The 60,948-nt window shown below is 38.5% G+C and overlaps 1 protein-coding gene across 1 annotated transcript; it reads left to right on the top strand.

Moving 5' to 3' along the window:
* Positions 1-3,791: 3,791 nt before the first annotated feature.
* Positions 3,792-30,292, top strand: LOC132651134 (zinc finger protein 391-like; the record flags this gene model as incomplete). Its single annotated transcript, XM_060376415.1, has 2 exons — positions 3,792-4,289; positions 29,654-30,292. Coding segments are annotated over exons 1-2 (1,137 nt in total), but the record flags the coding sequence as incomplete, so codon positions are not given.
* Between the last annotated feature and the right edge of the window lie 30,656 nt (positions 30,293-60,948).

Raw genomic sequence — 60,948 nt, 5'->3', positions numbered from 1 at the left:
TGAAGGACAAGAGAGGATGGGATTGGGAGAGGAAGAGAGAGGGGGCACAGAGGGATTCAAAGTGAATAAAGTGTAATTAACAAAATTAATATAAAAAATGGAAAGAAAAAAAAAGACACAGAAGCCGAATATATAAGCTCTCATTGGTCAAATGACAAAACAATTTGAACATCAAAATGTTCTGCATATCTATGTCCTCCCAAAATTCCTATGTTGAAGTCCTGAGACCCAAAGTATCAGAACTGCAGGAGATCTTTGGGAGAGGTACTCAGGTCTGGGAGGTGAAGCCCTTATAAATAGGTTCATAACCTTATTGAAGAGACCTTATAAAATCATGTGGCCCTTTAGAACACTGAGTTTAAAGTGCGAACAAGACTGTAGACAAGCATGCCCCCAACTAGACCTTATAATTTAACTTTAGACTTTCCAGAGTTCACAACTGTGAAAAGTAAAGCCTTTATTTATAAATCATTTGTCACTTAGCCCCAGCAGACTAAAACAAACAGTAACAGTCCAGTCCACTACAGACGGCACATAAATCATGAAACCATATTGATGTAAGTGTATGGCAAATTTATTAACATTTTGATGAGGACCAAGACACAGAGTGCCAAGGTACTCATGGGGGTGCAGCATATTAACTGTAGTAGAAAAGCCTGGAAAACACTGGTTGCAAGTAATCAAAGTGAAAGTATCTACCACCTGACAGGATACAGTGTGTGCCGCTGTTGTGATACCCTTGCCCCAGTTTACGTATTGATCCATGAGAACACAGAGAGCTCAGAGAGAGTCTATTAAAATAACTAACATGGGATATTAGCCATATCATACAGGATAACCATGGTACAACACACAGACCTAAATAAACTAAGTAACATGGAGGGTAGAAGACAGGATACTTGAATCCCACTAAGAAGGGGACAGACATGGGAAGTGGAGGAAGAGAGGAGTTGGGTGGGAGAGGGGGTGAAGAGAGGAACAGAACAGGAGATCAGGTATGGGAAAGTGCACATGGGGGTGAGAGGGCTAGGAAAGAAGGGAAATTGGTGTTGCCACATGTCTGAGATAAGATGAAGACCTGGAATTCTGGAGGTACCTGGGAAAATATGGGGGTATGAGCCTGGCTGAGATGCCTAGCAGCAGGGATATTGAGACTGAAGTAGACACATCTTGTAGCCAGTGGAGGGAGGGGGATACCAACCAACTCACAAAACCCTCAACCCAAATTTGTCACCTACAAGACATGCAGGAATAAAAGATGGAACAGAGATTGAGGAAATGGCCAACCAATGACTGGCACAACTTGAGACCCAACCCATGGGAAAGACTCAACTTCTGACACTATTAATAATACTCTGCTATGCTTGTAGAGAGGGGACTAGCGTAACTATCATCTGAGAGGCTTCATCCAAAAGATAATGGAAAGAGTTGCAGAGACCCACAGCCAAAGAAACAGGCAGAATTTGGAGAGTCTTGTGGAAGAGTTAGAGGAAAGATTTAGGGAGCTGGGAGGGGGTAGTACACCACAAGACTTACATAGTCAGCTTACCTGGGACCATGGGGCCTCATAGAGACTGAACCACCAATAAAAGAACATGCCTGGACTAGTCCTAGGACCCCTTCTCATATGAAATTGATGGGCTGTTTGTCCTCAAGTGGGTCCCCTAACAACTAGATCAGAGGCTCTCTCTGTCTTGGGCTCCTACCTCTGTTCCTACCTCTGGATCCCATTTTCCTAGCAGGGCTGCCTTGTCTTGCCTCAGTGAAAGAGGAGGTACTTAATACTGATGTAACTTGATGTGCCAAGGTGGGTTGGTTGGGGGCTATCTGGGGAAAATGGGTGAGTGGGATTAGGGTGGGACTGGGAGGAGAGGAGGGAGTGGGGTTGTGAGTGGGATGTAAAATGAACAAATAAATAAATTAATGAAGACAAAATCCAACTGACCCACAGTCATCAAAAGTGACAGGATCATGAAAAAGATGATGGAACTATTCCATATTGAAAGAGACTAAAGAGATAAGGAAACAATACAACACTTAAATGTACCAACTTCCTGGACAATTATGTGAGTGATAAAATTGTCAACACAACACAAATTAAATGCAATACTGTGTCAGCGTGAATTATAAACTTTGATAACTGCACTGTCATTATGTAAGACAAAGTTCTTGTTTGTATAAAATCAACACTAAACCATTCTGAGTGACAGGGCATAAGAGCAGCAGCTTCCTCTCAAAATGTCCAAAGTAAAAGTGCAATTAACTGTACATACTTGGAACTATCTTCAAGTTTGTTATTGTTTCAAAATCGTTATGGGGAAGCTGCACGTGGTCTTTAACTCCAGCACTTGGGAGGAAGAGAAAGGCAGATCTCTGTAAGTTCAAGGCCAGCCTGGTCTACATAGGGAAGCCCAGGACAACCAGATATCTGTAGAGAGAATTTGTGTCAAAAAACCAGCTAAATAAAATTGTAAGGAGAACAATGTAACTGAAAACTGAACAAGATTAAAAACAGTGCTGATTCTCCACACTGGCAGTCTGGGTAAGACTATGTCTGTAAGAGACTGAAAAATGAAATGACATGACATTTTGGAGCAGCAAGAAGATTCTCTAAATACAGCCCACAGTGTTCTTTTTTTATTGTGTATGTGTGTGTGGGGGGAGAGTTCATGATGCAGGTAAAGGATGAATACTAGTGAACACATGGGAAGGTTAGAAGACAACTGTGCAATCATTTTTGCCTTCCACCTTTTCAGGAATTCAGGGATCAAACTCAGGTTTCCAGGCTTGCCCAGCAAGAGCCTTTATCTGCGAAGCCATCCTACCGACCTGCAAGCGATCCTCTTAAATGACCTCAATTAGACAATAGTGAGAAAAAAAATGTGAAGGGTTCCTTCTCTTAAACATTTTCTTAGGGATGAATAAATAATAAAAAAGAGATGAGTAGAGCATTAGTACACTAGTGCTACCAATGACTAACTATCATCCAAACACAACCTAAGCACCTCCTGAGACAAGGGGCTGCTGGGCTGGTAGCTAAAATTCCCTGCAAGTGTTAAACTGGAATAATCCTGAAATAAAAGAGCTTTCCAAGCACAACAATAACCTTGTTATTACATCCTGTTTATCTATCCATAAAAACACAAAGAAATAAAAATAAGAAAATAAGCCTGCGTGAACCCTGTATACTCCTGTTTGTGCAAGTCCATCAAAGTATAAACAGCAATGTATCTGCCAAACTGTTCCTTATGAAGAATTCTCGGACAAATAAAGGGAACAATCAAAACTCGTGAAAGGTGAGTGAGAGAGACCACTGGCTCTCTTTACCCAAGAGGCTGGCTGTCTTTACTTAAGAAGAATCATTTCATTCTGGAATGCCGGCATATACGTCCTGAAAAAAAAAAATGTTCCTAGTAATGTGCACGAATCCTGTAGCCATTCCAAGTACCCTGCTTTCTTTCGACCCGCATGTCCAAGCTCCCCCACCCCAAGAAGCCCCAGGGCAGGGAGGTGGTAGCCCCCGACTCTCTGTACTTCCTTTACGGGAGGATTGGCCCTAGCATCACTCTTCCTCAGGATGCAAGGCACAAGTGTATCCCTAGGAACTACACACAGTGTGTTCCAGCCCTCCCAACCCCTGCAGCCAGAAGGCGCATTCCTGGGTACCAGAAGCCTCCACAGAAGCTCTTGTTTGAACGCCGGCAGGCTCTCACGACCCGCCCAGCCCGCCAACCCACGGTTGTACCGCCCTGGCCTCGCCCAGCGACCCCCATCCAGCGGGTCCCTCACACATGCCCACAGCCAGCCAGGCTCAGCTGCTCCAGGATGGCCAACTCCTGTGGACCTGCAACTCCTCCACCACCGGACCCAACCCTCTCTCCTCTCCGCCTCCCAGCTGCCATGACAGGCCCAGCCCACTGGATGGCTGCTGGGTGCGGAGGCGGAGCGCAAAGGCAGAGGTGGGGGAGGAGCCCGAGAACGGAGGCATAGCCCGGGGCGGAGACGGGGGAGGAGCCCGGGGCGGAGGCGGAGCTTGGGTGGGCGGAAACAAAGCCAGGGATGGAGGCGGAGCCTGCGTGGGCGGAGGCGGAGCCTGGGGGCGGAGACGCATCCCAGGCGGCGCCTGCCCCACAGCCTTACCTGGCTTCTCCTGGACTCAGCCTACCACTCAGTACTCCAGTAGGTGTGCCATGACCCCCGCCACTGCACCAAGGAAGAGGGTTCCTGTCGCCAACCCTCGCCGCCGTCGCCCACCAGGCCCAGGAGGAGCTCACCGTTTTCCCTTCAGCGTCTGTAGCCATAGCAATGGCGCTTACATCACGCTTGACAATGGAGGCATGCACTGCGCCTGCGCTGCTCCTCGTGCTAGCCCCTCCCCGCCCCATCCGAATAGGTTCTGCCTTCTGGGTCGGGTTGCTGTGAGGCCAGAATTTTACTATTAATTTTACAGGACAAAAGGATCTTTGAGATAAGTGTACATCAAAGCATTTCTCTCCTGTTTTCAAACCCCTTGTCTTAGTTACTTTTCTATCACTGTGCTAAGATAATCATGACCAAGGCTGCTTATAGAAGAAACATTTGGTTGGGTACCTAGAGTTTCAGAGGTTCAGTCCATGACTATCACGGAAGGGACCATGTTGGCAGACAGGAATGGCAGGCAGAGCACCAGAGAGAGCAGTGGGTGAGAGCTTACATCCTGATCTACCAGTATGAGGCAAAGAGCTAACTGAGAATTGTGTGGGATTTTAAAAACTCAAGGCCCACCCACAGTGACACACCTCTTCAACAAGATCACACCTCCTAATTTTTCCACCAATGGGGGACCATATTTTCAAACATATGAGACTGTAGGGGTCATTTTCATTCAAACAACTACACTTCTCAATAGCGTCCTATGTAGCCAGGAATTAAGATAAAAAATTTCAATGTCCAAAAGCATCCCAGGCACTCAGATTCTTGTGGGGTTTTGTTGTTGCTGCTTATTTTTGTTTTTGAGACAGAGTTTCTTATAGTCCAGGTTGACCTTCATTCCTGACTTTCTTAATGCTCCATTTACAATCATGTGTCACCACACTTGATTTATGATCTTGTTTGTTTGTTTTGTTCTGCTTTTCAAGACAGGGCTTCCCTGTGTAGCTTTGGCTCTGTAGACCAGGATGGCCTCGAACTTACAGAGATCCGGTGTGTCCATCACACCCTCTGACCTCTTCTTCTTCTTCTTTTTTTTTTTTTTTTTTTGAGGGAGGTATTTTTATCTTTTGCGTAGATGAATGATAAGAGTATTTTACTTGAATGTATATAAATGTGCCACATGAGTGCCTTATATTTCAGGAGGTCATATGGCATCAAATTCCCTGAAACAGGAGCTACAGAAAATTGTCAACTACCATGGATATGCTAGGAAGTCTGGAGAAGAGAGAGAGAGAGAGAGAAAGAGAGAGAGAGAGAATATTTTTTAAGATTTCTTATTTATTATGAATACAATATTGTGTTTGCATGTATACCTACACACCAGAAGAGGACACCAGATTTCATTATAGATGGTTATGGGCCACATGTGGTTGTTGGCAATTGAACTCATGACCTCTGGAAGAACAGCCAGTGTTCTTAACCTCTGAGCAATCTCTCCAGCCCCACAGAAAGTGTTTTTCATCACTAAGCCATCTTTTCAGCCCATATGGCTTCCTCTTTAATTCTTCTTCTTCTTCTTCTTCTTCTTATTATTATTATTATTATTATTATTATTATTATTATTATTCTTCTTGCCTTGTATATGCCAAACAAATTCACCTTCTTTCATTTCCCCTACTGAATTAAAATGTTCTCACCTTTAGGCATTTGAATATGTATATTTTTATCCCTTCTGGGGTGTTAAGTACCTCTTGCTTTTCTTTAGGTTTCATAGTGTAATTTATAGTGATGTACGCATTTCTATGCATGCTCTATAGGTTTGTTTTTGGTGGATTACCCCACAAGACTATAAGTTTATAGAGAAAGAATGGTGTTTGCATGAATCATTTTCTGTATTCAGGACTTAGCACAGTACTGGGTACCTAAATCACAAACAGTATCTATCTGTGGAAGGACAAATAATGTTTTAAACAGTAAATTCTATTAACAAAGTTTTCATAATATGATAGTAGTACAGACTCCCACCTAGAGGATGGGAGCACATAGCATTTCATTTGTTAATGCCAGCCAATGTGCCATCTGTAAAAAATATTTCCTGAAGTCTTTTTATCTTGTTCTATTACTGCTGTTACTAGGACTGCTTCCTTTATGCCTGTTGCCTTCTCTGTGTTCTCTTTAATTTATCCCATAACAAGTTACTTCCTTTAAGCTTTAGTGAGGTTTAGCATCTGGCTTTATTATATCCAAAGACTATCTGTATCTACCTATTTTGTACAGAAGCTAGGAATACAACTCAGAGGTAAAACATTTGCTTCACATATAGGAGGTAAGGAAGGAAGAGGAAGGGGAGGAGAAAAAGAGGAACAGGAGAAGCAAAGCATTGCTTTTCTTTATACAGATGCTCTGCCTTAAATACAGGGGTTAACAATCTTCCGGTCTCTGAGTTCCAAAAAAGATAGAAATTTCAGATACAGCAACAGTACTACTTATTTGGTGTTGGTTTTTATCCTAGTCCTTCTCCTGACATTTGCTGTATACATGCTTTATACATAGTTGTTTTTATGTACATGTTCATTTTCTAAGAAGAATCTATATTTTCATTAGGTTTTTTGAGAGGTCAGGTCCTCAGAAAATGACCTAGGTTTTGCATCCTGCCATACTTATCCCTAGGAGACTGTATCTGCAAAGCTGATTGTGTCCTCTCTGTACATCATTTGATGTTATGACTTCAGGATGCATCTTGGACCTTGTTTTCAAGAGCATGCTGTAAACAAGCCCTAAGCTTAACAGGCATTTTGTTCCTCATGAAAAAAAGATTTCATCATAAAATGACCTGTCTGAAAAGATCATCTGAGATCATTGTACTCACTCAGTTACTTTCATTTTAGTCACTAACATTATTAGTACTGTTTATTGTTTTTCATTACTTTTCTAGAGACACAGGTATGATGACCCTGGTGTAATGGACTGTGGACACAGTATTAACTAAGAAAATAAAACCACACATTCAAAACAAGCAAAACCTCCAAATATTGATAAGAATTAGGTTTAGATTTAGGGCCCCAAATTATTTCAGTTGAAATGTGAGGAAGAAATTGAACCACCATTATTCAGCAAGCTTTTAGAGTATATATATATTTACATACATATTTACATATATTTGCACATATATGCAAATATGTATGTAAATACATATACAAATATATGTAAATATGTGTAAATAAATATATATGTAAATAAAAGTTATATGTATGTAAATATATGTGTAAATATGATGAAAGGATGTACACATAAACACAACTTAAGAATTCTTGGGCACACACACGAAAGTTGGAACTTCATTAAGTAAGATATTTTTCCTTTCTGTTTTCCTGCCAGGGAGATTCTGAACATGTTCCTTCCCTTCCTTCCCTTCCCCTCCCCTTCATTTATTTCCTTGCTCACTGTGAATTTCTAAACATTGCTCTTGAATGGATACAATTCTGTGAAAGCATTGACAAAAGGACCTCTGCTGCCTCACTTCTAGACATTGAACCCAAAATGCATTCTAGCTATTTTTTTTTTCTTGCACTGGTGATGAAGTAAGGCAACTCATTTTCTGGGGGGGATGGGTAGATACCCAGACATGGTGAATTCCTCATCTACCACCCCGCTTATGTTCTTTTGCACTTTAGGGAGCAGTTTCACAGAGGTTCCCCACCCATGCAAACCACAATCATACATGTACTTTCTGAGATTTTCTAAAAAAATTCTACTTTCCAGTCAGAGACTTCGCCTAAAAAAGAATTGGCTTGGTTCTCAGGTGACAATCTCATAAGTGAAGCCAGGCTAATAAGTCATGTGCCAAGGTGCTCAGGTGAGTAATCATGGCACAGTGCCAGTACACTGGCACAAAACCAGGACGTCAGTAGAACCAAGCCTTCTCCTTTTGTGATCAGTCCACTTCCTAGTTGAAGCCACCTATGGCTCAAAAAGAAGTTTGAGGGATAAGGATGTAGCTCAGTTGATTAGTGGTAGAGCAGAAGGATTAGAAATTCAGGGTCATCTTATAGCTATTTAGTTTCTGGCCAGGCTGGGCTACAGAGGACTGTAACCAAATAATAATAATAGTAATAACCACAATACATTTCGGCTAGGAGCATATTTGACGATCATTGTTCCAAGCTAGAGCTAATCTCAGGTCATCAACTTTCCCCAGAGAGGAAGCAAGGAGGCAACAAGGTCCAGCCCAGCAGGATTTTCTGCACACAGACCCCTCTCCAACTGAGCCTTTCCAGCCAACAATATGGAAATGTGTGTTCCTACTGGCAACCAGAGGTGCCTCAGCTTGTAGCGCTGGGAGCATGGGGCAGGCAAAGTCACCATGGAGCACAGCTGTTTGGTCACTACCCACTGAGACTAACACAAGCAAACAAAACCACAAAAGAACAACACAATAAAAAATATACTGGGTACAATTCACACAAAGAGAATGGAAGAAGAAGGAAATATCAAAACTTGGAACAGGGGCCTGTCTCACTGTGGACCCTCTATCTGTTCCATTAGTGGTGGCCTACCCCGAAATCAGGATCAATCCAATTACACCAGAGTTAAGAATGGTGACCTGCATTCAACCAGACCATAGAATGGAGCAACAACGTATCTGTTGATGTCTGCCAGACCAGAGGCCAAAGCACCAGGCAAATTCTGCCTGACCAGAGACTAAAGCAGCAGCTACTCTCTGTCAGATTAGACTCCAGAGCAGTGGCCAAGCTCTGTCAGACTTGAGACCAGAGTAGTGGCTAAGCTCTGCCAGACCAGAAACCAGAGAACTTTGGCAGAGGTGCTAAGCCTGGGGCTCCACATACTGTATCCATTCCTTGGCACCTCCTCACCACTCTCACCATTGCCTGTGGAGCATGGCTCAAGCTTCCCTGAAATGGGAAAGAATCAATTCTAGAGGGATAGAAGGATTCTGTCCTATGTCCTCAGTCAGTCCCAGAGACAAAATATTGGCAGCGAGGGACAAAACAGTTAAACAAGACACAAACAGCTAGATCCCATTGCTTGTGCAGCAGAAAAATACACAGAGCCAGACAGCAGATTCCACCACTGCAGATTTCCTGCAGTGGAAAGAAATGAAAGTAGGATATCAGCAAATTCCCAATGCAGGAGCTACCTGCATTGTGCTTGTCCAAAGATCCAGAGATCACAGAAAACTGGGTACTCTACCACCCTTTACAGATAGGGGCACATCCATCCTCTCTGAGATCTAGAGATCACAGAAAACTCAGTGCTCAACTCCCTTTACAGATGTGCCCCTTCTTTCCAGGCCCCCTCTGGCCCACAGTTGTCCAGAGCATCAGCTCTAACCTTTCTGACGACACATATTACACATTTTGCCTCGAGTCCCAAAAATACAAACTAGAGAAACACAGAGAAAGACACAGACAGACACAGAGAGAGTACTCACTTACTGGCTGTTGTTCAGCTCCATGTTTCCAGTGTGCTTGGGAGACTTGGGTATCCAATATGAGACCCCATATGTTATGGCCAGATCTTAGGGTCTCCAAAGATCATCAGGAGCCAGACCACATATGCAAGAGCAAAGAGTTTTATTTGAGCTTAAGCTCGGTCTCTCCAACATCACCAACACAGTGGATCAGAGAGGATTGCCCTGAGCAGCTGCATGGCAGGGTTTTGATTGGGGTTTTAGGAAGGACCAGGAAGTTCCGGTTTAACAGTTACAGAATTGGGTAACATTCAGCATGGGCAAGCTTTTGACAAAGTGAATGGCTAGCTAAAATAACCAACATTGAGCGAGCCTCAGGAATGTTAGGTATTTTCTGTGTCATTGAATGTTCTACTACAAGGTTGGTAGGCTGCTCAGCACAAATGCCCCACTTTGAGATGAGATAGCTTCATCCTTGTGGTTATCCTCAGGCTGTTCCTTGGGTAGGGAATCTTACGACATGGCTCAATTCCTGGTGACCTTATGGTAGAGTCAGTAGTCTGGTGACCTTTAGGTGACCTTTTTAGGCCTAGTTCCTGGTGACCTTTGGGGGTGTCAGGTAGGTTCTCTTAGTTCTAAAAGATCCATTTGCATTTTGTCAGGGGTTGTAAAAGGTATGTCCTGTGTCAGAGAGCATTCCAATATTAAACTGTGATATCGAACAGTAGAACTGATGATGTAAAGCATTTACTACTGCTGAGAAACTAGTGCTCCCAGTTAGAATTTAGCTGAGGGAAGACTGTCTGTAAAACACTCCAAAGTAGTATTCTAACCAGGCCTGTTAGAGATTAGGATCCCAGGATACACATGTTTGCCTACCAGGATTATCCAGAAATGTGGTAGGGTGAGGTTTTGTTGTTGTTGTTGTTGTTGTTGTGTTTAATTTGTAACATCCCAACGTGTATTCATTAATTTATGAATGGAGTGAAAACAGACCACATTGGTGGGTGTACAGTTAAGGTCAGGTAACTTGATCCAGTGAATGTTGAATTTTGAATTAAGGGGCTGTACTATGTCCATATGTACAATCCTCATTGACACAGTTTTCTCCGTTCAAATTTGAGACACAGGCTATTGGCTAAATCTATGTCTGTCAGGTTACAGGTCTAAGCAGATGACATTGTACACAGGGGCAACATCAAACAGTATCTTATTAATGGATTTCCCTCTACCACAGAATGGCCTGTGTTTTTCAAAGTCAGTATGACTATGTGTTTTCTTTTTCAACTCTGAGGTTAAGAGCACTGGCTGCTCCTCCAGACGTCATGAGCTCAATTCTCACCAACCACATGGTGGCTCACAACCTTCTCTAATGAGATCTGGTGCCCTCTTCTGGCATGTAGGTGTAGATGCACACAAAACATTGTATACATAATAAATAAATAAATTTTTTAAAAAGTCAGTTGTTATCATTAAATTTTATTTTGTTCATGCTCTAGTCTCTTATTGGTTAATATTCTCTGATAATCCCCAGTCATTAAGAATTTCATTCCTTTTTTCTCTAGTGGTTTGATATTTGGTTTTGTTCAAAGCAATGTCTCTTGTAGATCAACCTTTCACATGTTATGTAACTGAGAATTTCTTTGAGCAATGAATACTGCCCCTACTGCCCAGTGCCCAGAACATAGTCCTGCAGCTCTTTTTAGGGGTACCCTGACTGGTGAGTGTGAAGTAAAAGAGACCAGTGAATGAATGTCCACTGAGCACTCTGATATTTTTTGGAGGTGGGCAATTACAAATAAAGAGGGACCTGTGCAAGAATTGAGTTCACTGACCTACTTTGAAGCTGGTGTAGTCACAACACAGAAAGGGAGGGGAGGAAGGAAGATAGTAATGAGTCAGGTAATCAATGTTAAACAGTCAATAAAAGTGAAAACTGTACATTTGGGGGGAGTCATACACAAAGGGAATCAAGAATATGGATTAGTTGCTGAACTTGTTTCTGGGAAGCAAATTTCTATAGTTGCACGAGTTCAAACAACACAGAAGTTCTGAATAAACTGCTGTGGTAGTGACTAACAGGCATGTTTCCGCCCCCCCCCCATTGAAAATGAACAACCTGAGAGAAAAGGTGTGAGTAATATTTTGTGTGCTCTAATACATACTTGAATTCCCTGAAGAATATTGGGCCATAAAGCCATTTTCAACTTTTAAAAATAATTTTTGAGATTATAATGAAATCATTTCAACCTCCTCATTCCTCTCTACTTATACCTCTCAAATGCTGGGATGGATGGTTAAGGTGGCTACTTAACAATCAAAGTAGATTTGGCTGTCAGGTTCTCCCAGTATCCCTCAGTCCTTACCTGTTACAAGGTATGGGTGTCAAACACAGATCTCTAGCCCAGGAGTTGAGCTACCCTCATCCATGCTTATGTATTCTAACTGTTTTGGTTACCTGGTCTTATTCATTTATCATTTATCCTCCTGGCCCTTTGTTCTGGCTCTCCACTTCCCTCTCTCCTCTTGTCTCACATAGCTCAGGGTTATGTCAACTCTAGATTATCCCAGATTTTCCTGTGTCTGACTATGTTCTCTAGTCTATCTATAATAAACTTTCTACTCCAACATTTCTAGGTAAAGCCATATTTTTTTTGTTTTATTTCTCATTTTCATTGAGCTCCCATTAACTACTCCTTGCTTTCAAATTCATGGCCATTTGTTTTTTTAATGGTTGTTACTGTTTGGCTTTGACAGAAGTTTGGCTGAAGGATTTCCCAACTATGAGATAGAGACGACTGCACTAGACACTGATAGTGTAATGGAATGTGCAACATAAATGACCTGTATTTTGGAAGATGAGCAGGTGTCCTGGGAAAGTGGAAGATTGTATTTTAAAACATTTCCAATATGAGGATGTTGCAGGATATTTGATCCCAATGTGATCCCTTAGATTGTGAACTGTAAAAACCTGTGCTTTGTTTGGTGTGGGTGAGCCCTAACACAAACCTTAATTCCAAGAACTTACAATTTATTGTAAACAGGTGATTATGGCATGGTTCCATCAGCCCTAGAACATACCTTTAATTCAAAAGCTCCCTGTGCATAGGATTAAATAATGTTAACCCTAGGTCAAGAGGCAAAGCAAGAAGCCAGCTGACAGGGATTAAAGAGTAAGTGGAAATTTCAGCTGAAATGTATTTAAGACAGAGTGTAAAAGTGGAAGGAGTTTTAGCTTGGTAGCTATGGGGCTTTTTGAGCTTTGAGCTAGAACGCCTTTGGTGTTGGATTAGTTTGGCCTATCCCCCCTGAGCTGTCATCTGAACTGGTGAGCTTTTGGAGCTTTTTCCTCTTAGATGTGAGGTGAGTAGCAGGGTCAGATGGATGCTTTATCTGACTTTCTGAACTACCAGGTTTTCTCCCCAGTACCTAGCTCCTGGGTCTGTATTGGTAAACTCAAACAATTGGGATTTTCATTTTTTTATAACAACACTAGGGTTCTGTGAGCCCCTAGGGGTTGGGGCAAAGCTAGAATACCTCTGCTATCTGCATCAGTTGATCTTTTATACACTGGTAGAAGAGCTACTACTGTCCTGAGACTCAGCTGTATTGTCCAAGCTAATGAGAGAGTCTGCATGGGACTAGCAGTAAGGACCAACAGTGGGAGGTAGCTTATGGGTTTGTTCTGGGATTGTACTCTGATGTAGCTGTAGGGAGCTGTGAATGAGACCAGAGCCCATGCCATGGTGAGTGAGGGGCCATTGTTCCCAGGCCAGGCAGAGCAGGTCTGCTAAGCTATCACAGCCTATTCTGCTTTGACCGAGATGGGCTGTGTTTCAGACTCTGATTCTGTTGTTTTCCATGTGGTGACTTCAGCAGAGATCCTTGTCCTCTTACCCTTCTTGAGTGTTGACTGTTCAAGGAGGAGGGGACCCTGTGGCTTGGGCAGTAGAAAGTTGTGGTGCTTATAGTATCACTATCTAGTGTGCACACCCAGGCATTGCTTTTGCTGTGCATTAGATAGATAGATTGGAAAACTGAAAATCTCATTTCTAGAAATGCCTCATGTTATATTCCACACATGGTTTTGTGTAACAAATTTTATAAATAGTTTTGAAAGTGGTAAAAAAAAAGTGGTGGTGGTCATCTTAAGCAATACTTGCTTATTTTTTTTTAAATTTATTTTTTACCTTTCAACTATCAATGAACACACTGGTGTAATTCAGGAAAATTGAATTCTTGGGTTCAAAAGGATTTTCTGAGGTGCAAAATTTTGTCCGTGTCAGGTGTGCCTGGTTTTAGATAAGTGAATAGGGCAGATTCCACATCTTGTGACATAATCCACACAGCAGGAAACATTAAATTATTCTCCAACTTTGTTTTGGGTGTGAGTGTTGGCAAGGGCAGAGATGTGCCTGAACCCACAAGGCGACATGAGGGACTGAAAGCCATAGCTCATCTTTTTGATCACCTCCACTTTCTAAGAGACATCCAGAACAAAAGGACTCTCTGGAAAGGACATTAGGAGTAGCTGCAAAGTCAAAAATATAAAAGTTTTGGTGTACTTTGAGTTTGTCTTGTAGGAGTTGTGAAATCTGTGTTTATTTAATTTGTATTAAATTTAAAAAAAATCAAAGGTATCTCTGATCCAGTGTACATTTTTCATGTTAGAGTTTCTTTAGGTTTTTTCATGTAAAATTGGCTATATTTTAGGCTTATGTTTTTGGCTTTTTTCTCCCACAAATACTGAACATATTCTTGATTGTTGAAGTTTGTGGGGAGTACAGAAGTCACATCATGCCAGAAGATTTATGAGATTAGTGGCAATAGAGTCTTCATTTATTTTTCTGTTTTCCTCTATTTCTTACCAGGTGGCTTTTCTGATATTAGAGTTAGAGATTTTGGATTGTCCTTTAGCAAGCACATAAAGACAATTTGCACTTATGTCTGTAAAAGGCCGAAGAGACAACATTAAGGTGAGTGATACCACTTGACCAGTTACTCCTTTTCTTTGGGCATATTCTTTTGGTGACATATTCTGTCCTTTTTCTTCAGAAGTTTCATGTGGTGGTCCAGTGGTATCCATATTATTTAGTTGGATGTTTTTATTCTCCTGAAAAGATTACATCAAAACCCTGCCCCATACCCATTTTTTATTTAAGAAGAAATCACTAGTCTTTATAAGTTTGTTTGGACTCAATGACCAAGGTCTCTGATGAAGAGTTACCTCTGCTTATTCAGAAGATCTCTACTATTCAAATCTTATCATTATCAATTTTGATAGGATCCACCTTTCTTTTCCTGTTAAAACATTCGGTTTTACCAGAGAAGACACAGTTCAGTAGTTTCTCACTGTCTACTCCTTTTAGTTATGTTTACTTCTTTTTTTCTAGAGTATTTAGGTGTGCTGTTAAGTTGCTACTAAGAGATCTTTCTGATTATTTTTTTCTGAATGTACTTAGTGCTATGAACTGTCTTCTGTTCAACATTTACATTGTGTACTATAAGTTTTGATATGCTGTGTATTCATTTCATTTACTTCTAGAAAGTCTTTAATTTCTTTATTTCAGTTTTGATCCATTTTTTATTCAGTAGAGAGTTGTTGAATTTCTATGAGTTCGTAAGCTTTCTATTGTTTTTGTTATTGGTGATGTGCTGCTTTAAACCTTAGTGGTCTGATAGGATGCAGGAGGTTATTGCAAATTTCTTATATCTTTTGAGACTTCCACTGTTCAAGTATATCATCAATTTTGGAGAGCAATATATGATTTGCTGAGAAGAAGGAACAATCTTTTGTGCTTGGGTAGATGTTCTGTAAATATTATTTGGGTATATTTAGATTTTTGATGTTAGCTGGAGCATTTCTCTGTTCAGTTTGGTCAGGAGGAACTGTCCATTGGTGAGAGTGATATATTGAAGTCTTTCCCTATCAGTTTATGAGGGCCAGGATGTGATGCAAGCACTGCAGAAGTGTTTCTTTTATAACTTAGGTGCTCTTAGGTTGGGAGCATACATGTTAAGTATTGAAATGTTATATTGCTGGATTTTTTGAATACATCATGTCCTTTGCCATCTTTTGATTAGGTTTTTGAAAGCTGTTTCATTGGATATTAAAATTGATATACAAGCTTGATACTCCAGTCCACTTATTTAGAATATCTTTTTCCAAACCTTTACCTTGAGATAATGTCTATCTTGATGTGAAGCTGTGTTTTTTTGTATTTAGAAAAAGGGTGGATTCTATTTTATCATCCATTTTGTGAGTCTGTGTTTTTTTATTGGTGAATTTGGGTTAATGTTATTAAGAGATATCATTGAACAGTGATTGTTATTTTGGTGGTGGTGGTGGTTTTAGCACCTTGAGTGGGGCTGTATTTATAGATACATATTATTTAAAATTGACCTTTTTATGGAACATCTTATTTTCCCCATTTGGTGATTGAAAGTTTCTGGGCATAGTTAGTAATTTGTGTTGGCTTCTGTAGTTTTTTAGAATCAGAAGCACTGTGTCTAAGCCCTTCAACTTCTAGCATTTTTACTGAGAATACAGGATTAATTCCAATAGATCTGCCTTTTTTTTGGTTGGTTTTTGTTTGTTTTGGTTTGTCTGATTGGTTGGTTAGTTTGGTTTCTTTGTTTGTTTTTAGTTGCAGCTTTTCATATTCTTTCTTCATTCTGTATATTTAGAGTTTTGATTATTCTCTGGTAAGAGGACTTTCTTTTCTGGTCCAGTGTCTTTGATATTTTGTATGCTTCGTGTGCCTTGATAGACATCTTCTTCTTTAGGTTAAGAAATTTTTCTTGTATGATTTTGTTGAAAATGTCTTCTGGACCTTTGATCTCATCCTTCTTCTTCTAATCTGATTATCAGCATGTTGTGTGTTGTCATACTGTCCCATAAATCCTGAATGTTCCCTGAAAGTTTGTATGTAGACAGGCTGGTTTTGAACTTACAGCTCTAACTCCACTCAAGTGTTGGGCTTAAATGTAGGCCAACATGCCTGGCATCAACATCACCATCATTGGCTGCTGAGCATGGAATATACGGATTTAGGTATTTATTTTGTTTTGTTTTGTATATGTAAGCATAGGTTATTGTGTTGATCTTCATCAACATCTTGCATTTGAAATATTGGCAGGGAGTATATTTAATTTCTTAGGATGGCATTTATTCATTGACACTAACACTATCTGAGCTTTCTGAGACATTGAATTGTGGGTTTGTGACGCTCTTCTTACCTGTTGTATTTTTTTATTTTATTCGTTTGTTTTATTCACATTTAATTTATTTTAAATTTAAATTTGTTTTTTTTTAATTTATTCTCTGACATGAACTTGAGCCTTTGATTACCTCCTCCTAAGTGTTGCAGCCTTGCAATGCCACAGAGGAAGATGATGCAGCTATCCTTGATGAGACCTGATAAGCTAAAAGGGAAGGAGTTCCTCCTCAATTAGAAGACTAGAGAAAGGGAATAGGGGCAGAAGAAGGAGGGTGGGTGGGACTGAGAGGATATGAGGGAGGGGCTACAGCAAGGATACAAAGTGAACACATTGTAATAAATAAATAAATTAAATTAAAAATAATTTATTCACTTAACATCCCAATTGTAATCCTCTCTCTCGTCTCTTCCTAGTCTCACCCTCCATTCTTCTTTCTCCTTTATGCCATTTCCAATATCTCAGATACAGGGAGCCCTCCTCTCCTACCATCTGAACCCAGCCTATCAAGTCTCACTAGGATTGCCTGCATCCTCATCCTCTGTGGCATAGCAATGCCCCCTCCACCAAGGGGAAGTGATCAAATAGCAGACAACAGAGTCCATGTCAGAGCAGGCACCTTCTCCCCTTACTACGGATAGAACATGGAGACTGAGCTTCCTATCAGCTACATCTGAGCAGCGGTCTAGGTCCTCTTCATGAATGGTCTTTGGTGGGTGCATCAATCTCTCCAAGTCCCCATGGGCCCAGATTTGTTGTCCTTGTTGGTCTTCTTATGGAGGTCCTGCCAGCTCTGGGTCTTTCTATATTCTATCCTCCCACTCTTTCCTATGATTCCCTGTGCTCTACCCAAAGTTTGGCTGTGAATCTTAGCATCTGCTTCGATCCCCTCCTGGGCAGAGTCTTTCGGAAGATATGTTTGTTAGGCTCTCATTCTCTTCCCTCTCCTCAGTCACTTCTGGTGTCGATTCTATTTGCCCTTTTGAATAAGACTTGACCATCTTCCATAGGGTACTCCTTTTTATTTAGCTCCTTTAGGTCTGTAGATTGTAGTATGTTTATCCTATATTATGGCCATTACCATTTACAAGTGAGTATATACCATGCATGTCTTTCTGGTTTTGGAATAACTCACTTAGGATGATCATTTTTAGTTCCATCTACTTGCCTGAAAATTTTATAATTTCCTTGTTTTTTTAAAATACCCGAGGTGCATTCCATTGTGTGAATGTACCACAATTTCTGTAAAACAATGGTTTGGTTGAGAGATGTGTAGTTTGTTTCTCTGTTATTGCCATTATGAATATAGATGCTATGAACACAGTTGAGCAAATATTTTTGTTGAATGGTGGAGCATCTTTTTGATATATTCCCAGGAATGGTAGAGCTGGGTCTTGAAGTAACACTATTTTCAATGTCTGAGAAAGCATCAGATTGATTTCTAAAGTGGTTGTATAAGTTTGCACTCCCACCAGCAATGGAGGAGTATTCTTCTTTCTCCACATTCTCATTAGCTTGCTGTCACTTCACGTTTTGACCTTAGCCATGATGGGTTTAAGATGGAATGTCATTTGCATTTCCATGATGACTACAGATATTGAGCATTTAATGTCCACCATTTGATATTCCTCTGTGGAGAAATCTCTGTATAGTTCTGTACCCCAGTTTTAAATTGGATTATTTGGATTGTTGGAGTTTAATTTCTTGAGCTCTTTATAAATATTGTTTATTAGCTCTTCCTGTTGTATGTAGGGTTGGTGGAGATCTTTTGTCAGGCTGTAGGCAGTCATCTTGTTCTACTGACAGAGTTCTTTGCTTCATAAAAGCTTTTTTCTTTCATGAGATCCTATTTGTTAATTCTTCATCTTCGAGCCAGTGTTCTTGGTGTTCTGTTAAGGAAGTTACCTTCTATGCCAATGAGATCAAGCTCTTTCCCAATTTTTCTTCTAACAGATTTAGTGTATCTGGTTTTATGTTGAGGTCTTTAGAACAACTTGGACTGTAGTTTGATGCAGGGTGATAAATATGGATCTATTTTCATTTTTCTACATGTAGACATCCAGTTAGACCAGCACCATTTGTTGAAGATGCTGTCATTTTTCCATTGCATGCTTTTGGCTTCTTTGTCAAAAATCAAGTGGCCATAGGTGTGTGGGTTCACTTATGGGTCTTCACTTCAATTCCATTCATCCACCATTCTGTTTTTATCACAGTACTGTGCAGTTTTTATTACTATTGTTTTATAGTAGAGCTTGAGATCAGGGAAGGTGATACCTAATGAAGATCTGTCTTTGAACATGATTGTTTTAGCTATTCTGGCTTTTTATTTTTCCATATGAAGCTGGGAATAATTTTTTCAAATTCCTTAAGAATTATATTGATATTTTGATGGGAATATCATTGAATCTGTAGATTGTTTTTGTTACGATGACAATTTTTACTATGTTGATCCTACTGATCCATAAGCATGAGAGATATTTCTATCTTCTGGTATCTTTTTCAATTTCTTTTTTGGGTTTTTTTTTGTTGTTGTTGTTCATATAGGTTTTTTACTGGCTTGTTGAAGATAACACCAAAATACATTATGTTTTTTTTTTTTTTTTTTTTTTTTTTTTTTTTACTGGCTATTGTGAAGTGTGTTATTTTCCTAATTTTTTTCAGTCCATTTGTCCTTTGCATACAGGAGTGTATTTTTTTGAGTTTTCTGTTTCGTTTTTAGTTAACTTTATATCCAGCCACTTTGCTGAAGTGTTTTTCAACTGTAGGAGTTCCCTACAGTAGAATATTGGGGGTCATTTTTGTTTACTGTCATATCATCTGTGAATCAAGATACTTTGACTTCTTCCTTATCAATTTGTATCCCCTTAATCTCCTTTAGTTGTCTTATTGCCCTAGATAGGACTTCGAGTACTGTATTGAAGAGATTTGGAGAGAGTGTGTAGCCTTGTCTTGTCCCCAAGTCCAGTGGAATTGACTTAACATTTTTTTCATTTAGTTTGATGTTAGCTATATACTATTCTGTATATATTCTGTATATTCTGTATATATTCTGTATACTATCTTTACTATTTTTAGATATGTGCCTTTGTCCCTGGTCTCTCTAAGACTTTAAACAAGAATAACTGTTGGATATTGTCAAATGCTTTTTCAGCATCTAAGAAAATGGTCTTTTTTTTCAATTTGTTTATACAGTGGATTACATTGATGGATTCCATATACTTAACCACCCTTGCATGCCTGGGATGAAGCCTACTTGGTCATGGTGGATGACATCTTTGATATGTTCTTGGATTTGGTTTGCAAGTATTTTATTGAGTATCTTTACATCATTGTTCATAAAAGAGATTGGTCTGAAGTTCTCTTTCTTTTTGGGGATCTTTGAGGATTTATCAAGGTGACTGTGGTCTCACCAAAGGAATTTGGTCATGTTGCATCTATTTCTATTTTGTGAAATAATTTGGAGAATATCAGTATTCGCTCTTCTTTGAAGGTCTTGTAGAATTCTGCTCTGAAATCATCTGACCCTTGGATTTTTTTTGGTTGGGAGTATTTTGATGGCTGCCTCTATTGCCTTATTCACTATAAGGCTATTTAATATCTTTACCTGATGTTGATTCAACTTTGCTAAGTGGATTTTAAAGAGAATTGTATATTTCATTTAGATTTTCAAATTTTGGAGCATATAGGCTTTTGACATAAAAGGTAATGGTTCTTTGGATTTTCTCAGTGTATATTATATCTTTTTCTTTCAGACTTTGTTGATTTGGATAGTGTCTTTCCGCCATTTACTTAGTTTGGCTAAGCATTTGTCTGTGTTTTTTATTTTCTCAAAGAACTAGCTTTTGGTTTCGTTGATTCTTTGAATTATTATCTTTGTTTCTAATTTATTGATATCAGGCCTGAGTTTGTTTTTTCCTAGTAGTCTACTCTTGCTGGGTGTGTCTGCTTCTTTTTTCTTAGGTCTTTCAGGTATGCCATTAAGTTGCTTGTATGGGATGCCTCCATTAGCTTATGATGGCCTTTGTTGGTATTCAAACTCCTCTTCGGACTGCTTTCATTGCATCCCATATGAAGTTGAGAAATCTTCTATCAAGGTTTGTAAAATATTCTGTTGGTATTTTGATGGAAATTTCATTGAATCTGTACATTACTTTTGGTAAGATGTCCATTTTTACTATGTTAACCCTGCCAAGCCATGAGTATCGGAGATAGTTCCATATTCTGATATCTTCTTCTAATTCTTTCTTCAGAGACTTGAAGTTTTTTTTATACAAGTCTTTGACTTGCTTGGATATGGTCACACCAAGGTACTTTATGTCCTTTGTGGCTATTGTGAACGGTGTTGTTTCACAAATTTCTTTCTCAGCCCTTTTATCTTTTGTATACAGGAGGGCTACTGATTTTTTTTTTTTGAGATAATTTTGTATCCAGCCACTTTGCTGATGGTGTTTATCATCTGTAGGAGTTCCCTGGTAGAAGTTTTGGAGTTACTCAAGTATACTATCATATAATCTGCAAATAGTGATACTTTGACTTCTTCCTTACCAATTTGTATCCTTTTGGTCTCCTTTAATTTTCTTCTTGTTCTAGCAAGGACTTCAAGAACTATGTTGAAGAGATATGGAGAGAGTGGGCAGCCTTGCCTTGTCCCTGAATTCAGTGGGATTGCTTTAAGTTTCTCTCTGTTTACTTGATGTTGGCTACAGGCTTGCTGTATATTGCTTTTACTATGTTTAGGTATGTGCCTTGTATCCCTGATCTCTCCAATAGTTTAAACATGAATGGATGCTGGATTTTTTCAAATGCTTTTTCAGCATCTAAGGAGATTATCATGTTTTTTTCTTTCAATTTTTTAATATTGTGGATCACATTAATGGATTTCCGTTTGTTGAACCACCCCTGCATACCTGGCATGAAGCCTACATCGTCATAGTGGATGATATATTTGATGTGTTCTTGTATTGGGTTTGCAAAGTATTTTGTTGTGTATTTTTGCATCAATGTTCATAAGGGAGATTGGCCTGAAATTCTCTTTCTTTGTTGGGTCTTTGTGAGGTTTAGGTTACAAAGTGACTGTGGCTTCAATGAATGAGTTTCGTAGTGTTCCTTCTGTTCCTATTTTGTGGAATAAATTGAAGATAGCTGGAGTTACCTCTTCTTTGAAGGTGTGGTAGAATTCTGCACTGAAACCATCTGGTCCTGAGCTTTTTGTGGATTGGAGTCTTTTGAGGAATGCTATTTCCTTAGTGGATAAAGGACTATTTTATTGATTCAGCTTTGGTAAGTGTAATTGATTAAGAAAATTGTCTATTTCATTTAGATTTTCAAATTTTATGGCATATAGACTTTTGAAGTAAGTCCTAACGATTGTTTGGATTTCCTTAGTGTCTTTTGTTTTGTCCCATTTTCATTTCTGATTTTGTTAATTTGGACAATCTCTCTCTGCCTTTTAGTTAGTTTAGCTAAGGGTTTGTCTATCTTGTTAATTTTCTCAAAGAACCAGGTCTTGGTTTCATTGATTCTTTGAAATGTTTTATTTATTTCTAATTTATTGATTTCAGTCCTGAGTTTGATTATTTCCAGGTGTCTCTTCTTTTTCGGTGTGTCTGCTTCTTTTTTTCTAGGGCCATTAGATGGGCTATTAAGTTGATTGTGTGAGATGTTACAAATTTCTTCTTGAAGGCACTTAGTGCTATGAACTTTCCTCTTAGCACTGCTTTCATTGTCTCCCATAAGTTTGGTTGTGTTGTGTCTTCGAATTCTAGGAAGACTTTAAGTTCTTTCTTTATTTCTTCCCTGACCCAGCTGTCATTTAGTAGTGAGTTGTTTAGTTTCCATGTGAGTGTAGGCTTTTTGCTATTTCTGTTGTTGTTGAGGTCCAGCTTTAGTCCATGGTAATTAGATAGGATACAAGGCATTATTTCAATCTTCTTATATCTGTTGAGATTCACTTTGTGACCAACGACATGGTCTATTTTGGAGAAGGTTCCATGAGGTGCTGAGAAGAAGGTAAATTCTTTTGTCTTTGAGTGTAAGATTCTGTAGATATCTGTTAGGTCCATTTGATACATGACCTCTATTAGAGATATTGTTTCTTTGTTTAATTTCTGTAGTTTACTTGTCCTTTGTTGAGAGTGGGGTGTTGAAGTTTCCCAGTAGTAATGTATGGGGATTTGTGTGCGGTTTAGGTTTTATTGATCTTTCTTTTACAAACGTGGGTATCTTTGTATTTGGAGCATAGATGTTCAGAATTATGATTTCTTCTTGGCGGAATTTTCCTTTGATGAGTATGAAATGACCTTCCTCATGTCTTTTGATTAATTTTGGTTGAAAATCTACTTTATTAGATATTAAAATGGCTACTCCTGCATGTTTCTTGGCTCCATTTGCTTGGAACCTTCCACCTTTCTATTTTGTGACTTAGATGTGTTTCTTGTATGCAACAGATTGTTGGGTCTTGTTTACATATCCATTCTGTACGTCTGTGTCTTTATTGGAGTGTTAAGTCCATTGATGTTGAGGGAAATTAATGACCAGTGGCTGTTAGTTCCTTTTATTTTGATGTTGCTTGTGGTAGTGTGTTTGTGTGCTTGGTTACTTTTAGTTTTGCTGTAATGACATTATTTCTTTCCTGTGTTTTCCTGAATGTAGTTAGCTTTCCTGGGTTGTAGTTTTCCTTCTAGGAGCTTCTGTACCCCTGGATTTGTGGGTAGGTGTTGTTTAAATTTGTTTTTGTCATTAAATATCTTGTTTGCTCCATCTATGATGACTGAGATTTTGCTGGGTATAGTAGCCTGGGTGGTCATCTGTGTTCTCTTAGGGTCTTCATGATATCTGTTCAGGCCCTTCTGGCTTTCATAGTCTCTGATGAAAAGTCAGGTGTGATTCTTATGGGTTTGCCATTATATGTTAAGTTGGCCTTTTTCCTTTGCAGCTTTTAGTATTTTTTCTTTGTTCTGTATACTTACTGTTTATTATGTGGTGGGAGGATTTTCTATTCTGGTCTAATTTATTGGGTGTTCTGTAGACCTCTTGTATTCTTATAGACCTCTCTTTTAAGTTGGGGAAATTTTCTTCTATGATTTTGTTGAAAATATTTTCTGGGCCTTGGAGGAGGGAATCTTCTTTTTCCTCTATTCCTATTATTTTTAGGTTTTGCTTTTCATGTTGTCTTGGATTTCTTGGATGGTCTGTGTCAGGAATTTTTTAGATTTAACATTTTCTTTGATAGCTACATCTATTTCTTCCATTGTGTCTTCCACACCTAAGATTCTTTCTTCCATCTCTCGTAGTCTATTGCTTATGCTTACCTCTGTAGTTCCTCTTTTCCTCTCTAAGTTCTTTCTCTCCACAGTTTCCTCCACTTGTGTTTTCTTTAATTTTTTTCCAATTCTCTTATCAGATCTTGAGCCATTTTATTGATTTCCTTCACTTCTCTGACTGTATTTTCCTTCAATTCTGTCAGCTGTTTGTTCGAACAATCCTCTGTTTCATTAATATCTTTTCGTGATTTAAGTATTTCCTCTCTAAAGGCCACAAATTGTTTGGCTGCAACTTCCTGTATTTCTTTAAGGATGTCCATAATCTGTTTGACTTTATCTTCCTCCATTTCTTTGCAAATGGCAATAATCTGTTTGACTTTATCTTCATCTAGGTCTTTACGCAGTTTATTTTTTTCCCTCTATTATCCTGTTCATAAGCACAGATGTAAGGTCATCTTCTTGAATTTCATTTACCCTGGTGTGTCCAGGGCTGCTTGCCCCTGAATAACTGGGTTCTGGAGATGCCATATTGCTTTGTCTTTTTGAGCTTTTACACTTGCCTCTACCCTTTTGGCTATCTTAGGTGTTGGGTGTTAGTTTCTGGTGCTTCCTGGAATCCTGTGGTGGGGATAATCCCCTTGGCAGGAAGATGATTTTTTCCTGAAGGAGGCCTCCTCAGCTTTTGGGATACAGTCACTGAATAGCAGGTATTTTTCAGGAATTGCCAAAACTCACCACAGGCATAGAGACCTGAGCGGTAATTGTGGTCTTTGTTAGTCAAGGGGGCTCTCCTCTCACCCAGAGAAGTCCTGGAGACAGCTGTCCTGCTTCTGGCTTTCTTGCTGTAAAGTTAGTAAGCTGCAGCTGCAACCTGGGCACCCCATGGTTTGGTCTGCTTAGTTAGGGATAACTGGTCGTCCCTTGGAGCAGTATCTGGGGTTGATCTTGGGGATCCCAGGCTTCTGTATGTCTGAGGTTAGAGCTCTGTGCCCCAGTACCCAAGCAGTAATCCATGGCAGCTTGGCACTGCTCTCCCATGTGCAGCAGGAGGCTAGAGTCTGGAGCCTGTGAATAACCAGAAACTTTTCCAGAGCTAGGTGTCCTGAGGTAGGGCCAGATGTTTTCCCCACCTTTGGGTTTTCTCCCAACATGAAGACCTAATCTGTGGTTTTTGACATGGTGTGTAGAATGGGTAGGCACTTGCCAGATGGCTACCAAGCTGGTGACTGGGAAAGAACCTGAGAACATTTCCAAGAATGTTCCCATTTGTGGTGGTGGTAGTGTGTGTGGGGGCAGTTGGCTGAGTGCTCTAAGCTGGGACCTGCTTTTTCCCTGTCTGTGGGTTTTTCTCCAGACAGGGAAACCTATCCTCTAGTGTCCTGGGGCACACAGTTCTGTCTGTGATGGAGAATAGGGCATGCCGGTCTAGTGACTGGAGGCCCACTCAAGGCTGGCAGCTGTGCACCCACCAGTCTGCAGGATCTTTTCCAGGGATAGACTGGGTGACCTGAGGTCAGTCCCACTTTCTTCTTCCCTGTTTTTTTTTTTTTTTTTTTTGACACTTGGCTCCCAGTCTCTGGTGCCCTGGAGCACACAGTTTGGCCTGGGAAGGTGATCAGGACACACAAGTGTATCCTGAGCCTGGAATATTTTCCGGGTTCTCACTGAGTGACCTGAGAGTGGAACTGAGTGATCCCCACACCATGGAGTTTCCTCTCACCTGGGAAACACGATTGTTGTTGTTTTAGGGCCCAGAATTCAGTCTTTTAGTTGCTGTACCAATATTGCTGTCCTGTTCCTGTCCTGTTCCTGTTCTGTTCCTGTCCTGTTCCTCCTGGCAATGCCATCTTGGATTCCCTCTTTATCATCCCTTTCAATTAATTTTGGTTGAAAGTCTGTTTTATTAGATATTAGAATAGCTACTCCTGCTTGCTTCATGGGTCCATTTGCTTAAAAACCTTATTCCTGCTGCAACATCCAAGAAATTTTCCCAGAGATTAGTGGGGTTCTCTGAGGTTGGACCCAATTGTTTCCCTCATCATTGGTTTTCTTTTTACCTAGGAAACACAGTCAGTGGTGTTTGGGGGCCCACAGATCCAACTATTGGTCACTGTGCAGTCTCTGCTACCCATCTTATCAGAACAGTGTGAAATCAGTCCAGCCATCTGGGATCTATTTTTAGTTTTTACTGAATATAAGTATTTTGATTGTATGCATGAATATGCATCTCTTCTGTGCCTAATCCTCACAGTAGTCTGAAGATGTCTTCAGAACTCATGAACTTATAGCAATTGAAAGTAGCGGGTCCCAGGTAAACACTAACAATTGAGCCCAATTATTTGCAAGAGCAGTAAGAGCTCCTTACTGCTGAGCCATCTCTCCTATCTTATGTGGCTCTTTTATGATCAGGATTTACACTGCTAATATTTTTGTCTTCTATTTTTACCTGTTTAAACATGCATTCCCTTTTAGTAAGATATCATTGCAGTTGCAGTTTAAGCTGGGGCAGTACAGATTTCTGGAAAATAAATATACAACAGGAGTGAATGTATAACTCCTTGTAGAAGCTTCAGTAAAGACCTCTGAGTTCTTTCAATATTTTGTGTTTGTTTGATTGACTTTTAGGGGAGGCTCTGTCTTAATATATAGGTCTGGCTGTCCTAGAACTCTTTGAATAGATAATGCTGACATCCAGTTCAATAAGATACACCTGCATCTGCCTCCTGAGTGATGGAATTGAAGGCATGACAGAATACACCCAGCTTGTCCACCATTTTTTGTAGTTAGTAACTGTTAATAAATTTCTCTGATTTGTACTTAGTATTGTTCATCTGTTAATTTCTCTCTCTCTGTGTCTCTGTCTCTATGTCTCTGTCTCTCTATTTCACACTCTTCTCTCTGTTTGTCTTTGTCCACATTAATTGCCATGTCTATTCCAAAGCTATATCCTCTTCAAAAAGTTTAGATATGATACAGTTAAAACTTGTTATTCCGTTTTCTTCTAAAATGACTTAGTGATAACATTAACACTTCTTTTTTAATAGAAAAGTTTTAATCTTTATTTTTAATCTATAGACTACATTATTTAGTAAGGAGGATATACAAAACAATGATCAAAGAATAATCACGTGTTCTATTCCTTTTCTTTTGTCTGGTCACTCAGAAATATGATGTTATTGGCTATGATTGTTGTTGCTTGCCACTCACATTATTTTTATCCATGTATTCACTGTAGTCCACTTTCCCTTCCACAATTATATGAGCCCCCCTCTTCACATACTGATATGCCACATCCCTGAGCCCTGGTCAAAACATAATATTCAGTACCATGTTGTCTTTTGACTGATGTTACCCATCTGTTCAGTGTCCCCTGATCAATACATCTCATTTATTGCTATATAAAATATCATGACTGTGTTTTGTCCTTCCACTTGTCTCATGACAGAGTCCTGACCTACTCACCCAAGTAACTGAAGATGATTCATAGATTGCTCAAGAACCCAACTAATGGCTACTTTATATTAATGTCTTACCAACTGATGAAACACAGGTTTTTGAAGCATGCCTTTTTTTTCAATCTAACCCTTAGGCTTTTTCATCTCCCCTACTGCACATCACGCACAGCACCCAACTATATAACAGTCACACTTCTGTGTCAGAAAATAAATTGAAGAAGCAGTAGAATTATATGATTATATTGACAATGAAGTATAAATTTATATTGTTGCCACTGTTTCTGTTGTACAAATGTATGGCATATTTTAGAATTCAGTGACCTTCAATGATGTGCATGTGAAATTCAGCCAAGAAGAGTGGGCCTTGCTGGAACCTTCCCAGAAGTAACTCTACAAAGATGTGATGCTAGAGACCTGTGAAAACCTCACTGCTATAGGTAAGACTGCAATTTTTCTTTCACTTTTAAAATAAAGAGACAACTCTTACTTTGTTATTGATCCTCTTCTGTTATTCCAATTGAGAATGAGGAGGAATGAGGTAAATAAATCAGGCATGGTTCTAAGGATCACAGATCATAGTGATTTAAGTTTTGCCTTAATAATAACATGATATTTCCAATAATATATATTTTCTCATACTATATTTTAGGCTACAATTGGGATGACCATGATATTGAAGAACATTTTCAAAGTTCTACAAGTAATAAAAGGTAACTTTATGTGCATGTTGACACAGATGTAAATCTTAAATTTTAATGTGTCCTGGAAGTTTGGTGTTTTTTGTTTGTTTGTTTGTTTGTTTGTTTATTGGCTGCTTTTTATTTTCTGTTTTTGAAATATATTTTTTTCTGGGTATCTGTGATTTTCTTAGACTTACTTGTTAGATCAGCCTGACCTCAAAATCACAGAGATATGCCTGCTTCTGCCTCCACAAGTGCTGGGATTGAAGGCATGTTCCAGCACACATGGCTGTGTCCTGGAAGTTTTAAAGAAAAGCAACAGTGTAAAAACAGCACTACTTTAAGTGTACTGATGATCATTAAAATCTCATAATTCCATGTACTTCAATGTCAGGTATCTGATTTGTGTTTACAAGGCACTCCCCTAAGATAGAAGAAAATAAAATAATGTTGTAACAAAAATAACATTTGAATCATATGGACATTACAGCTACTGACTTGAACTGCCAATCTGTTTAGTCTCATTCTGTCTATTCAGATATTGTAAGAGGTATACACACTGAATTGGTGATCAGTATGTGTCCAAAACCTTCTAATAAGCAAAAGTTTCATAGTAGACCCAGTGCTACTCATTTTCATGCAGTAACATTGTAAAGTTTAGTGAAAGGAGCAGCTTATGAGAATCAAGAATATTGTTGTGGAGAAATCTTAATCCCTATATGGCATGTCTATGATGAACAAAAAACAAAATGTTTTAATTCAATGTGGGAATCTTTATTATTTTTGTAAATTAAACTGGTATATCATATGTCAAAATGATTCTAAGACACAGGAACATAGGGTTATTGAAAGAAGCAGTGTCCCTGTCTTTCTCCAAGAACAATTGATTTGGTAGTAGTCCCCACTGTGAGTAAATTTTCTGAATGTGATAAATGGTTACTGTTAATTGGTTTTGCAACTTCACTGAGAATTCATTAGCAAACACATATTGCTGAAAATATCTATGAATACTAGGAATTTGGAACTTCTGCTTGTCTTGGCTCACATTGTAAATGAAGTATCATTCATACAGTACAAAAATTTGTGAATGGGATTGCTGTGGTAAAACTCTGAATTCTTACAATACTCTTCATATATAGGAGAAAACCTCATATAGAAAAATGATGCTATAAAAGTGATCCACATAACAAATGCTCTTACCATCACAGGGATCTTCAAAAATACCCATAATGAAGGTGAATACCGTGAAAGTAAATAAAGTGATAAAACTTTAAAATTTGATTCTTCTTTACCATTAGACCAAATTAGGATATTAATTCATATAGATAAATATATTTATTAGTGTAATGAAATCACTGTGGTAAATCTTTCACATGTGTCAATTTTCTTTGCAGGCATGAATATAGTCATACTGGAGAGAAACCCTTTAAATGCACTGTATGTCGTAAAGCCTTCCCGTATATAACTTTTCTCATACGGCATAAAAGAACACACACTGGAGAGAAACCTTACGAATGTAACCAGTGTGGTAAAGCCTTTGCAGAAAAGAATAATCTCATACGGCATAAAAGAACACACACTGGAGAGAAACGTTATGAATGTAACCAGTGTGGTAAAGCCTTTACACGAAACAGTCATCTCATAAGACATAAAAGAACACACACTGGAGAGAAACCTTATGAATGTAACCATTGTGGTAAAACCTTTGCAGAAAACAGTACTCTCTTAAGCCATAAAAGAACACACACTGGAGAGAAACCTTATGAATGTAACCAGTGTGGTAAAACCTTTGCAGAAAAGAATAATCTCATACGGCATAAAAGAACACACACTGGAGAGAAACCTTATGAATGTAACCAGTGTGGTAAAACCTTTGCAGAAAAGAATAATCTCATACGGCATAAAAGAACACACACTGGAGAGAAACCTTATGAATGTAACCAGTGTGGTAAAGCCTTTGCAGAAAACAGTACTCTATTAAGCCACAAAAGAACACACAATGGAGAGAAACCTTATGAATGTAACCAGTGCGGTAAAGCCTTTGCACAAAACAGTGCTCTCATAAGCCATAAAAGAACACACACTGGAGAGAAACCTTATGAATGTAACCAGTGTGGTAAAGCCTTTGCACAAAACAGTGCTCTCATAAGCCATAAAAGAACACACACTGGAGAGAAACCTTATGAATGTAACCAGTGTGGTAAAGCCTTTGCACAAAACAGTACTCTCTTAAGCCATAAAAGAAAACACACTGGAAAGAAACCTTATACGTATACTCAACATGATAAAGCCCTTGCACAACAGAGTAGTCTCCAAAAACATGAAAAAACACACAGTGGAGAGAAGCCTGGTGAGGGTAATTAGTGTGATAAATTCTTTGCATGTAACAATCATCTCCTAAGACAACAACACATTCTGGAGGGAAACCATATGATTATAATTATGTGGCAAAGCCTTTGCATATAACATCTCTTAATACATAAAAGAACACATACTGGAAAGAAGCTGTCTCACTGCATCCAATGTGAATAAACTTTTGCACTTCAGAATCATCTTCAAACTCATGAAAGATATCCTAATGGACAGAAAGCCTATGAGTCCTTTTAACATGGTGAAACCATTCTATATTTGTACAATCTTCATCATCATGAAAGGATTCATACTTGAGAGAACTTATGAATATGTTAAAATAGTGAGGCCTTGCACAAATCTAGAGTCGTCATCATCATCATAAAATTATCCTTACTGGAGAGGAATTCTGTGACTATAAGCAAGGTGGAAAGCCCTTTGTGTACTTTGGTCCACTGAGATGCAACAGAAGTGTAAAACTAGCTCATTGGAAATGACCTCACTTTTCTGAAGGGGAAAGGGAATAGAGGCAATAAGAATGGAGGGTAGTAATGGGGGAGTGAAAGGGGGGAGACTTAAATTGGAATGTAAAGTAAATAAACTCATTTTTTAAAAGAATACAATGGATAGTGAATATGAATTACACGCAACAGTATTATATGATAAGGTGTTTATGGAAGACTTATTGATAATCCTGATTCTCAACATTTAGTGTTTTCTTTTTTTTTCCTACTCCATCATTTATTTTTCCATAATATGTAAGAACAAAGCATCGAGAGCATGATAAAGTGGGGAGCAGAGAGTGTTTTAATCATCACCTCTTGAAGGATGGAGTACATTTAGATAGTTTCAAGGTTGAGGGCCATTACCTCCCTACACAGATGTGAAGGGGTTGCTCGACTCCCTACCCTTCCCTCTTTTTCAGCACCCCTGGGGCAAGCTGTGAAACTCATGGTGTTTCCCTGAGAAAGGTATTGCATGCCTTCTTCTGCCATTGTGCAATCACAAAGGACAGGACACAGAACTTATCATACTATAGCATATCTTAGGGAACAAAAATACATTACAAGGAACAAAAATCAAACTTAATTGCCGCACTTTACACAAGAAACTGTTAGTTCAGTGGATGAATATGTAGGAAATGAACTTTCACCAGCCAGGAAGTTCTATGAGAGTATCACAAGATTGGTAGCCTGTAGAAGTTTCTTTGTGTACATCTACCTATTGTTCCAGGGGTACTATTGAAAAAAATCACTTTTTTTTCTATGTATGACTGCTTCTGGCCTAGATGGGTAACCATGTCAAGGGTGTGTTTTCTCTGCCTGACTTCATCTGGAGAGTATCTTTAGACATGGAAACCACCAATCAAATTTGATAGATGGCCTTTGACACAGATCCCTGATAACTCTCCCCTCCCTTCAAATATAGGATAATTTGGTTCTGTGTTCTTGTTCTTCTTATTCATATAATAGGAATGTGCTGTTTAATGCAAATCTAGCATTCTTGAATTTCCTAGTATTAAACAATTATCTACACCTATGCTTGGAACATCCCTGGTACTCCCCAAGGGATACAAGCCACTGTGTTCTGTTTTCTGGAATTAAAGTTGAACTTACTTTCTGAAGTGGTTCCCAGAGTGGCTAACCAATGTTATGCTTGTGAGCTTTCCAAGCTTTATACTACTCATCTTCTGCCCCTCATGCCTTCCTGGGCTGGTGGGAAACAGCCATCCAGGTAGCAAGAGAATCACATTCTCTGAAATGCCTGTGATAAAATATTTCAGACTGCATAGCATTTCAAATTTCACATGTTTCTGGATTTGAGATGGTCAATCAAACAGTATCTTGGGATGGGACTCATTAAAATGAGTTATACTTATTGTTTAGTTCAAGGTAAGGTTGCAGGCAAGCTTCATGGTATGAAATCTTCTAAGGTGAGTACAGTGGCCCATGGAAAATAAATACAAGCAGAAATTTTATTTTTCTGTTTTTAATAGCTGAGTATTGTTCTGATAATGTAAGGGTGAATGGCAGGCGAGAGGAACTCTCCTTTTGAGTAGTCTATGGGAAGGGGATGGGGGAAGGTGGAGGGAGGGACCAGTAGGAGTTGAGGGAGTGACCTTCAATCAGCATATATAATGAATAAATTGTGAATAAATTGTGAAAAATAAAAACAATTGATAAAATAAAATATAGTAAAGAAAACAAAGCAAAACAGCAAAAATTTGAGTCTAGTTTGGGTAACTGCCCTCCCTCAAAGAAAAGAAAGAAGATATATAGAAAGAAAAGAAAAACAGAATCTTTGTCTTTGTCACCTTTCTTCCCTATGAGCTCAGTTGAAGATCATTATGCAATGGAGACCATGATTCTCTCTCTGAAGTTTATGTTACCATAGAAGTAGGATTCAAACCTGAAACTAATGGCAGAGTTTCCTAGTTAACATATCAAATCAAACTCACCTGCCATTTTCTCTCAGAAATCCTTCAGTCCTTCCATGTTATCTGGCCATCCAGGCTAGTACAGCCCATGCATTACCCTGAATTCTCCTTCCCAGGTCCTGAGATAACCTTACCCCCCACACACACATATAGGCAAACTATTTTGGCTACCTGGTTCTGTCAAGCGCCATGCAGGAGCAACAGCAGAACAGCTGTAGAACTCATGGAATGTGGCTCCCCTGTTAGCATAATCATGATGAGTTTGTCTTGGAGAAGCATAATCCCAAAAACTGATTTTCCAGATGAATTTGTGTTCTTATGTAGCATATCTCTGCTTGTTGCCCTTATGATGTCCATAATCCTTATAACATGAGTTGTATGAAAACTTTAAGAAGGCTTCTAGCTCTTCACTGGGAAATATCACTGACATTTAAAATTAACAATGCTTGATCTCTTTTCACATGTTAACTGGAGCAGATTAATGAATTAACCACTGTCCTTGAAATGAGCCATAGATATAGATTGTTAGCAATGACCATTATACTTAGAAACAATTTGGAAAAATAGATTGTTTCACAAGGTCAGGGAAGATGTTTGGCTCTGATGTAAAAAATCTTAGAGAACAATTTAAAGTTAAGAAAAGTACACTATTAATAGTAAATCCAGGGATATTTTAAGGTTGATGAGCTGAAACAATAGCCCAAGGTAGCATTGGCCGTCTGGGCACCCGCAAACTAGTTCTAAACCTGAGACAGCAGTTGATTCCCTTATATTTGTTTTTCCCCTCAGCTTCTTGATATGATTTAATAAAAATGATTAATGAGTAGATGCACACCCCTTTAAGATTTAAAGTACAGGTGCCAGTACCATGCCATTTATTATTACTGTTGCCCTATAGTACTACTTGAGATTGTGGATGAAGATACCTCCAGAAAATATTTATTGTGCAGGCATTTTTTTAAAATCAATTCTGGGTTTTTTGTTTTTTTCATATGAAACTGAGAATTGTTCTTTGGAGGTCTGTAATGAGTTGTGCTGGTGTTTTGATTGGAATTGCATTGAGTCTTTAGATTTCTTTTGGTAGAGTGGCCATTTTTACTATGTTAATCCTACCAATTCTGGAGTATGGGAGTTTTTCTGATATCTTCCTTGAAGTTCTTTTTTTTCATACAAGTCGTTCACTGGCTTGATTAGAGTCACACCAATGTACTTTATATTATCTCTGGCTTCTGTAAAGGGGTTTTGTTTCCCTAATTTCTTTCTGAGCTCATTTGTCTTCTGTATACAGGAGGGCTTCAGATTTTTTTAAATTTAATTTTGTATCCAGTCATTTTGCTAAAGTTGTTTATCAGCTGTAGGAGTTCCCTGGTTGAATTTTTAGGGTTATTCATGTATACTATCACATTATCTGCAACACAAGCTGGACTGGATATGGAGAAAAGGGAACCCTTCTCCATTGCTGGTGGGAATGTAAACTTGTACAACCACTTTGGAAATCAATCTGGTGCTTTCTCAGAAAACTATGAATAGTACTACTAGAATATTCAGTTATACCAACTCTGGGCATATATTCAGAAGATTATCAAACAAACAACAGGGACATTTGTTCAACTGTACTCATAACAGCTTTACTGATAATAGCCAGAATCTGGAAACAACTTAGATGTCCCCAAACCGAGGAATAGACATAGAAATTGTGGCACATTTATACAATGCAATACTATTTAGCAATTAAAAACAAGGAAATCAGCAGGCAAATGGATTGAACTAGAAAAGATCACTCTGAGTGAGGTATCCAGAAGCAGAAAGACACTCATGGTATATCCTCACTTATATGTGGGAATTAGTCAAATAATGTAGGATTAAAATACTAAAATTTATAGTCCTAAAGCAACAGGAAGAACCCTAGGGAAGATGCTTAATCCTCGTTTAGAAAGGCAAATGGGATAGACATCAGTAATGGGAGAAGACAGGGAACAGGGCATGAACCAACCACAGAGGGCCTCTGAAAGAATCTACCTAGCAGGGTACTGAAGCAGATGGTTAGCCACAAAGCCAAACTTTGGGCAGAGAGCATGGAATAATATGGAAGATTCAGGAGATAGAAAGACCTGGATGAGAGAGGCCCTCCACAAGGAGGCCAATTGAGCCAAAAAATATGGGCCCAGGGGGTCCTTTTCCAACCAAGGACCATGCATGAAGAACACCTAGAACCCCTGCTCAGATGTAGCTCATAAGTATCTCGGTTTCCATGTGAGTTCCCTATTAAGGGTAACAGCAGCTGTCTCTGACATGAACTCAGTGGCAGGCTCCTTGATAACCTACTCCTGGAAGGTGCAGCCTTGCCAGGCCACAGAGGAAGATGCAGCCATTCTTGGTAAGACTTGATAAGATAGGCTAGGATAAGACAGTAGGGAAGTAGGACTTCCCCTATCAGTGGACTAGGAGAGGGGCATAGGGGTAGAAGAGGGAGGTAGGTTGTAATTGATGGAAGATGAGGGAAGGTCTTACAGCCAGAAAACAAAGTGAATAAATTGTAATAATCAATAAAAAAGAAAAAAATAAGTTTTTTTTTCCTGAAATGGCTGCACTCAGGCAACTGTCTCTTAAAAACAACTAGAAAGAATAGTATTTCACCTCTTCACATTTTCCTTTTTCCTGTATATAATAAATACCCTTGATAAAATTCAGTGGTTTGTGATATATTCCTAGTATTATAATATTATAAAATATTTTACAAATCAAATTTTGATATATTAAGTGTGTAAAAATAGTTTATGAAAAAGTGGCTTGAATTTTCAAAAGAGCAAAGAATGTTTATTCAAAACTCAGGAGGGTGAAAATGGAAGGAAAATTGATGGAAGAATAAATAATATATAAATAAATATTTCTTACACAGTAATTATAACATTTTGATTATTGAGATTTAAAAAAATATATACAGAATATTTCTCAAGTAAACAATGTAAGGTATTAGTAATAGCTCTTATGCATGTACCCTGAGATATTTCTTTAAATTATTCCTCTTGTCACTTAAATGTGTTCTTTGACAAGTCATGCCACTACACCCTGATGTTCAGGCTCTAATACTGACTTTTCAGTTCTTATTTCAGTGTACTGACTTCTTTTAGCCCAATTAGGACTGAAGTCATACAATGTTTGATTTCTGCGTCTAGCTAAGGTCACAATTTTTGATGATACATTTTTAGTTCATCCACAATTTCAAAGTAAAATGATTGCCTTTCTTAAAATGTTAAATGTTCTCTCTCACACACATGCACACACACACACATAATGCATGATACATGTAATAGTAGTTATTGGAAACACAAGACTTGAAATTGAAAGAACCAAAAGAGGGCTGTATGGGAGATTTTGTATGTGGGGAACAGAGAAATGAGAAAAAAAATGTGATTATATTAAAATCTCGAAAAACAAATGTACATGTTTTCTATGAATAAAAAAATTGAATAATATAATATTTTGCACTGATGTGATTCAGGACAATCAGGTGTATTCTATCTTAGCACACAGTCAGCTGTGTTTCAGTAAACATGAGTATATATGTGTGCTGGACCTGCCCAAGTCATCTGTTGTTTTTATGTGGATAATGGTAGAACTCCTCATTCAGTGTGTACAGTATATATTCTCTTTTAAATTGACTCAAGAATTTTAGGTATTTTGTGTGTGTGAACTGTATAAAATAAAGCGCCCCTAAACTTCTTTCTTGGTCCACTTTCTTCTACTGTCTCCTTCCATCCTTTTACACAAAAATGCTATCTAATGTGGATGGTACAGAGTGTTCCGTAGATGCAGCAGAAGAATGGACATTTTTTGTCTAGTCCATTCTGTTAGTTCCTGTCTTTCTATTGGAGAATTGAACATTCAAGTTGAGAGTTTTCAATGAACAATGTTTATTATTTCCCTTTATTTTGTAGTTATGGTGTGGGGAGTTTACTTCTTTATATTTGATGCTTGGGATTATTCACTTTTTGTCTGTTATTGGGTGTGGTTAACATTTTTAGATAGGAGTTTTGCTTTGATTGGCTTCTGTAGTGAAGGAGTTTTACAGAGATATTGCTCATATTTGGTTTAATTGTGCAATATATTTTTATTCACCATTTATTATTGAAAGTATACTGGATATAGTAATAAGGATCCCTTAAAGATTATATACAATTTGTCTCAGCCATTCTAGGTTTAGAATTTTTCTTGAGAGATCAGGAGTTACTCTAATGAGCCTGAATTTATATGCTACTTAGTCTTTTCAACTTGCAACTTTTAATATACCTTCTTTGTTTAATATAATTTTCTTTACATTTAGGGTTTTGATTTTATATGCTGAGCACAATTTCTTTTCTGGTATGCTTTGTTGTTTTCTATACTTTTTGTACTTTTATAGGCTACCCCGTCTTCATTAGGTTAAGGATATATTCTATTATTTTGCTGAAAATATTTCAGAGATTTTGATGTGAGTTTTGTCTTCTTCCTCTATTTCTATTATTCATAAATTATTTTTTTGCACTTTTTAGATATTCTGGATCTTTTGTGCATGGCTATTTAACATTTCTTTTGATGCAATTATCCAGTTGTTGTTGTTTCTTTATTCTTGTTGTTCATAATCATCTTCAACTTCATCTCTTCGTCCTCCTCCTGCTTTTCTTCTTGCTCCTCCTCCTCCTTTTTTTCTTTTCAAAATAGTCACTTTACTCATATATTCACCCTGATTAAAGTTTTCCCTTCCTCTAATCCTGGCAATTCTTTCCCATCTCCCCTTCTATCCTGTTTAAATTTACCCTCATATAAAACAAGAAGGGCTATAATGTATAATAAGAAAGTAAAATAGAGAAAATACAAAAACAATCACATCTTATTATAAAAGACCAACAAAAGAAAAAGAGTTCAAGGGGGGAAAATATGTAGACTTGTTCACACATGCAGAAATTTCATAAAATATTAAACATGAAACAGTAGTACACACAGAGGGTCCATGTAGCTTTAAAACTAGGAAAAAACTCTTCAGCAAATTAAAATGAGAAATGTGATAAAATTTTTAAAATGCATACCAGAATTACAGGACATGGAAATCCAAACGTGCCAGTGAGTGAAATTTTTGGCCATCTACCTTTTGGAATGTATGCTTAAAAGTACAATTAAGTGTAGTTCATTGGATAAAATGAGTGCACCTTGGAGAAAACTACATTTTCATTTGCAAGCACTTATCAATTAGAGATAGGGCTAGGGATAACATTAAATTCCTTTTGCATGCTGCCTCAGTCTCTCACAGCTTATATATTCTTCAGTCCTCTTAATTTATAATGCTTTCTTCTTTGATATCCTCTATCCTTTCTGGCTCTTATACTCTTCTGGCTGAATTACTGAAGAGTCTGAAGGGCATATTCTGAGGTCTCTCACTGACTGTCTATTTTCTCTATGGGTCTCTGAATTTGTCTCCATCAGATGCAGGATGACTTTTTTTTTTTATGATGGCTGAACAAGATACTGGTCTATGAGTATAGCAGAATGGTGTCAATGGTCATTTTATTACTTTTAGTAGAATGCAGTATTTGCTTTTCCCCCAGAACCATGGTCTGTGTAATTTCTTTTTCTTGATCAATAAACCAGTGTCAGGTATGGATTCCATCATGTGAAGTGGGCCTTAAGTCAAACTATAGATTGGTTATTTACTCCTACAACTCTTGCACTAATATGTCTTACAGGTAGGAAACTGTCATAGTTCAAAAGTTTGGTAGCTGGCTTAGTGTTTGTATTTCTCCTCTTGTAGTTGCAGTATACTTCTCATATCAAAGTTGCTAGAATGTAAGTGTGAAGGTTCTATGTAAGCACAAGCTCTATTTATCTATGTTCCATGTAAGTGTAAGTGTTATCTCCAGCAAAAGGGCACTGCAGTCAATTTGTGGAGAGCAGCCTATAGTCTTGGCAAAAGCCTATATTGTTTTGGCATTACAATCACACTACTTTGGCCAATACCTCAGTTAAATATAGACTATTACCAGTACTGGATGCTTTACTTAGTGACAAGAGATTTCCAGTTGGGACTTTCTTCTCTGGTGATTTCATTTATATTGGCTCTTAATATGAACATGATTTAAAATGTTTCTATTGCATTAGGTTTCCACTGTACCAAACAAATGACCCTTAATTTTACCTGTCTTTCCTCATGTTACCTTTTCATTGCCCTCTTCCTTTCCCAATATCCTTCAATTCTATCTTTTTAGCCCACCTTCCATTTGTTCCAAGTATTTTATTTCCCTTTCCTATGGAGAAATCTCTGCCTCCCCTAACCTCCAGTTTTTAATTTGTATGTATCCCCTGTGGTATTATGTCCAGTTGCTTGCATATCATACATCTTGCAACTAATATATATGTAAAAGCAAATACATACCCTATTTGTCTTTGGGGGTCTAGGTTCTCTCACTCTCAGTTACCTGCAAAGGTGCATTTACCTTCATGTTTCATGATTTGATTTTTTAAATGTCTGAGTAATGTTTTATTATGTAAATGCACTAGTACTATAACAAAAATAGTACTATGACAGAAAAACAGTTAAAATCTTCACAAATGATGCTGACCAAACTAGATGTCTATATGTAGAAACATGGAAATTGATGCTTATTTTCACTCAAAAGTCACCTCCAAGTGGATTAAAACCTCACAAAAGTTTATATACACTTAAAGTCTTGAAGTCAGCACAGATATTTGACAAAGATCAAGCATATCTGAGTTGCATGTTACAATAGCCTTCATACTATCTTTCAGCCTTGGTCTTGATCTCCACTTGCTACATGCTTAGAGGGCTTTCAATACATGTACAACCTGGGGCCATTGGAGCAATGGGAATTTTTTTCATGAATCATTTATGCCTTCACCCTGGAGTACTGCTTCTTAGCTTCTCCAGAAAAATCCTGAGCATACTGCTCCTCTCATATTTAGGGGAAATATCAATTATCTGGCCCTACATAAATGTCTTTCTCATAAAAATGTCAGAAAACTCCTTATGAGACTTTAGCTTCAAGATAGTCTTGCAAAATCTACCCCTGTGTTTCCTCAAGAAGAAAATAATCAGAACATACTCTTAAAAAGGCAAACAAAGTTTCTAGAGCCAGGAGAGTTGATAGTATTTGAGATTAAATACCTTGTACTGCTGTATCCTCAGATGAATACTTGGCATATAAGATTAGGAGTTACATATGGTATGCCCTCAATGATTAGATAAAGATGTAAATGAATGACTGGAGACATCTTCACCTTACACTAGGGTCTGTAATGATGGACAAAGAATGTTTTATAAAAATGATTTTTAAAGTGAGGTATTAGGACCTCCTTTTCCTAGAAATATCAGCTTTCACATTATCACTGTGATGTTGTATGACCAAAATAATGAAAGAATACTTAGATTTAGCACATAAGTAAATTCTACAAAGATATGAGATATAGACAATGCATTATGCCAGGAATTTAATAACAACTGTTGCTGCTTTGGCTTAAATTGTTTTTCTTGAGGCTGTCCATTAAAATATGATAATATACTCATTGGGACGAAGCAATATGCCCAGGCTGGCTTGAAGATTTTCTACCTATTGCCATTGAATCTGAGAATGCGTCCAACCTGAGAATGGGGTTTCAGGCTGTGGCAAATATGCCTCCATATTCTCAAAAATGTCAGGTTATGGCATTGATGAAGAAAAATGATAGTAAAAAGATAAGGTTTATCAATGATGACTAAATTTATGACAGATAAAACACCTGTCTGGAGACAAAAAGGATATAATCTATGTTTTAGAAGAATGTGAATCTATCTTTTGTTATTGAAATCTGTCTAAATAAAGAAGTACTCTGACTGCCAGTCCATCAAGACTTTAAGTTTCTTTGGACAACCATGTCTGACTCGTTTCTGCACCAACTTATTCTTCTCTCCCTCAACTGCTGGGGCTGATCCCCAGTCTTTTGCCACACTCTTTCTATTCTTTCACAGTAGGGTGAATAATCACAACTGAAGATCTAGAACTATATTCTTCAGAGTAGATAGGACATGTGATATCTGTTTTCTGGATTTGAGTTACCTAAATCAATATCGTCATTTATATTTCTATCTACTAATGTGCATACCATTTCACTTATCTATATCAGTTGAAGGATATTTAAGTGTTCTCATTTTGTACCTATTGTGAACAGAATAGCAATGAGTATGGTTGAGAAAATATTTTTGAAGGAGTATATTGAGTCCATTGTGCATAAGTCAATGAAAGTCATAAGTGGTTCATATGGTAGATTTATTTTCATCATTTTGAGAATTCTGAACACTGATTTCTGCTATGGATGTACAATTTTGCAAGCTCCCTTTGCCATAGGTCCAGGTTTTTGTCTGTCCAACAGAAGATGTTAACTGTCAACCTAATTCCTGTTTTCTCCAGAAAAAAAAAATACTAAGGAAAAATATATAGTACCTGTGTTATTTATCACAATTACTATTATGTAATTAAAATTTGAATACTTATATTGTCCACAAATTAAAAAGTAACATGTATAACTTACTAAAATGTGTTTTCAGAAGTAGTTTATATTCTGAAATAGAGTGTATCTATATAACATTGCTTAAATGAAGGGCTCTTTTAGTTATGGTTAGATATACATTTTATATAAACTTACTAAAATTAAGGGTAAATAATTTCATTTGAAGACACTAAGGTATTTTATTATAGTCCAGTTATTGGACTTAATGATGGGTAGGTCATGGTGCTTGAGAAAGATCCCCAAAACTATAGCTGTGCTGACAGATAAACACAAAGCCATGCAGGCCAGGACCAAACCCAGAGGATCCTCAAATGACAGGAAGGTCACTGCCATGGGCAGGCACTTGTTTCTCTCAAGGTTTGGGTACTCTTGAATTCAGCAAGGGATACACTCCTGCTGATCTGTGGGGAGAAAGTAAATCAACATCTCAACTCCTACAAGTCACTCCATGTTCAGTGCATGAAGAAAGATTTCCAATGATACTGTGTGCATCCTATCACATTCTCTTTTACTATAGTACCAAGAAGGACACTAAACATACATTATTTGTCATTTGAGGTAATGGTTGCCTAAGGTTTTTTTTCTAGCTAGATCTATGATTAAAGATGTGAGTATTTTTTGTGTTTTTCTCAGTCAATTGTGTTATTTATGCTTTATTCTGTCACCCTTGTTTATCATTAATTTTTACAATTTATTCACTTTGTATCCCAATTGTAGCCCCCTCTCTCTTCTCCTCTAGGTCCCAGCATCCCTCCCTACTTCTCTCCTATCCTTCTCCTGTAGTCCTCTGATAGGGAAGGTCCTATCAGACCCTATCCTATCAGGTTCCTTTAAGACTCCGTGTATCCTATTCATCTGTAGGTTGACTAGGTGGTCCCACCAGGGAGAAGTGATCAAGAAGCAGGCAGCCAAGTTCAGAGACTGTCTCTTCTCCCCTTACTAGGGATCCCATAGGGACACTGAGCTGTCTATGTGCTACATCTGAGCAGGGGGTCTAATTCCTCTCATGCTCTTTGGTTGATGCATGAGTCTATGCAGGGCCCCAGGACCCAGATTTTTTTTTTTTGTCGGTCTCCTTGTGTGACACCTGTCCCCTTTAGGTCCTTCTATCTCCCACTTCTTCAATAAGACATTTTGTGCTCTATACAAAATTTTGCTGTGGGTCTCTGTATCTGCTTCAATCACCTCTTGAGTGGAGTCACTTAGTGTTCATCTGTGAAAGGCTCCTATCCTGTTCTCTCTCTTCTATGCGTTCTGGCGTCTATCCTGTTTTCTTTTCTGAATGAGAATTAAGCATCTTCCCTATGTTTCTCTGTTTCTCCTTGTACTTTAGGTTTTTAAGGTCTGTAGATTTTAGTATGTCCAATCTATATTGTATGGGTAATAATCACTTGTAAATGAATATATACCATACATGTATTTCTGCTTCTGAGATATATCACTCAGGGTGATTTTTTTTAGTTCCATCCATTTGCCTGCAAATTTCATGATTTTCTTGTTTTTAATATCTGAGTAGTATTTCCTTGTGTAAATGTACCACAATTTCTGTATCCATTCCCCCATTGAGGGACATCTAGTTTGATTCCAGATTCTGGCTATTATGAATAAAGCTGTTATTGTCATAGTTGAGCAAATGTCCTTGTTGTATGGTTGAGCATCTTTCTGATATATGCCTAGGAGTTTTTTAGCTGAGTCTTGGGGTAGCAGTATTCCCAGTTTTCTGAAAAAGCACCAGACTGATTTCCGAAGTAGCTGTACAAGTTTAGATTTTCACCAGCAATGGAGGAGGGTTCTCCTTTCTGCACATCTTCTCCAGCATGAGTTGTCCCTTGAGTTTTTTCTCTTAGTCATTCTGTTGGGTGAGAGGTGGAGTCTCAGAGTCGTTTTGATTTTCATTTCTCAGATTTTTAAGGATGTTGAGCATTTTAAGTGTTTCTACACCATTCAATATTTCTCTGTTGAGAATTTCTGTTTAGCCTTGAATCATATTTTAAATTGGATTATTTGATTTGTTGGGTTATTTATATATTCTGAATATTAGCCTTCTGTCAGATGTAGAGTTGGTGAAGATCCTTTCCCAGTCTGTAAGCCATCCTTTTGTTCTGCTGACAGTGTCCTTTGCTTTAGGGAAGATTTTCAGTTTCATGAGATCCCATTTATTGATTGTTGATCTTTGAGCCTGTGCTGCTGGTGTTCTGTTCAAGAAGTTGTCTCCTGTGCAAATATGTTCAAGCCTCTTCCTCAATTTTTTTAATAACAGATTAAGAATGTTAGTTTTATGTTGAGGTATCTGATCCACAAGGAATTTACTTTTGTGCAGGGTGATAAGTATGGATCTATTTGTATGTGTGGACATCCAGTTAGACAAGCACCATTGGTTGAAGATGTTCTTTTTTCCATTGAATGGTTTTGGCTTCTTTGTCAAAAATCAGGCATTGTAGGTGTGTGGGTTTATTTCTGGGTCTTTGATTCAATTCCACAGATCCACCAGTATGTTTCTATGCCAGTACCACACCGTTTTTACTGTTTTTCTGTAGTACAGCTTGAGATCCAGGATGGAGATACCTCCAGAAGTTTTTTATTGTACTGAATTCTTTTAACTATTCTGGATTTTTTGTGTTTTTTATGTAATGTTGAGAATTGTTATTTCAAGGTCTGTAAAGAATTGTGTTGATATTTTGATGGGAATTGCATTGAATCTCTACATTTCTTTTGGTAGAATGGCCATTTTGCTGTTTTTTCTTACTGGTCAATGAGTATGGGAGATCATTCCATCTTATGATATCTTCTTCAATTTCTTTCTTCAAAGACTTGAAGTTTTTTATACAGATTTTGCACTTGCTTGGTTAGAGTGACACCAGTGCACTTTATGCTATTTGTAGCTATTGCAAGGTTGTTTTTTTTCCCTAATTTCTTTCTCAGCCCTCTTGTCTTTTCTATACAAGAGGGCTTCAGATATTTTTTAGCATCTTTGTATACAGCCACTTTGCTGAAGGTGTTTATCAGCTGTAGTACTTCTCTGGTAGAATTTTTAGGGTCACTCATGTATACTGTCATATCATTTGTGAATAGTGATACTTTGACTTTTTCCCTTCTGCTTTGTATCCCCTTGATTTCCTTTAGTTGTTTTACTGCTCTAGCTAGAACTTCCAGTACTATGTTGAAGAGAAAGGAGAGAGTGAGCAAAGTTGGCTTGTCTCTGATTTCAGTGGGATTGATTTAAATTGCTTTCCATTTAGTTTGCTATAGGCTTGTTGTATATTATCTTTGCTGTGTTTAGGCATGTGCCTTTTATCTCTGATATCTCCAAAACTTTAAATATTAATGGAACTTGGATTTTATTAAATGCCTTTCAGCATCTATTGAGATGATTTTGTGGTTTTTGTTTCTCAGTTTGTTTAAGTCGTGGATTACACTGATGGATTTCTGTAGATTGTACCTCCCCTGCATGCCTAGAATGAAGCCTACTTGGTCAGGATAGGTGAGATATTTGATGTTTTCTTGGATTCATTTTGCGAGTATTTTATTGAGTATTTTTGTTTCAATATTCATAAGAGAGATTGGTTTGAAATTATCTTTTTTAGTGTATCCCTGCCTTTTAGTTAGCCTTTGTGAGGTTTAGGTATCAAGGTGAATGTGGCCTCATAGAATGAGTTTGGTAATGTTCCTTATTTTTCTGTTTTGTGAAATAGTTTGAAGAGTATTGGTGTTACCTCTTCTTTGAAGGTCTAGTAAAATTCTGCGCTGAAACCATCAGGCTCTGGGCTTTGTTTGGCAGGGAGAATTTGATGATTGCTTCTATTTCATTAGGGCATATAGGTCTATTAATTTAGTTACCTGATCCAGATTCAACTTTGATAAGTGGAATCTAGCAAGAAAATATTCCATTTCATTTAGATTTTCAAATTTTGTGGCATATAGACTTTTAAGGTAAAACCTAATGATTTTTTAATTTCCTCAGTGTCTGTAATTATACCTCCTTTTATTTTCTGATTTTGCTGATTTGTATAGTGTCCCCCTGTGTTTTAGTTAGTTATGCTAAAGGTTTCTCTATCTTTGTCATTTTCTCCAAGAACAAGCTCTTGCTTTTGTTTATTTTTTGAATTGCTTTCTTTGTTTCTAATTTATTGATTTCTGCCCTAAGTTTGATTATTTCTAGCCATATACTCCTCTTGTGTATGTCTGCTTCCTTTTGACTAGGTCTTTCAAGTGTGCTGTTATGTTGATTTGAGATGCTTCAGATTTCTTTATGAAGTCACTTAGTTCTATGAACTTTCCTCTTAGAATTACTTTCATTATGTCTCATTAGTTTGGGTGAGTTGTGCCTTCATTTTTGTTAAATTCTAGAAAGTCTAATTAGTTTATTTTTTCCATAATCCAGCTGTCATTGAGTAGAGTTCACTTTCCATGCATATGCAGGCTGTTTACTATTTTTGTTACTATTAAGGTCTATCTTTAGACCATGTTTTTCTAATATGATACAAGGGATTATATTGGTATAATGTTTTTTTTTGGATGTATACAATTTACCCTTGTTCATTCAAATGCTGATTTCTCTATTCCACTGCCTGGTTTCAATGCAAATATTGCATTGTGATGCTTTTTCTAAGCATCGCCTGTCTCAAGTTTGCATAAACATGCCACCATTTGTTCTCTATATTGTCAATTAAAACAACCAGCCCCAATACTGAATAATGGAGAGGATAAGGTGAGACATCCTGGTCCAGAGTGGGAGGAAGAGAAAGGAGACAGGAGAGGAGAGGAGGAGAATCTGCAGGAGAGGGCTTGGCACCACATGCAGAAATTAACTGGAACTAAAATATCACAAAAAGCAAGTATGATGGGTGAATCTGAATCCTAGGAATCTCTGCGGGCTTGGAGGTTTAGGATGGAGTAACTGTTAGCCAACATTGTGCTCTAGGTTAATTAATTAAATCCTAGTCTCTGTGTGGTGATTTGGTTATACAGCTGTTTAGGAATAACCACTGCTTAACCAAAAGATTTATCAATAGTAAATATTAATAATCTACAACAAATGGCACTCAACTAATCTAAGTATCCACACCCTTTAAATCCTACTTTAATTTAATTTGGTGGGGGAGAGGAATAAGCTCTCAGTGATACAACCCAAACTTTAAACCTAAAAACTCCCAGATAAATTACTGGCTCTTTAAAAGAGACTCTTAAACATGCCTCAGAGCAAAAGACAGCCTACTGTGGGCAGACCTGAGACTGAACAAAACTGGTTGCAACTACAGTCTAACAGGATGAGAGATAAAACAGACTTCTTTGAGCTTGGCTGATAATCTCTTCTACAGTTTTAAGACAGAAATAAAGGAAAGTTTAGAAATTATGACCATGGTTACATTCATATTCCTCAATTTAACTTTAAAAATTGATTTAGCCTTTTATGTGTTCTCAAAGGCAAAGGCTTTCGAAAAGATACTGGAACAACACAAAGAACAAGTAGAACAATATGAAGAAAAAAATGAAGGTTGGAAACAGGACATAAAACGAGATACAAAAACTTACAGAACATGATAAACAACAGGAAAAGAGGGCAGAGGTTTTAGAAAATATACTGGAAAACACAAAGAACAAGTAGAACAATATAAAGAAAAAATTAAAAGTTAGAAGCAAGGCATAAAACAAGACATTCCAGAGATTATTGAACAAAACAAAAAATAGAGAGATGGGTGTAAAATATGGGTACAGACCTTAAAAAAAGAGTTTAGAATACTAAGTAATACTCAGGCAGACGCAAAAGATAATAATATAGAAAGCCAAACAAAGTTGGTTAGAAAACAAATGTTAGCTTATCCAGTCAGTGTACAACAGAGACCAGCAGATGATTACCCACAGGATTACCATGAGGCTGAATGGCACCCTGTGGAAGTGCTAGACCTGAGAAAGTTTAAAGAGAGTGTCACCAATTTTGGAATGCATTCACCATTTGTTAAACAAATGCTGACTTCCTGGCCAATCAGTATAGTAATCCCAAAGGACTGGGAGGATATGGCAAAGACAATAAAAGAACCTGAGCCATATTTACAATGGCTATCATGGTGAAGAGAAGAGGCTAGAGAGATAGCATACAAAATAGAGCCAGGGCTGTTGGTATTTTTAAGGAATGGCTGCTTGGTGATGGCCAATAGGCTCACACAGAGATACAAGCTGTATATAATGAAGAAACCTTAGTATTATGTCACCTAGCAGCCTTAAATACCTGGGACAAGGTTGAGGGATCAGGAAAAAGGCTTGAGCCATTCTCTCAGGTCATACAAGCTCCAAGTGAAACATTCACTAATGTTTTGCAAAGCTGGGGATACAAGTATATCAGATCCACTAGCTAGAAAAGCACTAATAGAACCTTTAGCTTTTGAAAATGCAAAGATTTTGATTGTAAAGAGGTAATACGGCCATTAAAAGCAAGGTGTGCACAAATAGACGAATGTGTTATAAATAGGATTGACATCAGACCTCAATTTGACCTTGATAGGAGAAGCTACCCCTAAAAACATTGGGAAATGTCTTAATTTTGATGAGCAAGGTTGCTGCAAATGGAGTTACCAGGAAAAACAAAATAATTCAAAAAGGGAGCCTATACGTCCTAGAATATGCAGAAGATGTGCAAGGGTTGACGTCGGATAAGTGAATATAGAGCACAGATAAATGGGGTAATTCTTTATCAAAAAATGCCTGAAGGGGCCTGTCTCAAGCCCCAATACAGGACAGGGATACTCCTCCACAAGAAAGATAAACACCACTGCTCTGGGAATAAACATTAAAAATTTCAACAGTGAGGCCAGGGTAGGTTTTATAGGTAAATAAATAAAAAAAAAAGGAAGGGAAGGGAACAAAAAAGCAAATATATTGGCAAACCTCTATAAATGATCATAGGGCAAAGTTAAAGATAATTTTAAATAGTATTGAAATTGAATGTGTGGTGGATACTGGGACTGATGTCACAATTATTACTTGTAAATCCTGGCCTCCAAATTGGCCACTTCAGGAGGTGGATATTCAATTCCAAGGAGTTGGGACTTTATCTAAAGTGAAACAAAGTGTTAGATGGTTTAAATGTACAGAACCAGAAGGTCAAATAAGAAAACTAAGACCATATGTGGCTGAGATAGCCATAAACTTATGGAGAAGAGATGTGTTACAATAATGGAAGACCCACATTAACATCCCCCCATGTTATGAGGCAAAAAACAGGTAATACTCCTGATAAAGAAGCTAAAATTATTTTAAAATGCCATCAAAAACAGTTTCAGACTGTCCAGGCTGTCCATAAACAAAATACAGCAGAGGCCATTTTTTCAACTGCCTGTTGGAAAGCCACTGCTGATAAAATTCCCACAGCCTTACCACTAAGGTGGTTGGAAAACCAACCTATTTGTATTGAACAATGGTCTATGAGTAAAGAAAAATTACTGGCACTAGAACAGCTAGTCCTGGAACAACTGGAGGCTCAGCATATAGAGGAGTCCAACAACCCTTGGAATTCTCTGGTATTTGTCATCAAGAAGAAATCTGGCAAATGGAAGATGTTAACAGATCTCAGAGCCATTAACAAAATTATTCCAGCAATGGGGTCATTACAATCCGGAATCCCATTGCCTTCCGTGTTACCTAAACAATGGCCTATTACAGTGATTGATATAAAGGATTGCTTTTTCACAATTCCTTTACATGAGTATGATAGGGAAAGGTTTGCTTTCTCAGGACCCACTTTGAATAGAAGCTGTCCAATAAAGAGATACCACTCGAGGGTCTTACCACAAGGGATGTTGAACAGTCCTACTTTGTGCCAATATTTTGTACAACAACTGTTGGAGGTAATTTGTAAGCAGTTTCCTCAATGAATAATTTACCACTATATGGATGATATCTTATTGGCTGATTCAGATAGAAAAACATTAGAAAATATATTTGATGAAATAAATAGAACTTTGCCTTGTTGGGGTTTAGAGATTGCGCCCGAAAAAGTACAAAGAGGAGATTCTATTAATTACCTAGGATACAAAATAGGTCTACAAAAAAACTCAACAACTTGGAAGAACCCAATTAAAAACTCTCAATGATTTTCAAAAAATTACTGTAAGATATTAACTGGCTATAGCCTACATTTTGTTTAGCTACTCAAAGCTAAATAACTTATTTTAAACCTTATATGATGATAAGGACTTTAAATGTCCAAGAACGTTATCAACTGAAGATGAAAATGAATTGGCTCTGGTAGAAAGGAAATTACAAGATGCATATATAGACCATATTGATCCAAAGACGGCCTATATTTTGGTTATCTTGCTTTTCACTCATTCTCCCACAGGAATTCTAATGCATAAGGTGGACTGTGTCTTAGAATGGGGTATTTTTGGTACACAAGCAAAATAAAAAAAAATTAAAAATCGATATAGAAAAGTTCCTGAATTACTCTTAAAAGGAAAAATGAGACTTCATCAGTTGGCTGGAATAGATCCAGCTGGAATTGTGGTGACCTTTCCCAATGCTGAGATTGTATCATTATGGGCAGTGAACGGATATTGGCAAAGAGCTTGTTGTGAGTTTTTCGGAGAAATCAGCAACAGATACCCCAAAATCAAGTCACTTCAGTTTATAAAAAGAAACAATTGGATTCTTCCTCATATAATAAAAGGAACTCCAATTTTTGGAGCTCCCATATTTTATACGGATGCCAATAAATCAAAAATGGCAGGTTCTAAGTCAGAAAATCTGAGTAAAGTGATGGAGAGTGCTTATGATTCAGTTCAAAAATCAGAATTATATGCAATTCTCTTGGTGTCATCAAATTTTCAAGAATTTCTTAATATAGTCACTGACTCTCAATATGCAGAAATTATTGTTCTACATATAGAAACTTCTGATCTAATTCAGGATTATTTGGACTTAACTTCACTGTTTCTTCAATTACACCGAGTAATAAGAAATAAAAATAATACATTGTATATAACATAGATCAGATCTGATATGCATCCACCAGGCACTCTAGCACAGGCAATGATGAAATTGATCAACTATTAACAGGAAGTTTGTTTGAGGCCTCAGAATTTCATTTTAAAAACAGTATGTTAACAGCAAAGGTTTAAAAAGAGAGTTTTCTATCACTTGGCAACAAGCCAAAGAAATTGTGCGAAAATGTCCCACTTGTTCTTTATATAATTAAACTCCACTACCTGCAGGAAGTAACCCAAATGGTAAACAAAGAAATGAAATTTAGCAAATCATGTGTTTTATTTTATAGAGTTTGGTAAACTGAAATATGTGCACCATACTATAGACACATATTCAGGGTTCCAATGAACAAAAGCCACAAGTTCTTTTTTCTTTTTTCAATGCAGTTTATTCAGGAACCTTGAACAATCATCTGACCCTGGGAAAAGCCAGCCCACAGGTTAAATATCCTCTGGGTAGCCAACCTCAGCATGCCACGTGGGCAATGAAGATAGGTCCACATACATGGAAGCAAGCCAGATCCTCAGCCTTAGCCAAATGCGGAGTTGTTTGTGACAGAGAGCACTCACCATCGGGAAGGTGGAAGGCGGAAACCAGCTCCATCTTTCAGGCGAAGCCACAAGTTCTAAGAAGGCTGATTTAGTTATTACAAATTTATTAGAAGTTCTGGAAGTTATGGTTATGCCTACACAAATCAAGTCTGATAATGTTACAGCATATGTCTTTAATAAAATGGAAAGATTTTTTTACATATTATAAGCTAAAACATGTAACAGGTATTCCGCAGAATCCTGCCAGTCAAGCAGTCATTGAAAAATTGAATCATACTTTAAGGGACATGCTTAACAAACAGAGAGGGGTTTTAACCCCCCCCACACGAGATAGATTACATAATGCTTTTTTGACCTTAAATTTCTTAAATGTTAATGAACAACAAACAACAGCTGCACAAAGACACTGGGTTATAGAAAAAAAATTGCTGAATTATTTCAGCCTATATATTTCAAAGATACCCTAACTTCACAATGAACAGTAGGGGATGTATTACATACTGGGGAAGAGGTTTTTCATATGTTCATACAGGAGAAGAGAAATTATGGGTTCCTTCAAAACAAATAAAAATCAGATATCACAGAGGAAGACCACCCGAAAACCTTGGTCACACACAAGAAGAAAGAAATTAAGAATACCAAACAAAACAGGCAATATAAATTGATAATCGCTTCACATAATTCTAAAGCTGACTGAGACATAAAAAATGTCTCTAGCCAGAACTTCAGCAGTACATGACCAATAAATCCTTGGCTATAATATCCTCAATTTTTATTATGTCATTCTTTTAATTGGCATTGATAAAATTGGTTTACAGTTTAATTTCATTCTGAACATCTCATACATTTATAATTTTAGAACTGTATAATGCTTGTGAGAAATTATATGTTTGCAGAACAAAAGGAGTGAATACTGGAGATGCTGGACCAAACCTGACAGAATTTTTCTTCCAGCATGCTGAGATATTGACACATCTGTTTGTATCTTGCATGTTCCAGAATTGTGCTTGTTCCTGCCTCAACAACTTCAATTGCTGTTTCTCATCACTGCCTGCTCCCAAGAGAGCTTTGAAGAAAGCTACAAATCTTAATTGGTCCAGCATTTTAAACTGTTCTAAACAGGACTTTTATTATTTTCTCAACATTCAAAGACTGGACCACAAATATTGCTTACTTAATTAAACATTTTTCCAATTTTCTTTGGGCCCCCAACAGGATTTCTGCATGTCCAAAATGTCAGCTAGAAGAAATCAATGAGAATGATGTCATATTTTCCTTAAGGGGGATTGGGTAGGTTTTTGGTTGTTTTCTGTGGCTACAAGTGTTTATTGTCATTGGGAGATGTTTATAAATTACTAATGGTATTATTCAGAGTGAAACTGTTATGCCATTTTGGGAAACCCAAAAGACCTGGGATACACTCTGCTGTAAATACATGAGGTTTTTAAAATTGTATACGTGTTCAGACATGGGACACAAACTTCCTGTGGACACAGGACAGGAATGTAGCCCTGAGATCTAGGGAAGCAAGGTTTTTATGGGGCAAAACTGCAAGCAGGGACTTACATGCTTTGGCTTTACATGATTGTGTAATGGAAACTCAGTTTGAAATGATTGGTTACTTTGGGCATCAAGACCACAAACAGTTCTGGCCTGGTCCTATGGGCCAGTTTTCTAGCAACTGTATAATTAGTGGGCAGGAAAGAATGCAGTAAGGTTAATTTGTCCCCTTAAGGCTAGTTCTTCCCCAAAGGAGGCTGGACATGTTTCCAACTAACTAGGCTTTATTCATGCTTATGCTTTAAACTTTAAAACAATACCCACTGATTTTAAGTCTTTGCTCTCTCAAATCCACTAAGAATTAATGTAATTGAGATTTTAAAAATGAAATAAAATGAAGTTTCAAATCTTTCTTCCATCTGCTATTTTTCCCATAAACTCTACTGTGTGCCTTCCTTGGGAAAGGAACCTGTTTCTGACAATGTGCCAGCAGGCCTGGCTCTGATTTTTTTATTTCAATCTTATTATTATTATCATCATTATTATTAATTTGGGTTTTTGAGACAGGTTTTCTCTGTGTAGCCCTGGCTTTCCAGGCCTCATTGTATACCAGGCTGGCCTCGAACTCCCAGACATACTCACAGACATCTACCTGCCTCTGCCTCCCGAGTGTTGGGATTAAAGGTGTGTGCACTGTGCTTGGCAGGACTTTCTTATAGCCTGGTTGAAGTCATACTTTATGACTTAGGACATGTGAGTGTGAAGAGCTGGCAGGGGTGCAAACCCTTCCTTTTGGAGAGAGGGTTTCTCTTGTGGCCTTGCATGTCCTGAACTCGTTTTGCAAACCCAGATGGCCTGGAACTCACACCAGCCTCTGCTTGCCCCACTGACAGCCACAGGCATGCGACACCACACCTGGCTTCTTGTTATAGTCTTTAAGAATGATTTATAATCTCTGTCTGCCTTCCTGGGACCAGCTCTGTTTTGACTGGGAGAGTTTGCAATCACTAAAAGAAAGGGGGGCAGGGACCCCCAGGATTCCTTCTGCAGTGAGCAGGGACTGGCTGGGCCCTGGCTGAGCAGGGAATTTAAACTGGACACATTTAAACTGGGAATACATAAATTTAAGCTGGGGCTGTGTGTGCAATAAACTAGCTTTACTTACTAATGGACCCTTGTGCTTTTTTCCCTTCTTCTAAGAAGTGTAAATCCCATCTATTTGTTTATTTTTACACGTATGACTGTTTTGCCTGCATGGATAGGTGTGCCTGTGTACCAGGTGGATGCCTGGTGCCTGAAGAGGCAGCATTGACAACCCACAAGTATACCTTTGAGTTTTTCTTTTGCCATCTATTGCTTCTCATGGGACCTACACATTAGTCTGGTTTGTTGCCTCAATGAGAGTCCCTTGGAGAAAAATAATATTTTCATTTATTATCATTGTTATTATTATTGTTATTATTATTATTAAATAGGGAATGAGTGTTCTTTTTGGAGGGATGGACACTTTATTTATGATTCATAGTGTAGTTCTCTTTATTATGGAAGATTTTTTTATTATTTGTACATTATTCTGTCTGTATGCCAGAGGAGGGCACCAGGTCTCACGATAGATTGATATGACCATGTGGGTGCTGGGAATTGAGCTCAGAAACTCTGGAAGAGCAGCCTGTGATCTTAAACTCTGTGCTATCTCTCCTGCCCCCTTATTTCTTATTTTTATTTTTTAAATTTTTATTTATTCATTTTACATCCCTGTCTTAGACCTCCCCTTCTTCTCCTTCTCCTTCCAGTCATACCCTCCCTTTTTTTCCACTATCATCCCTCACCTGGCTCTTCAGAAAAGAGGATCACCCTGCCTCTCCTGTGCATACCCACCCACCCCAGCATATCAAGTGGCATCAGGACGGAACACATACTCTTTGCCTGTTGAGGCAACCCCAACAGGGGAAAGTGAAAGAAAAGATAGCTTGTGGGTCAGGGTGCATTCATATGTGTGTTGGTCCTGCTGTGTTTACAAGGCCTTGTTACCCTTGTGTCCTTCATCCACTCTGGCGCTTACACTCTGCACACAGACTTTCTTGAGCCCTTAGGGGCTTAGGGTTTCTTGCAGACATCTCATTTAGGGTGGAATGGTCCAAGGCTTCTCACTGTTTGCATATCAACTGGATGTGGGTCTCTGTATTTATTCCCATCTCCTGCAGGAGAAATTTCCAATGATGGCCTAGCAAGGCACTAATCTGTGAGTATGGCTGTGCTCCTTTAGCACAACTGTAGCATTTAGATTTCTCTTATGTCCTTGGCCTCTGTAGACTCAGGTTCCTGGCCAATCAAGCAGTATTGGATCAAGGTTCCTTCTCATGGAGTGGGCCTCCTGAAACCCAACTAGATATTAGTTGGTCTCTTCTGTGACCTTTATACCACAAGTGCACCAGAAAATCTTGTAGGCAGGTCACTGTTGGAGAGTGAAGGGTGTATGGCTGGGTTGGTGTGTACTTTTCTCTTCTGGTGGCATGCAGTGTATGTTCCTGTATCGCAAACAGCAGTCTATAAGGGTGAAGGTTCTCGGTAGGGGCCAGCTGGGATTCGCTGTGTCCAATGACTTGTGAAGGTGTTGTCCTCAGCAACAGAATCTTACCATCAGGTTGGGGAGAGCACTGGAGGATGGACACAGGTGGGGGGCCCCAGGCCCTGCTTTGATCTAGCACAGAGACCTCCTGCGTACCGACTCCACAGGACTCTGGGAAGCCTGCTCTCAAGACACGCCCTTGTCTGTTCTTATTAAATTGAAATAAATACATAGTATTAAATGAAAACATCATATATATAAAGCTAGTTATTAAGTGACACGTGTGCTCCACCAGAGGGCACCAGATTCCTTGACAGATGGTTGGAGCGCCACCGTGTGGTCCCTGGGATGGAACCTGGCACCTTGATAAGAGAGGGATTTTCTGTGTCTGATGGCTGTTGCGATGACAAAGGTCGGCTTGTTTTTTTAAGATTCATCCATCCATGTATTCATTCATCCATTCATTCATTCTGCTTGTGCACCAGAAGAGGGCACCAGATCCCATTACAGCTGGCTGTGAGCCACCATGTGGTTGCTGGGAATTGAACTCAGGAACTCTAGAAGAGCAGCCAGCGTTGTTAACCTCTGAGCCATCTCTCCTGCCTCCAGTTATTTTTTAATATTTAAAAGACATTTATTTTCCCTGTGAGCGCGTTTCTGCCTTCCCAAGACTAGTCCTCCTTTGACTGGGCGACTCAAAATTAATTTTCAAAAGGGGGAGGGGCCTCAGGATCCCTTCTCCAGGGACCAGGGACCAGCTGGACTTCCTCTGATCAGGAGAATTCAAAGCGCTCATTTTTCCTGCACACAAGTGCAGCAGCCCTGTGTGTTTACTTCCGGTACCAGGGAGCGGGGCGATGGCATCACAAATTGGCTCCGAAAGGCTCCTGAACCTGAAGACTGCGAGGGGCACAGGGCAGGGACATTGACAGAACACCAGGGACCAGGGAAAACACTGTGCGCTTTGTGACGACGGGGAAAGCGCTTCCGGGGGATACTTCTGGGTCCTGACAGAGCTCTAGGCTAAGTAGGGAGGAGGAGGATAGCTTGTGAGGGTGTAATGCGATAAATACAGCATTCTGGGAATTGTATTTTTGCGTCTGCAACTCGGCAAAGCGACGATATAGTGAGACCTGGCTATGTTACTACAAACAATCCCAGAAGTCCTTGCTCTGAGACAGTTCTCACTGAGGCTCCCAGCAGGCACAATGCACTCTGGGATTATTTGTAGTTCCCTGGCTATGGAGTGCTTGGCTTTAAGAATTTCCGTGTCTGGGACATTTCATCATGAATTCAGTAAGGATGTTCACAATCGTACAAGATAAAACAGATAATTTTTTTTTTTTTTTTTTTTTTTGTCTATGAGACACTTATAATACAATGTGAGTGGCTGGAAGTGCAGCTGAAATGCGGTAGATAGATTTAAGATTGATTTAAAGCCTGGACAGCTCCTAAGAGGGTGGATGGGGTATTGGAGCTTTTGGACAGGACTGTGCTGGATGTTAAGTGGAACGCAAGCACCCACAAGCATACATGCCATGTCTTCAATGTGTTATGTACTGTTGAAAAAGCAGGCGCTTGAGGACAACTATAAGTTTATATTCCAAGAAGCTGGCAGTTGGCGTAAATTCAAAGTTCAAGAGTTAGCACAGCACCTCTTCATTTTCCTAGTTCCTCATTCTGCATCCTGTTATTTTCAGGTATTTCAGACCGAACAAACAGCATCTTTTCAGGCTGAAAATGGACTGTAGTTTTCAGTTCAGATAGGTAGTAGCATATGATTCTTGAGGATTCTCTTAGAAAACCCTTCCCAGTAACTCAAAAGCTGACTTCTCATGCCTGGTGTTGGAGTTTTTGTTAGATGGAGGGACAATTGTCATCACAGATGGCAAAATTTCATTTAAACTAAATTTTAGTTTTATACAATAGCTTACATGGATTATACATATCTTAGATAGTTACTAATATTATTCCATATTACTTTTTCAGACATCCTTACCTTACCATCTTCCCTTTTGTATTTCTTTCTGTCTTACCTCCGAAATTATTATACCCCCTTCAAGTTTTTCCCATTTCCTCTTTCAAATCTCTATACCTTTCTACTTCCTTCTGCCCCCACACACTTCCATTCTCACCTTGGAAATGGTCACTATTTCATTCTTGGTTTTTTAATTACTGCCGGATATAGACTCACATATGAGTACACACATATTCCGTTTAAAGCTGGGAAACTTAGAAGAGAGAATATGTGGAATTTGTCTTTCTGTGTTTGGATTACCTCATATAACATGATTTTTTTTTTCTAGTTCCATCTATCTACCTGCAAGTTTTATGTTTGCATACTACTCAATAGTGATACATTTTAAAATCATGACCTAAAGAGCTTATATTTAATTCATTTTAAGGTTATTTAATAATTACATCATTTTGTGCCTTCTCTTTTCTTCCCTCCAAACCTTCCCACAGACCTCTCCTATTTCTCTTTCAAATTCATCTTCTTTTTTCAAATTTGTATTATGCTCTTAATATAAGTTGCTCAGTTTAATAATGTTACTTCCATGCATGTTTTCAGGGTTGATTGCTTGGTATTGGATAACTAAATGATTTTATGCTCTTTCCTGGAAAGATTTTTTTTCTCATACTCTCAGCATTTATTAGTTCCCTGCAGATTTTTGTGTAGGATTAAGGACAATGGTTTCTTCCTAGACCACTTTTGCATGTCTATTAGCATTTTCAATTTTTAGTTCGTTTTTATACAGGTATATTGGTAAGCCTTTTTTTCTTTATTTTTTTTTTATATTGGCCCATCTTATGGGTGTAGCTTCTGGTATTATTAGGAGACACATTACCAGACCATACTCTGATCCTCTGCCATATATATATATATATATATATATATATATATATATATATATTTACCTCCTGTTATGCATGATCACTGAGTCTTAGATCTGGGAATTGTTTTGTAGATGTATCAGATGTGACTGTTCTCCAGAATTCTGCCTTGTGATTGGTTGTGGTTTTCAGTCATGATTGTGGTTCAAGGAAAAGCTTCCTTGGTCAGTGGTGAACTATACTTATCTATGTGCATTATTAAAAGCATTTAGGTTGCTACATGTTTATATTCATGCATGTACTTACATGTATTATAGGGATTTATGTAGATAATTCACAGTATGATTGCTTAAAACTCTTTAAAAAATTTACTGTTATTTTACCTACTTCCTTCTTTTATATTTATCCTGTAAAAGACCTGGGGTCTTACAGCTCAGGAGTTCAAGATCGCACTCTTCTCAGGAATTCCCACAGACCACAACTCAATGCAAAAGCAAGAGCATTTTTTTTATTTCAATCGCGATAGGGTCACCCCTCAAAAGGCAGGAGATGGCCCCAAGCATGCAAAGCACAGGGTTTTTATACTTAAAAATCTGGCCACTTTTGCTCTATACATTGATTGGTCAGCAAGAATAGCATGAAGATAGTTTACGCCTAGTTGTTTGCAGTTTTTGGCCATTTGTGAGTTTTCTCAAAACAACTCACCCTGCCCTTCAAGAGCTACCTGCCTTTGGCTTCAATTCAAGGCTATCTCAGAGCAGTTCATCCTGCCATTTGAGACCTATGTGCCTCTGGCTTTAATTCAAGAATGGGAATGGTCACAGCTGTTTTTCTTTTACAGTTGTTTTCATTCTCGGGTGAGCTCTCATCCCCCTTTTCTTTGTGCTCCAATTTTAACCCTAAAATTGTGGATCAATCTCAGAGAGAGATCGATACTGCCTCTGGAGCATCAGGACCTGAACCACACTTACACATTCCCTGACAAAGGCCAGTAATTGGTTAACAATACAGGGTAATATTGTGACAAGGAGCAAAAGGGTAGCAAAAGGTCCCAGTAAGAGAAGCACATAGGGGAGCATACCATTAAACCCATTCCAAAAAGGATATTCTATTAATTCTCATCTTCTGTTTTCAAGATCTTTTTTTTAATCTTTCCTTTAACAATGCCTGATTTATTAGTGTAAAAAACGGCATTTCTCCTGTGGGGCTAAGCAGATTCTTCCTTTTTCAACCGTAAGGAGGTCTAATCCCCTCTGGGTCTGGAGAACTACTTCTGCTAAGGAATTGAGCTGGTCTTGGAGGTCATTGATGGTGCTCGAAAGCAATTGTACATCATTAATTAACTGTTGGGACAGTTTGTTGTATTTATATAATAAAACACCCAAGCCAGCTGACCCAGCGCCTATGGAAGCACTCAGCCCAGTTCCCACTAACAGAGGAATGAACTGAATGGCTCTCTTCATTCTTCCAGCCATTAAGTCAAAGGTGGTGACTAGGACTGGCTCATCCCCTGGAATGATGCTAAGATCAGGGAGTTGCCTGTACACAGGTCCCAGTCCAATCTGTGGGCAAGAATGTATAGGCTTTATTATTCCTGCATAAGAAAACAGTGTTATTGTCAGGGCAGAGAGCTGTGGAGATGTCAATTGCTGAATCACAAATGGCAAAGGTAGCATCCCCTACAGGTAGAGCTGAGCTATCATTTTTGTAGGGTTTTGTCAAACAAGTAACATTTTGCTTGAAGAGAGGCTGCACTCTCAGAGAGGGTGCTGAGTGTCAGGACCCCTCAGCAGTGGAATAAGTGGCGTTGGGGGGGAGCTCCAGAGGAACAGGCTGCCCTTGTCAGAGGCGGAGCCAGAAGTCACTTGCAAGCGAAGGGTTGGTGTCATTTAGGAGGCTATGAGTGGCAGTAATAACATCTACAGTCTGGGGGTCTAAAATAAAGTTTCCTCTACTATCAGGAAGAACCAGAGGGTGGTAATTGAGGGACGAGTATTCTTTTTTCTATTAACCCTTCAATGCATTGTTTAACCTGTTCTTGTCTGGCCTGATCCTGCACCCCTCCTCCATCTGAGAGGTGAATGGGAGGTACCTTTCTTCAGCGTACAGGCTTTCCTACCATCCCAGAACAAGGGGCTTGGAGTAATTAAGATCCATGGACTCCTGTTGGCATACTGTGGAAACAATCGTCTATCCTCATCTCCTCCCTGACTTGGTTCAATATGGCAGTGAAATAGGTGATGTTATCTTTTCCAGTACATTGTTGCACAACCCTATAGCAACTGCTATGCACAACCTGTTGATAGGTATCACAAGGGCAAGGCACGGGGCACCCATTTACATAAGGAATCATCTTAGGCTTAGTTACACAATGCCATTCTAAACTTGGGGTACTCCCTGAAGGTTGTAGGGCTCTATATGCCCATGTATCGCCAAACTCAACTTGAGCATAGGCCTTGTTGGGGCTCCAAATCTTACCAATAAGTAAGGCTCTGCCATTCATCACACCACCCTTGCAATCACAGGGTTTACCATACATTGCTTCCAGGGCCTTGTGAGCCTGGTGAGGATCACCAAAACTCCAATTGAGTAAAAACAGCACCACCCAGAGGTACCATTGTCTGTCCACTTTACTGGTCAAAGAGTTCATTGTCCCTGATGAGTTTCAGTTTTAACAGGTTGCTGGAGGCTTGGACTTTCCAGGTGTCAGAAGGTTTATGAAGAGCAGGCTTGACCCATGGATCCAAGCTGCAATGCTCTCTACTTTGACGGCTGTTGGGGTGTTGAGCAGGACACAATAAGGAACCTTCCAACGAGGTTCCAAATTCTGGCTGCGGTGTCATAACAAGTACACCATCTCTCCAACCTAGAACTAATGGGGGACCTCCAAGGACCTGGGCGCATATGCACTACCAACCTTGCTCCAAATCTCTTTCTGAATAAGTTGCAGTCCTTTTCACCTGGACAACAAGTCAGAGTTACCACTAATTATGTCAATGGGGTCCCCAAGAAGAGT

Source organism: Meriones unguiculatus (genome assembly GCF_030254825.1).
Source record: "Meriones unguiculatus strain TT.TT164.6M chromosome 13 unlocalized genomic scaffold, Bangor_MerUng_6.1 Chr13_unordered_Scaffold_40, whole genome shotgun sequence".
Lineage (NCBI taxonomy): Eukaryota > Metazoa > Chordata > Mammalia > Rodentia > Muridae > Meriones > Meriones unguiculatus.
This window is presented reverse-complemented; position numbering and strand designations above follow the sequence as displayed.